Source organism: Rhyacophila brunnea, unplaced genomic scaffold (assembly GCF_057557595.1).
Source record: "Rhyacophila brunnea isolate RB1 unplaced genomic scaffold, BYU_Rbru_1.0 scaffold_13, whole genome shotgun sequence".
Classification (NCBI taxonomy): domain Eukaryota; kingdom Metazoa; phylum Arthropoda; class Insecta; order Trichoptera; family Rhyacophilidae; genus Rhyacophila; species Rhyacophila brunnea.
Genome location: NW_028232785.1, coordinates 4,384,281 through 4,456,369, shown reverse-complemented (window position 1 = coordinate 4,456,369; position 72,089 = coordinate 4,384,281). Strand labels below are relative to the sequence as shown.

At 33.7% G+C, this 72,089-nt stretch overlaps 2 protein-coding genes and 1 long non-coding RNA gene across 4 annotated transcripts; 1 reads left to right on the top strand and 2 right to left on the bottom strand.

Moving 5' to 3' along the window:
• Nucleotides 1-34,806: 34,806 nt before the first annotated feature.
• On the bottom strand, nucleotides 34,807-49,337 carry LOC147076206 (uncharacterized). 2 transcript variants are annotated; one of them, XR_015069565.1, is made up of 5 exons: nucleotides 49,071-49,337; nucleotides 42,231-42,362; nucleotides 38,628-38,921; nucleotides 37,280-37,426; nucleotides 34,807-36,931 (listed from the first exon to the last, which is right to left on the bottom strand). XR_015069565.1 is itself a non-coding variant. In XM_085941211.1 (5 exons), exons 1-4 carry the CDS (start codon nucleotides 49,221-49,223, stop codon nucleotides 37,399-37,401), a joined length of 675 nt encoding a protein of 224 aa, XP_085797337.1. In that variant the 5' UTR covers nucleotides 49,224-49,310; the 3' UTR covers nucleotides 34,808-36,931; nucleotides 37,280-37,398. The 2 variants fall into 2 exon arrangements, 1 of the variants encoding a protein (XP_085797337.1); XM_085941211.1 differs by having other exon boundaries at nucleotides 34,808-36,931; nucleotides 37,280-37,494; nucleotides 49,071-49,310.
• A 3,907-nt stretch (nucleotides 49,338-53,244) lies between these two features.
• LOC147076205 (uncharacterized) lies at nucleotides 53,245-57,574 on the top strand. Its single transcript, XM_085940316.1, has 3 exons — nucleotides 53,245-53,529; nucleotides 56,530-56,646; nucleotides 57,530-57,574. Exons 1-3 carry the CDS (start codon nucleotides 53,383-53,385, stop codon nucleotides 57,572-57,574), a joined length of 309 nt encoding a protein of 102 aa, XP_085796442.1. The 5' UTR covers nucleotides 53,245-53,382.
• Nucleotides 57,575-60,659: 3,085 nt separating this feature from the next.
• LOC147076204 (uncharacterized) lies at nucleotides 60,660-64,274 on the bottom strand. The gene is made up of 2 exons (XR_015069853.1): nucleotides 64,128-64,274; nucleotides 60,660-62,509 (listed from the first exon to the last, which is right to left on the bottom strand). It is a non-coding gene; the product is annotated as an uncharacterized LOC147076204 (long non-coding RNA).
• Between the last annotated feature and the right edge of the window lie 7,815 nt (nucleotides 64,275-72,089).

The window sequence follows — 72,089 nt, the reverse complement described above, 5'->3', positions numbered from 1 at the left end:
TGGCATTGGTTTCGGACCTAATTTTGTAACTTTTATAATGTAACCTCGGCGATGGCCGCGTGGTTTTACTAGTACCAATAAATATGCTTAGTGTCCATTATGGACCATCTCATATGAGTTTATTATTTTTCTTGACCTGATTTGTTCCTTATATAGTAATATGCCAGGAGTGTGTTTATTAGTTCTTAAACAACGTACCTACTTACAGATCTGTTTACATTTATATTTAAACTCATCACGATTATGAGTTTTTAAATGACATATTTGTTTAGGTACTACTTTCAAAATAAAATTCATCACACGCAAATGGTTTTTCTCCTGTTTCGTTTTATGAGCGTTAAGATAATTTTGTGCCGAGCCTTCGTATAAGTAGTCAATTTATTTAAAAGGTTATTCACCATTTTGTATCTTTACATAATATGTTTGAAGTTTACTCCGTCGCGAGCATCCAAATGAACATACATTGCATTTATAAGATTTTTCACGAGTATGTTCTATATAATAAGTACATATTCATTTCATGTCTTTTAAGACAACAAAGTCGTACGCATTTATATGAATATACATCGAATTTCAAAGGTTTTTCACCAGAATTTGTCATTTGTTAGTTTTTAAGATGACTTAGTTGCGAGCATCTATATGAACATACATTGCATTTATAAGGTTTTTCACCAACTACCAAAAATGGCCGCGCGGCTTAAGCGTTGGCATATTGCGTCAAGGGTCCCTAGTTCCAATCCTCGGTCCGGCAAGTACGCATATTATTCGCGAAAATCTATATGAACATACATTGCATTTATTAGATTTTTCATCGGAATGTGTCATTTTGTGTCTTTTAAAACTTTAATTTGCGAGCATCTATATGAACATAAATCGCATTCGTTAGTGTGTTCACCAGTATTGTCATTCCACATGTTTTAAGACTACTAGGTTTTTTAAATGACATATTTGTTTACATTTCAAAGTCATCAGTCATCACACGCAACTGGGTTTTCTCCTGAATGTGTAAGTTTATGAGTTCCTAAACAACGTATTCGATACGATGCTGCCAAAAGTTGGTAAGTTGATAGTTTAGGTATTTTGAGTTTACCACGGATAAGATATCTATACTTATATACGTTTGCCATATAAAAATATCAAGTAAATCCGATTTTTAAAACATAGTTTCTTTAGCAGCTTATTCATTATGTTAAAAATACGTAACTCTTGATTGTTCAATTTTCATTTTGATAGTTTAGGTATTTTGAGTTTACCACGGATAAGATATCTATACTTATATACCAACGGTCCCAGGAAAAACCATGATAAGTCTAAAATCATAACTGTTCAGCAGAGCGAAAAAACTAAAATATTTACGCTATTAAATTCATCATATAAAATAAGTAAGTTTTTTCTTATTTTATTTAAGTAAATCAGATAGACCATTTTATGGTCTATATTCCTACCAAAGTTTAATGGTGATTAATTAATTAACAGCTGAGATAATGTCCAAAAATAGTTTTTATTTGGAATAATATTACGCACTTTATATTTCGACTCGATTCAACATGCTTTTGCGCGGACGAAATAGATTACTGACTCCGCATAACACATTCATATTCTGAGATAGAAACCTTATTTTACGTCGCATTTTTCTTACTCTATACAACTTTATTAATTACAACTATAGTTATAACGCTCTTTTACGGAAAAATTGACATTGCGCAATATTTAACTCGAAATAGTACAGCGTGTCTATAAAATCTTAACAAGGGATATAGGGACATATTGATATATATATATTTTTTTATACGGAGTTTTTATAATTAAAATGTATTTAAGTATGACTTTTTATGTTTTTTTGCAAATTATTATTGATATTTTTATAAATAATCAGAATATGTACATTACGAAATAATAAACATTCAAGAAAAATGTTTATAATGGAATAATAAAGAAGTATTGAGGAAATTAGTACATAACACTACTTACTACACCATCAATAAAATATCTATTTTTTATACCTACTTCGTAACAAATTTTTCATTAAAAATATAGAATAGATAGAAAAAAACAATGTAATGTTAATGGTCATGTATATCGCTAGAACAATTTTAATTTAATTAATATTCAGTACAATTATCGAAACCAGAGAGATAATAATATATTTCATTAAATAAATCATTGTAAGTTCGTTGATAGTTTACATAAAGGATATACTGAGTGAATTAAATAAGTAAATATCACTTTAGAACACACATAATTATTATTGTTCAATACAAAATTACAAAAATATTAAATAACCAGTGGAATATAATATTATACATAACAATTTGGCACAAATGTACCTACCAAAGCATCAAAATGTTGGAAAAATATATTTAAGTTGGTAGGTTTATTAGTTTCAAAAATTTTAATACTAATAAACCTAAGGAAAGTGTTATTTATAACCTAATAATTATTATTTAAAGACAGCTGAATTCACTTTCGTTATCAAATGAGATCGCATTATTAAAATGTTCATCAGCAGAAGTTAAATTCATATAAAATTTATACTTAGGCTTGTATTTCATACACATTCTATAATCACGATTAGGTAATTACATATCTAAAATAACATTGATACAACATTATGTAGTTCTTATGTAACAAGAGTGATAACCTTTTCAGTACCTACCTTCTATTCTCTTTTTTCAATTCAATTTTTGCAACATAATATCTTTCTGTAGGTAATTGATCTTGTAAAATTGTAATTATAAGCTTATAAATACTGATCCAGTGATCATATTAACTATCGTTGTGTTTTTCTAATGTTTATTGTTGATATGAGTTTAATTACCGATTAGTAAACATAGATGGATTATATTTAATTGTCAACATAAATCATGAAACATCAGTATAAGTACGTCTTAACTGAACTCAATTATGTTAATAAATACGAGGTGTCATGATTGAATGAATGGTGCCCGCAATACTCGTAAAAAACATGAAATAACACATTGTGACAAAGAGCCTAAATGTGATCAGTGTACATATAGATGCTCGCTATTTTAAAAATACATAAGATGACAAAAAAAGTGTTCAAAAACCTTATAAATGCAATATATGGTTATAAGGATGCTCGCAACCAAGAAACCTTAAAATTTATAAAATAAAACATAACGGGGCTCACACTCATAAATGATCCCATATAGGATTTGAGATTATAAGATCGTATAAGTAATGGACATGTTCGAAAACAATATGTGTCATAATATGTAGGTATTTAAAGACTACCACGTCGCGAGAATCTATATGAACATACATTGAATTTATAAAATTTTTAATCAGAATGTGTCATTGTATGACTTTTACAACATTAATTCGCGAGCATCTATATAAACACAAATCGCATTTATCAGGGTGTGCCCCGTTATGTTTTATTTTATAGATTTAAAGTTTCTAGGTTGCGAGCATCTTTATGAACATATATTGCATTTATAAGGTTTTTGAACACATTTTTTTGTCATCTAATTTATTTTTAAACTAGCGAGCATCTATATGTCCACTGATCACATTTAGGTTCTTCGTCACAATGTGTTATTTTATGTTTTTTACGAGTATTGCGGACACCATTCATTCTGCTCTACGAGAAGCCGAAGGTCGAGAAGGCTTTAAAGTCTTGGTCGCTCAAAGGATGACAAAATTTAAAAGTGGTCAAGATCCTCAGCCATGAGTATACAACCAAGAAGACGGGAGAAAACAACTAATTTTCGAGCATCTATATGAACATTCATGGCATTTATAAAGTTTTTCATTAGAATATGCCTTTTTTTGTCTTCCAAAATATTAATTCGCGAGCATCTATATGTACACAAATCGCATTAATGAGGGTGTCCCCCGTTATGTTTCATTTTATAGATTTTAATGTTTCTAGGTTGCGAGCATCTTTATAAACAATAATTGCATTTATAAGGTTTTTCAACACTATTTATTATCACTTTTGTCTTTTTAAACTACTGTGTTGCGAGCAGCTATATGTGCACTGATAAAATTTAGGTTCTTCGAAAGAATTTGTCATATCATGTCTTTTACGATTACTGCGGCCACCATTTATTCTGCTTTGCGAGAAACTGAAGGTCGAGAAGGCTTGAAAGTCTTAGTCGCTCAAAGGATAACAAAATTTCACAGTGGTCAAGATCCTCAGCCATGAGTATACAACCAAGCTGGGAATCGAAGACAACTAATTTGCGAGCATCTATATGAACTTTCATCGCATTTATAAGGTTTTTAACAGTATTGCCATTTCATATGTTTTAAGCTTACTAGGTATTTTTAAATTACATATTTGATTATATTTGAAATCACATTCATCACACGCAAATGGTTTTTCGCCTGAATGTGTAGGTTCATAAGTTCTTTCATTGAATAAGTTTATGTTATTTGAATATGTTTCTGATAATTCTTCCATATACCTTCTGTTGAAAATAATGTAATTTCTATGCCATGTTACCATAATATTTACAAACCTATTTCGGAAGTCCTATATTTTAGCTTAACTATTAAAAAATAATAAAACTGTTAGGTAATAGTATAACAAAGATTTTACCACTGCGTTTCATTAGTTAGATTCTTATCTAAATTAAAACTGTAAACATCTTTACAGTCTTCTGATGTTGGTAAATTGAACGATCAAGAGTTACGTATTTTTAACATAATGAATAAGCTGCTAAAGAAACTATGTTTTAAAAATCGGATGAACTTGATATTTTTATATGGCAAACGTACCTATATAAGTATAGATATCTTATCCGTGGTAAACTCAAAATACCTAAACTATCAACTTACCAACTTTTGGCAGCATCGTATCGAATACGTTGTTTAGGAACTCATAAACTTACACATTCAGGAGAAAACCCAGTTGCGTGTGATGACTGATGACTTTGAAATGTAAACAAATATGTCATTTAAAAAACCTAGTAGTCTTAAAACATGTGGAATGACAATACTGGTGAACACACTAACGAATGCGATTTATGTTCATATAGATGCTCGCAAATTAAAGTTTTAAAAGACACAAAATGACACATTCCGATGAAAAATCTAATAAATGCAATGTATGTTCATATAGATTTTCGCGAATAATATGCGTACTTGCCGGACCGAGGATTGGAACTAGGGACCCTTGACGCAATATGCCAACGCTTAAGCCGCGCGGCCATTTTTGGTAGTTGGTGAAAAACCTTATAAATGCAATGTATGTTCATATAGATGCTCGCAACTAAGTCATCTTAAAAACTAACAAATGACAAATTCTGGTGAAAAACCTTTGAAATTCGATGTATATTCATATAAATGCGTACGACTTTGTTGTCTTAAAAGACATGAAATGAATATGTACTTATTATATAGGACATACTCGTGAAAAATCTTATAAATGCAATGTATGTTCATTTGGATGCTCGCGACGGAGTAAACTTCAAACATATTATGTAAAGATACAAAATGGTGAATAACCTTTTAAATAAATTGACTACTTATACGAAGGCTCGGCACAAAATTATCTTAACGCTCATAAAACGAAACAGGAGAAAAACCATTTGCGTGTGATGAATTTTATTTTGAAAGTAGTACCTAAACAAATATGTCATTTAAAAACTCATAATCGTGATGAGTTTTAATATAAATGTAAACAGATCTGTAAGTAGGTACGTTGTTTAAGAACTAATAAACACACACATTCAAAAGTAAACCATTTGCGTGAAACAATTGTCGAAGCTGTCAGAGGCAATAAATTTTTAAAGAACCTACAAAACTTTATTTGATATCGATTCTGAATAGCATAATATGAAGTGACTAACACTTCTCTCCTAACATAACACCTACCAGAACTACAAGCATACGTTGCACCACCTGGAGAAGCAGAGAAAAAGAAGATGCAAATATTATTAGGAAGAGTTAAGTGCCTGCAAGTTAACCCCTTTATATAAAAAAAATATAAATGTCATTCCAATATTATCTTTTGAAGAAAATATCGTTGCATAAAAACATACCTATTGCATTTTTCAAAAGTATGCATACCTAATTGTATTCTAATAACTTAAAGGTATTTATTTTTATTACAGATCATTTTAAAAAACAGTAGGTAAGTATAATTATATAATTTACTGCATTTTTCCTTATGAAACTGACATTGATCCATTCAAAATCATAAATAAATAGATAAATGTTAAGAAAGTTGAATGATTTTGTAATTTTGACACTTTTGTGTAATCAAATTGTCAATTTTGAGGTAGTCTATTATAAACCGACATATTTAGTGTGCCTTACACCGTTTTGGCTATTTTGAGGAGATTCTTTTGGCTGGATGTTCCAAACGGATGCGGTCGTTATTGTTCAGGACATTTTTACGAGGTACTTAGTGAAAATGGAAAAATGCGAATTTTTCGCGTAATTTAAATGGGAAAACAATAAAAACTTCATGAAAAATCATGTAATTAAATTACTCAAAGGTGTGCATTTAAAAAATGTGGAAAAAAAATGTTTGGTTTTAAAACTTGACGGCCACTCAAAATCTAATTACTAGCTTAATATAAAAGATAAAAATTTTAAAAATCGTGCTAAAAGTTAACATAAATAAATTTAATCGGATGCACTAATAAAAAAAATTTAAAGACAAATTAAATGGTTTAAGTATCAAGTCACTAAATTTTAAAAAATAATATCTCTCACGATATAATCGATAAAACAAAAAAAGCACGTGCACAAATGTAAGCCAATAATAGACAAAAATATAATGCCGGCGCTCCATTGGCACGCAAGTCAGACGATTTACAGTCTTCGGACTTTTTTTTCGCGTGGAGCACCCCAGGTCTGCGGACTTTTTAATCCGCAGACCAGGCTCGTTGGATTTCAAACATGTTTGATATTATTTTACCTCCGAGTTGCCAGACTTCGTCCGTCGATCGCAATGCAAATTTGATTAGACATTAATACGCAATCATTCGGACCGCAAAAAAATCTGTAATTGTTTTAAACATTTTCATTGATTTATTTGTTAATTTACACATTATAAAATGAGAGATTTACCAATTATTTTTTTATTTTTATTTATGAAATTCATAAAAGAAAACGTAAATCTTGTGTTGTTTTCACTGCTATATTATTTTACGCAAGTCTACATATAAATAACACAAAATTATAGGGTTATCAGAAGACATTACGATAATCGCAATTTTTGACTTTTGACAGCTCGACTTTTTTATTCGTTCATTGATCAGTAGCAGGGCATAGACAAATCGGACGACTTATTGTCCTCGGACTTTTGGCTCGCCAATGGAGCGCTGGCATAAGGGGGGACATGCTCGTCGAAGGTCAAAATTGAGTTTTTATTGTATTTTCAAACCATGACTCTGGACACTCCTTAAACGTTGGAGATAATCTATTTATATAATTTTGAAGCCTTATTATCCTTTATAGTTATTTTGAACATTTGATGACTGCATACAGTATTTTTGTTACATAAAATAGTATTCTTTTAAACCTCTCGCTCTAATGTTTTAGAATATAGTCATATTTCGGTACATAACTGTGCAGCGGTGTTAAAATTTTTTACATTTTTTATTAATTTTTAAACGCATTTATAAAACCATTAGAATAATTTATTACGAGATAATTTTTGTAAAATATTCACGATAAAAAATTATATTGATAATCTCTGTGATCCCAAATTTGACAAGAATTAGGCATTTTATTATTCAAAAAATCGGCAAGATTAACACATTTGAAGATTATTTTAAAGATACTTATTATAAGCTATGTCTTTGACCATTCAAGTGTGATAAACATCTTATGAATAATGATTGCTTTATAATAATTATTGACCTAAGAATAAGGCAGTGTTTTTTTGAAATACGCCATTTCTTTTGTCATTCCCCAGTGGTTAAGCTACAACATACGGCCGTAGCCATAAATTGACAAACTATAATTAAAGTAGGGAGTAAAATGATATTAACGCGCGTGTTTGAACATGTACCATTTAAAAAAAAATAAAAAATAAATCAGTTAGGTACATGTTCAAACACGCGCGTTATCATAATTTTACTCCCTACTTTAATTATAGTTTGTCAATTTATGGCTACGGCCGTATGTTGTAGCTTAACCACTGGGGAATGTCAAAAGAAATGGCGTATTTCAAAAAAAGACTACCTTATTCTTAGGTCAATAATTATTATAAAGCAATCATTATTCATAAGATGTTTATCACACTTGAATGGTCAAAAACATAGCTTATAATAAATATCTTTAAAACTATCTTCAAATGTGTTAATCTTGCCGATTTTTTAAATAATAAAATGCCTAATTCTTGTCAAATTTGGGATCACAGAGATTATCAATATAATTTTTTATCGTGAATATTTTACAAAAATTATCTCGTAATAAATTATACTAATGGTTTCATAAATGCGTTTAAAAATTAATAAATGTAAAAAATCTTAACACCACTGCACAGTTATGTACCGAAGTATGACTATATTCTAAAACATTAGAGCGAGAGGTTTAAAAGAATACTATTTTATGTAACAAAAATACTTTATACAGTCATCAAATGTTCAAAATAACTATAAAGGATAATAAGGCTTCAAAATGATATAAATAGATTATCTATAACGTTTAAGGAGTGTCCAGAATCATGGTTTGAAAATACAATAAAAACTCAATTTTGACCTTCGACGAGCATGTCCCCCCTTAATAAAAAGTTAAAAAAGTTTGTTGGGTGGTTCTACTTAACGTTCATTAAATATTTCATATAGAATAACTCACGCACTATATGAGAAAAAAAATAAAAAAAGTATGCAGAATTGCGCACTAGCTATGCAACAAGAGATTTAACTACAAAATATTTTTTTAAACCCACCCAGTCAGGTTTTGCATACAAACTTTAAAATTAAATAGCGCGCTGAATATAGGTGAAAAAGCAAAACAAAATCGTGCACTAACGTTCATTACCAACGCACAAGTGTTTACAATTTAAATTTAAGGAAAAACACATGTTTAGTGACCCAAGTATCCAGCATTTAGCTGGGTCACCCAAATTGAAATGCGAATAACCCCCTTAATGTGCGTGCACAAACGAAAAAAACGCGTGCACAACGTGCACTAACGATGCACAAACGAATGCACTCGAAAAAAGTTGAAATTTCAACATTGGGTGACCCAACGTTTAGCTGGAACACCCAATTTGAAATTAGAATTTTTCGGTTATTATAGGTGCACAAACGAAAAAAAATCGTGCACAAACGTGCACTAACGATGCACAAACAAATGCATGCAAAAAAAGTTGGAGTTTTAACATTGGGTGTTCCAGGTAAATGGACCTGTAACTTAGAAGGTTTTTTCAAAGAAAATACTTAGTTGCAAAAATAAAGTTTTTTCTTACAAAAATTAGAGTTGGCTGCATTCCAGAATAAACATTCTAAAAAAACGGTTATGCACAAAACAGCCTATACTGCTAAAACGCCATAATTTTTTAGATTTTTTACTTTTATCTTTTGAAAAGTTACACAAAATCATATATATATATAATATCTATCATTCAAAATGTATAAACAGTATACACAGGCTTTGTGGATTTAAAGTGTTTTTATCTCTGAGTGAGGTTTGTGTGGAATGGCTGCTTTGTGTCGGATTAACACGATTATCTCTGCGTTGCTTCGATTTTGTGATTGCACTTTGACAATCGCATGTCATGGTCGTAAAAATGGGACTCGTCGCAACAGCCTATGGGAATATATTCGCAATTACTAACATCATGATGTACAACACATAATGATACCGATAAAAAAACATTATTTAACTTATAATTATTCATCTTATTATATCCTAATTAACAGTCACCTGTAACGCCCGTCCACATCCCTCGCTTTAATATTTTTATCAAATCCATTATAGTACATTTTTCATTACAATTTAAATCCTTTTTATTGTTACTAATCTATACCTGCTAAACATTTACATATTAAAGTAGAACTTTAAATTAAGTATTTATTTATTATTATAGTAGTTTTTACCTAGATTATTTTGTCACCTATACCTACGTGCATGGTCTGTGACCGACTTATTCCTTCTACAGTTCACTTGAGGAGTCGTTAGATCCGTCAACCTGAGCTGTAGGACTTTTGTACATAAATAACCATGTATAGCTTTGTCAAGGGTCATCGTCTTTTACCTAGTAAGTGGCAGATTTGACTAATAAGGTCAGATCAAATTGGTTATGTCGCCAACTATTCCACTTGGAGGGTACCCTCAGAGGGCTGACAATTTGTGTTCGTATCATTAGGTATAGTGGAAAGGGCTTACTCTGTATAACGCCACTTGCTTGTATCGATAGTGCCAACCCTGGCGCGTATCAGGTTCACGCATTCATTTCGTTACAATAAACCGTGAAGTTTGTAACAATAATTACCTACCTATTCATTTTTCGACAAACATGGCATCAAAACGAAGATAGATCTTCTTTAATCAAGAAATAAAATCTAAATACCTACTCATTCATCAATGCAAATACGAATAATTGCAATGGTGATGTGGTATTTGTGAAATGAATCCGTCGTGTTCGATTTGAACTGTAGATAAACCAATATTGACAACTGCATATAAACGGGTGATGTCTGAAGCAAATGCAAGTATAAGTCAACATTATAATCGAAGGAAAGTCAACAGGTAATAATTTGAAATATTAAAAGAAAATTAGCTACAGCTGATGTTTATAAGAGTATCATACAGTTAGTAGGTGTCAATCGTTTCAAGAAGTATAATTAGGAATTAATAGTTGACTTAAGTCAGTCGTACTCACATGAACAACGTGATGTCTACTTTAACCATTACTTCAGCCAAATGAAATAAATTGGATATTTTCGAAAGAAAGTCTTGGTGAAAGGACAATGAGGACCGGCTTCTTACGCTTAGATGGCCATTCATCGGCTGACAAAATCTTTCTGAAAAGATGAAACCATTCCTGTAGTAAATATTATACACAAAGCTAGCGGAGTAGTAAACAAAAGAAGAACGAAAAGATTGTTGATAAAATAATATTCTGTAAGTATAACAAAATATATAAAATGTAATCAAAGAAAATTACTTATAAGATAATCATATGTATCAAAGAAAATGTTTATTGTAATCTGAATGATTTGCTTGTTTTCCCTAGCATCACCTCAAGGATTCTACACTTCTCAATGCGAAAGCTAATCGCGTGACCGGTATGAGTATCAGTAAACAACAAAAGGCTGCAAGAAATAACGAGGGGTCTGAAATATTTAGACGATGAAACCTTAGTCGACATATCACGGTATTCTGATACAACTATTGAAATCAAAACATGTAACCAGAAATCTGTGAGGTCACAACAATATTTACATAATCCGATAGATACCTTTGTGAATTCTTCGAGACTTGGAGTTCTGTCGCTGTGGTGATTAATAAAAGACAATTTTTTTGAAAAATCTTCCTATTTTTATTTAGACGAAAAATTGACTGAAGAGGTTTAAATTCTTCAAAACATTAGAAAATTAATTGTATCGTCATAGAGTATTGCCACTATTTTGTAGCACAAGATAAATAATGTAGGTCATACAAAAATAATTTTAATTAAACAAAGCATAGTAATCAGTTAACAGCCAATACGATAATTTTCACACAATATTCATGGCTGCAAAATATGGGAAAAATTATAAAAATCGGCCTTAGTTACCATAGCAAACCGTTAAACTATATTAACCATTACAATATAAGTACGTTTTTTTTACTATTTTAAAGTTTGCTGTTTAGATAGGTTTTTAGATAGCTGTTTAGATAGGTTACAATATTTTAGGGATAAAAATCAATATTTTAATGTGTAGGTAGCAATAGAAAACAAGATTATTAAATTTATCGGATTGAATTAGGTATATTTCATGTCATAGGTCATATTTGTACAAAAAAATCTATCTACCTATATAATTAAATACTAGTTATTATCTATCATGCCATGTTAAAAAGTATTGCCATAAATACTATAATATTAATAATACTTATTCGAAGGTTCTTACAAAGTTGGAAACTATTTTTCAAAAACAAAAAATTACAAAATAATCAATATATTATATACCAATTATACTTGAACTATGCACATAATTTTATAATCCATTAAGGTAATACTTCGAGTTGAGGTGTTTTTGTATCTTTTAAAAATGTCATTTATTGTGTATTTTTTTAATTTTTAATCGGCAAGGTATAAAGGTAATAGATATTATAGTCTTTTGTACTCACTATAATTTAACAATTTATTATTTCTTTAGCTCATTCGAATGACCCTAGATACCTTTTATATTACAATATTGTTTTATGTACGTAATAATATTTCGTTTTTTCAATCAATTACATTGAATGTGATATTAATTGATGCAGTGAACGTACGTACGCAAAACTACATATGCGTTTTTAGGCGACCAACACACCATCGACATTCGACTTTGTCCTGAAGATGATCAGTGATGACATATTGTAGCGGCCGTTTCTACTAATGCAGAACGAGACAAGCCTTAATCGGATTAGAATGTACAGTTCTTGATGGACGTTTACGTGTTAATTTCATGTTATGTACACAAAACAATGTGTATATCGATGTGCAAAAAGTATTAATAAACATGGTTAACCATTTGAAGCGATCATTTATCTTTAAAAAGGCTGTATATTGCCAAATTTCTTAAATGTAGAGTCTAACGCATGGCATCTTACGATATTTTAAGGATTGCATGGAAAAGGTTAAATTAACAATGTTCTTTTGTTATGTTATTTCAAATAACCTGATGTTATGGATGAGACAAAACAATTAAGAAGTTTTTCACCAGAAAGTGTTATTTTTAATTTCAGTGATTATAAGTTACCGTATTGTGTAAAAAGGTATAAGAATATATAAAAAATAAAATATTGTAGTTAAACATTAGTATTTATATTCGACAACCTTAACATGCTTTTCGCCAGAATGAGATATTTAAGAAATTTTTAGGTTAAGATTGATAACACGAGTAATCTCATAGATTACATTTTAACATTTTGTGTATTTTCATTACTCCGGATTGTATACGCGAGTATTCACATTGATCACATTTAAATGATTTTTCACCAGAATGATTAATTTTTTGCATTTTCATCTCACCAGATGTAATAGATGAGTAAGTGCATTGGTCACATTTAAAAGGCTTTTCACCACAATGAGACATTTTATGCATTATCATATTTTGAGATCGGAAAGAATACTAATTACATTGCGCACATTTAAGTGATAATATTAATATATCAATGAGTCCTTTTGTGCCTTTTCATCGCACTGGATGAAAAAAACGAATAGTCACATTGATTACATTTTAATAGCTTTTTATCAGAATGAGTCATTTTGTGTAATTTCATGTTACTAGATGTTGTAGATGAATAATAGCATTGGTCACATTTAATTCGCTTATCACCAGAATGAGTCATTTTGTGTTTTTTCATGTTACCAAATGTTATAGATGAATAATTACATTGGTCACATTTAAATGGCTTTTCACCACAATGAGTCATTTTGTGTGTTTCCATGTTACCAAATAGTATACTCGAGTAGTCACATTGGTCGCACTTAAATGGCTTTTCACCAGAATGAGTAATTTTGTGTGTTTTCATCTGACCAGATGTAATAGAAGAGTATGTGCATTGGTCACATTTAAAAGGCTTTTCACCAGAATGAGTCATTTTATGAATTTTCATATTTTGAGATTGAATACAAGTATAATTACATTGCACACATTTAAGTGGCTTTTCACCAGAATGAGTCATTTTGTGTAATTTCATGTTAGTAGATGTTATAGATGAATAATTACATTGGTCACATTTAATTGGCTTTTCACCAGAATGAGTCATTTTGTGTCTTTTCATGTTACCAAATGTTATAGATGAATAATTACATTTGTCACATTTAAATGGCTTTTCACCAGAATGAGTCATTTTGTGTGTTTCCATGTTACCAAATAATATACACGAGTAGTCACATTGGTCGCATTTAAATGGCTTTTCATCAGAATGAGTCATTTTGTGTCTTTTCATGTTACCAAATGTTATAGATGAATAATTACATTGGTCACATTTAAATGGCTTTTCACCAGAATGAGTCATTTTGTGTCTTCTCATGTTACCAAATGTTATAGATGAATAATTGCATTTGTCACATTTAAATGGCTTTTCACCAGAATGAGTCATTTTGTGTGTTTCCATGTTACTAAATAGTATACATGAGTAGTCACATTGGTCGCATTTAAATGGCTTTTCATCAGAATGAGTCATTTTGTGTAATTTCATGTTACTAGATCGTTTACATGAGTAGACACATTGGTCGCATTTAAAAGGCTTTTCTTCAGAATGATTTATTATATTTAGATACCCGACATCATATCGAATGCTTTCAAAATTTTCCATTTTATCCGCTTTTGATTTTTTATGACACGCTTTGTGAAGCTTCAATAGAGATAACGATGCAAAAAAATCAAAACAAAAACTGCACGCAAAATTTTCGTTACTAAACGATTTTTTTTCTAACTTTATAACGGCTACTAATAATTTGGGGTCTGTGACGTCAGATTGTGTGTGCTTACGTTCAGCAGTGCGACTGCCTATATTCGTGATCGTTTCATATATTCCCAATTCTTTTTTAATGTCTTGATAGTCAATCTGTATTTCATCGTATGGCTCCTGTTCTTCTAAGATCCTCTCTTGCAATCCGTGACTAGCGGAATATGTCATGGGAGTGTTTGCAGGAATCAACTAAAAGAACGTGGAGTATTTTGCAATAAACAACATATATAGGTATATCAGTAAACAATATTTTAAAAAAATCACACACCTTAAAGATATGTAAGAATATTTAACCCTTTACTGCATAGTCTCGCAAATTTGCGACATTTCAAATTATTTCGATATAGCCAATGCCATATGTGTTAATTATCAAATAATATGCTTTTTCGTTGCCTAGAAAACCGTTTTACCATAAACATTTTGTTTGGACATTTCAAGAAATCAGGCATTTCTGCATTTCTACTTAGTTGACGAATTCGTCTGTATGCGAAAATCCGCATTTGTAAATAAATAAAAAAGGTACAGAAGATTGAAATTGGTTGAATGAAAACATCTACACATCAAATAAGGTGTGTACATTAGTTTTTTATAATTGTTTTCATTTGGTTTTGTATTTTATCACACTGAAATGTAATATATCCTAATGTCGTAAATCTGCGACACCACGCAGATGAACATACAAAATTTAATGGAATATTCGAAAAAAAATTACTATTTTTCCTTCATTCACAAGGCATTTTGACACCAAGAAAAAATAATTAAAAAAAAAAAAAATCATGCAGTAAAGGGTTAAATACAGAGAGGGTATAATTTAGAGAAAGAATGGGTGTGTTGAAAAGCTATATCAGTATGTTTATTTGAAGTAATTACGCATGGATCCTAAATATATAATTTTAGACGATTGCTTAATATGTTTCTAATACGACATATTATCTGCTTCAGAATTCTAAGGTATGAGTAAGATCTAAAGCTAGCACTTATACGGAATCTGGCTACATGTATTCACTATAGTGTAATAAGGATTCATAATAAAACATTAGTCTCCCATCTATTTTTATCAAACAATAGTAATCGATGGCCAGTGCCAAAGGGTAAAGGTAGGCTACTAACATCCGACATCGAAATAGTGCACATTAAACTTTGTCAGTCATACGTAATTTTTCTCATTGAAATAAGACTACAGTTTACAGATGGTGAAAGTATTACATACATATTAACGTTTCCGGAAGTTACCATAATATACCTCGTGCGAAAAGGATAAAAATATCTTGAATCCACATTCCTCGAATCCGTAGTTAAGCCAATTAATAAAACATTAGATTCCTAATAATAAAAAAGTGCACGTGACATTACATAAAAACTTTTACGTTTGTGGAAGTAACCATATCATCTACATTAATGACCTTACATCTCGTGTGAAAAGAAAAAGTTAACCTTATTATTCACTTGCCCCGATATGTGATTTCAAAGTTGAAAAAAAAACCTCTGACAAAACTTACCCATATCAGTACGTACATACATTGTTCAAGTTTCTTAGAATATTGTGTACCTACCTGATTTACTGGTGTGCTTTCCGAATAAGAGCAACCGGGTTTTGGAACTTCATGAATGCTTTGGCTTATAGTGTCTTTAACACACTCTTCTTTAAAATGAACTCCCTGAAAATTAATATCGGATTGTTTAGTGAACTTTTGAAACTACATTTTAAAATAAAACAAACCGGTTATTTGATAAGGATGGACCCTATTATCGGTTTTGGAAATTCTGGTAGGAGATTGTTCTATAATGGACATCATGTGCGATATTTTATTTCGCCTGCAGCCACCGCATGAAGAAGCATGCGTAAGGTGAAAGTACTGCATGTTGCAAGGAAAGGGTGACAACTGAGGGGTAAGTACGTCGTGTACCTACATGGGATTCGAAACGATGGCAGATAAAAACCTTAGCAAACAAAATGTTCGTAGGACTGAGACATTAAACGGTGATCAAACAGTTTGTTTTATTATTATTGATAAATCATCGCTTCTCATTTATTCACGTTGTAAAAAAAAAGACAGATGGTAAATCAATGGGATATACTATGGTTAGACTTGAGCAGTTATAGTTTATTATCTGATCACTTAAGCAAGTGGTGATGCATTGTCTTCTCCCACCTAATTTTAACACCCCTCCACTGCTATCTGACTACTTTACGCAGTGTGCTATTAGAGAAGTATACCAAATAAATATTGATCTAGTAGTTTTCAAATTGTTGCAGAACAGACAAGAAAAATATAAAAACCATTAAGTATATAAAAAAGCAAATATGTATGAACTTATATCGAAATCATCAACACTTATTATTGTATTAGGTATTAGTGAGGTATTACTATTGGGCCAACGATGGCCGAGCGGCTTAAGTAAGCAACGGCCTATAATATCGTGGGTCCAGGTACTTTTTTCTGTTTCTGTCTGTAGTCTTAGAGTATGGACCTCATAGGTTGAGCACGTGGCAACATCCATTTCCCGTAAAAAAATCTGTTATACAAACCACTACTTTTTGGCAGCACAATATCATCCCATTAAGATCGACCATGTGGTCGAAAGAAATAAATTAGTATTCGAAGATTTTGTCGTCACTGGCAATACTGATTTGTCATGTATTCGAGTGTTGTCAGTTCATTCCATCTCTAACACGAACAGTATTTAAAATAAAAGTACCTACCCGATGAACTTGCTCTGAATAAAAACCACCCTGTTGCTGATCTTCATAATTGAATGGGGATTTTACGTCTTCAATAAACTCAGTCTTGATGTCAATTAGCGGAGTGTCTGACATCAATGTTATTATTTTCGGGTCTGAAACAATATTCTGAAAAACAAAATATTGTGTTATAACTCATATTTTTAAGAATACCGATAATACGTGTGTAGCTCGACTACATACTTGAAGGGTCTCAGCTCTTACACTCTACAATGTGGACATGGTGTCTGTCGTTATCTACCTACTAAACAAAATAAACTAGCAAACAATTTGTACTAATCTACGATAACATTTTAATTGTTAATGTGAATTATTATTCATAACTAGAACCTATAAATTAATTTGAAGTAAAACAAAATAATATTATTAATATAATTGGAGGAAACTTGTCGATAGGTACTCAATTATGTCGACCAATCAATGGCTATTAACCTTTTGAATAAGAATACTCAATGTCCATTAAAAAATAAATGATCTGACGATTCAATTTGTCGCTTAAAATTATTAATGTTTGTGACAACGAAGCCTGGAAAAACAAATGAATCCAGTTTCAAAATCGTCGCCGCCAATAATAAAGCTTTTATTATCATTTGTTGCACTGTCGAGAACAGATGTATTTTGTTTTAGTTTCTTTTTTCGGAGTCCCAAGTAAATAAATGCGAAGTTTGTAAGCAAAGATATCAATAACAACGACAATGTTAGGTGTCTTATCGATTGTTAGGAAAACTCATAGTTTTATGTACAGGGACAGTGTTAGCAGCAAAATTAACTGGGGCTATACAGGTGACGTGGGCCGCTCGGAACTGTGTCGCATTTGTACGCGGTTTTTATTACACAAAATACATATACCTACTGTTAAATACGCCAGACAACACATTTCTTAAAACAAACAATACTACGACATACAACAATCCGTTATGAAAAACTAACCTCAAAAGTGTATCCGACCTTGTCGGAATCCTCGTGCTTTATGTAGGCAAGCAGCCGGCTGTTTGAATCATGATCCACAGGTACCTCAAACCAATGCTTCCCTTCTGCAACAGGTTCGGAGTCTTCTCGTTCGCGTTTAATATCCATTTTATGCATACAATTAATTGGTCTTCAAGTTGATCGTGGCACACAGAACGTGGTAGGCGTGACTTGACGTAAGCCTTTCGCCATAGACAAAAATAGTTAACCGTGTTGCCACTTTCGCAATACTATAAAAATTAAATAGAAAACTAACCTTCCTTTGATACATCTCCACCTGCCGCCTCCAGATATAATCTTTCTAGTCTACTTATGTCCAAAATGATATGATTGGATCTAGAATGCAAGATTTTTGATAATTGACCCATGTTGGTTGAGCATGAGAGTCAGTAATGCGTCAATGACATTGAGCTACTTTACGAGCTTCTTATTTGCGAATTTACAATCTGCCTGTAAAGTCGCCCATTGTAAACGCCGAACAAGCTAACAAGCAGATTGTAAACAATCTGACGAGAAAAGTTGAAAGCCGGTCAACTTTACACGCTACAAGCCGGCGTGTGGGCCTATTGCGTCTGCGCAGTAGAGCGTGTTAGCAAACTTCCGGTAAAAAACGAACTACGTTCTGTCAAAATAGTCGCTAGCTTGTTGGCTTCTCAGCGAATGGAAAGTTTTGTGTGTCATCATCACAATCGCAGTAGCTAAATCACTCGCTTTTAAATACGCCAACAAACAGCTCGTGAAGTAGCCCTTTGTAATTGACGCCTAAAATTCGTTCGGATTTAGACATTTTAAATGAGTTTTTTTGCTCGTTGATAGATTTAATATGTAGGTACCAAATGAAAATAATTATTTATCTGCGTACCTGAGCAGCCGAAAGCAATCATATTATTATACAATACTTATTATTGACTTTTGATCATTTTGATTAACAATAAAGTACCTAAATAGATAGGTAGGGACTATGTAGGTAGGTAGGTGAGCGATTTCATAGTATTATTATCATTAGAATAATATATTGACCTTATGTGAGTGAGGTGTGGGCAAACACTGACTTGTCTGATTTGTAGATCCATCTTGTAACAACACTTTTACCAACTTTGAAAGTAAAATAATTATTCGTAAACTTAAGATTAGGTAGTAATATAATTATTAAAGCACACCTATTTGTGGTACCTTGAAACGTCAAACTTTTTCAGTTGAAAAACTTTTTATATTTTAATTTGGCATTATTGATAAGATGATATTTCTCATTTTAACCCATTTGAGTGTCCTTCTTTTGACCCAAATACATGACGTGACATAACAAACGCCTTAAATATCGGTTAACATCGCCATAAACCGACTTATTTGTTTTTAATAATGTATGGTACCTACGCATAAAATGGTATGATTTATTTTGTACTAACGTAAATACCTAATACCCAATCAAGACTCGTAACTGGGCAAAATCTGATATTCGAATCAAATTTTCAAATAGGCTTCCAATTGTTCGTAGTTGCATTTTTGGCCATTCTATAGATAACTTTGTACGTCTGTAAAGTTGTCGCAGTGACAATGCAGACGTTTTGTCTATGGCCGAGAGATGAATAAAGTTTAGTCAATTGTCTATTGTCACGTCTGTCAATCTACTTACCGTGACATTTTTGCGTCAATTAAACTTCGTAAAATGGATATAAAACGTGAACTAGATGCTTTTAAAGATGATGCGGAAGTGCAGCAATGGTTCGATGTGCCAATAATCCATCCAAACAATCCGCTTACAAACATTTGTATAAAGCAAGAGAATGCTTTCGATGCCAACAGTACTATCGAGGTTAGGTTTTCCAAACTTATCAATCATTGTAAACAAATGTTTATTCTATGTTGAAGTGGTTTCTTACTGATGCAAATAAAAGAGTTGCGTGACATATTGGACTTTACTAACTGAAACATGCAATAATACTTATACACCGTTGTGTTGACACTTAAGTAATAACGATTGTTTGACCAAGTATCTACCTATAGGTACTGCGTCTCTATGGCTGTAGGGTAACTACTCTCATTCATCCGAAGACAGCTGTTGCACGTTTATAATAATGGCTAGACAGTATCAAACCGTGATAATACCTATGTCACATACAAAAACCGTGTGTTTGTGCTCATCGGATAATAATATAGGTGTAAACACGTATTATAAAATCCCGTCTGTCTTGTGTTTCAGAGCCCTGTAACCAGCCTTGCCAATGTTAAAACTGAGATCGATCCACTCCAAGTTGACTTCAAAGAAGAATTTGTTGAAGACAGTGATCCGCAACCAGGCTGCTCATTTTCAAAATGCGAGCCAATAAATCAGGTGCTCACATACTTATACAATATTGTGTAATATAGGTACAAACATCGAGCTTGTAAGTGATCATGTCTTTTTGGTTCCATTTTTAGTGTATTTTGTAAGAATATGTTCTATATAAATTTGTCGTAACGAACAAAACGGTACATAATAAAACACATGTTTAGATTTCAGCTCCTTCGGTGCTTTATTTTCAGATACTAGATTTCTGAAAATTTATTTACTATAAGTATTTGGTATTATATTATTGACAGTCATTAAGTGCGTCTCATAAATGTGTTGCATATTAATCCCGGTGTTGTGCGTATCTACAGCGATGTTTTGTTCTGCACATTTATTATGTAGGAGCTATGTTTTATGTCAGGTATTTGGTATTATTGTTTAATCTGTGGAAAGCACCGAATTATGAAATTAAGTCTGGTCTTATGTTCAATACGAAGGTACCTACCGAAACATTTGATATGATCGTTCAAGTAAAATTTATTATTGAGGAAGACCCGAGATTGTCACTTAGTTAGGTACTGTTATACCCCCGAATAGTCCCCATTTGGGGATGTCTCCTCTGGGGGTCGAATAATGTTTAACTATCATTTAGCTGACGAATAGTAAGGGTTGATTTCGAGGAAAAATAAATAATAGCTAGTAGTAAAACTGGCAATGCTGTACTTTGTTTGAGCGCCAAAATTTCCCAATTTTGGCGCAAAACTTTGCCAAAAAACAGCAACGTCCCAATCTTGTCCATTGCTTCGAGCATACAATTATCTCTAAAAGCGATGGGAGAAAGCAGGCAGTGCTAAATTATTGCAGCAGAGAGACCGAAAAGAAAACAATCTTGGCGCGCATGCGCAGAAAAGGAGAAGGTTGGTCAGCCATTTTGAAAACACAAAGAGAATCGTTTTACCATCGTAACAGAAATGAGCGTAATTGACGCGCTCCGCAAAAAAAAATATTAAAATTTAGTAATCATACCTGTAAGATTTAATATAAATATTGCCGTTTTCCGCCACCATTCTGGTGTTATTTCTTCACTCCAGAGTCCCAAAATATGACAGACGGTAATCAAAATACCGCCAAGAAGAAGAAAAATTCATCCATTTGGAGGGAGATGATGACGTTTGAGGCAGAATTCAAACCAAGTGTTTTTCTAGATATGAGTGTGTGTTGCCGTGCATTATAGACAGATGAATCAAGACAAATATATTATAATGTATTTGAAAATGTCTCTAAATATACATGAACCTAAAAGTGTTATGAGTTAAAATAAGCACATGTAATGGTAGGTACGTCGGGTGGCAAAAATTAGCTTGGTCGATAAACTTACCTACATATTTAAACCGTGTAAGGATTATACCAATATATTTTTAATGACTATGCTATCACATATTTTTTCGCTTGGTCCATTTCTTTCTTGACTAACTTTATGGTAGCTATGCTTGTTTTTGATAATTTTTATAACACAAGTATTTATTGGTCGAAACCAATCAATTGTTTTTTGACATATCTATTGAGGTGTAACTTTTTAATAAAAGACAACAATCTTTTGATCCACTATGACACTTTATTACACACACAACTTTTCGGTTCACCATATTATATCTTCAAAAGAAAACACCTATTTGCTTTTATATTTATAAAATCAATGTATTTTTTAGATCGCTTTAAAATACCCTACCTATTTAAAACCTGAGATTGATTTCGAGCGGGTTGACTCAGAAAATGTGATTGTTCAAGACGATGTAGAGCAAAGAAATGAAGGCGACCCGCAACCTAGTTGCTCTTATTCCGAATGCAACCCAGGAAATCAGGTATATTACAATCTATATAGGTATTTAAAACAATCTACTAATACTGATATAACTTATCAACTTATATCATATTATACACATTTTCCTTAAAATAAAAACCTCCCAGAATGTTAAGATTCCTACATAATATCTTAACGATGTTTGATTCTTTGAATATTATTCTCTTATGAAGATGTAGCCAAAGCAATGATGAGAAGCCGCAACCTAGTTGCTCTTATTCCGAATGCACCACAAAAAATCAGGTATCTACCTACATACAAGTTCAATGGTATTACAACTGAAATAAATGAATACGTTAACGTGCGCAATAAAGCAACGTGTTCGACTCTCTAGTGGCCTTAAATTCTAACGGTTTCATTATGTTTTAGGTGGAAGTTGCTTACTTTATTGAAGTTCCCATTTAGTAGTTCCTTATTTATTTGCTCTGATGCTCCAAATATTCCTCCTGATATCAACCTGATTCCTTTTGGTCAGTTCCCAAATAAAATACATTAATGCGTAAGTAATATAATTAATTGTTATGTAATATGAATGTAATGTATATCTAACGATTCACACATAAGACTATTACTTATGTATAATATAAACATATATTTTCTAAGGGTAGATTTTCAATCTAGAAGCGTATAACTGTAAATGGAAATATACCTAACGTACTTTAAACAATTCACCACTACTAGGTCACAGAAAATAGTCGAATGCTGATAATATAAGTTGCATCCCTTGATATCCATCTGTTGTTTATCACGTTGATGTTTCACTATTCAAGATTGTAAACAATAGTAGCTGAATAAAATTTTCATAAAAACAAGTTAAATTAAGTGATTTCTTTCGCGTTCGCTTGCCGTGTGGCTACTAGCTACACCATTTCTGATATAAGCTTCACCCGTCACACTTACCATGAAACATTAAAACAACTTCCGTGTGTAATTGTTGGGAATAATGGATCGCTTAGAGGATGTTAAATTATCAACATAGTTTTATATGATTAACTTTATTATTATCAACTTCATGAATAATAATATACATAGTTATTAGATTACATTTTGCTATGCGACCGACGCAACAAACCTTCGATTACACACTATTGTCACGCCGTACACACAGCTGAAACATTACACAGTTATTTGTATTAATTAGTATTTAGCATTGGCGTGCAGCCAGTGCCATAGTTAAACGTATTAATATTATTCTAATATTATTACTTATAATATTTAGTTATGTTATTATATTAGACGGCTATACATCAACACGCCTCTTAGCCGTTTAATTACTTTTGTATTTGTACATCAGATTAACTTCAGTCTTTGACGATTTTCCAGGAAGCTCGTTTTATCCAATGCTTTGGTAAAGATGTCCGCTATATTATTTTTTAAATCAACTTTTACTATGTCAATCGTCTTGTTTTGGTAATGTTCGTTTACATAATGAAATTGAATTTCAATGTGTTTAGAGTTTTTTGTAAAATTTCCAAACTTTGCAATAGCGACCGCTCCGCTATTGTCCTCGTGAATTTTGATTGGTGTGTTTACTTTTAAATCAAAACTTTCGTTACATATATTTCTCACAAATAAAATTTCCGTGACTGCTTCTGACAGTGCTATATACTCCGCGAAAGTGGAGCATTTTGTAACCACATTTTGTTTTTTTGACTTCCAAATAAAATAAATTTCCGTTTAGTCGAATTGCGTAACCGCTCGTCGACTTTCTGTCTATATTGTCGCCCGCATAGTCTGAGTCGACGTAACAATCAATTTTATCGTTCTTTTCGTTTTTGCCATATCTTAATTTTAGATCTTTGGTCTTTAATAAGTATTTTAGAATTCGCATCGCGTACTTGTAATGGGTTTTGTCGTAGCAGTTTTGAAAACGGCTTAAATAATTAACGCTGTACGCGATATCAGGTCTAGTGCCTGAGCTTATGTATAAAAGTTCGCCGATCAAGTTTCTGTATTTTATTGATTCGTCTGTTTCGCTCGCTTGATCGATTTTTAGGTTTGTCTCCATTGAAGTTTCGTATATTTTAGAATTTTCTAACTGATATTTAGAGGCTAAGGATTCGATATATTTTGTCTGGCTTAGCTTATTTTGTTTTAATCTTTATTGTAATCAATCTCGATGCCTATATAACTTTTAACCTCATTTAGATCTTTCATCGTAAATCTTTTCATTAAACTTTTCTTAATTAAGTCAATTTTTAATTTGTCTTTCCCACAAATCAACAGATCGTCAACGAATACCAGGATATATATTGATTCCTTATTTTCGGTTTTTACATAAAGACAATTATCGTATTCGCTTCTCTTGAAATCTATTTTTTTTACATATTCATCTAATGTTTCGCACCACGCAAGTGGACTTTCACGCAAACCGTATAACGCTTTCTCTAGCTTGCAGACTTTATTTTTTTCTTTTTGATAGCCTTTTGGCTGGTAAATATAAACTTCGCTTTTAATTGGTCCATTGAGAAATGCTGTCTCAACGTCCATCTGGTCAATGAAGAGATTATTCGTTGTGCAATAACTCACAAGAATTTTAAAAGTTAACATTTTTCCCACGGGAAAATAAACGTTTTCCAAGTGTTCTCTTTGTTGAAAGCCGCGTACAACTAGACGCGCTTTATATGTATTATCATTATTTCTTTTAAATATCCATTTTACATCGATTTTTTCTTATCAGTCGGCTTTTCGACTAGACGCCATGTTTTGTTTTTATTTAGACAGTTAATTTCTGAATCCATCGCCGCTCGCTAATGGTCAGAGTCTTTTGAGGTTATAGCTTCCTCATATGTACTTGGCGCATTTGCGTTTATGTAATTTACGTATATACAGTGAGCTAACGGATTTCCGTAACGCTCGACTGGCTTTTTTTCGCGTGCGGATACTCGTCTAGTTTTAACTTTGACCGATTCGCTCGCCTGTTCATTTTCAACAAATACCTCATTATCATTATTATCTTCACGCTCATTATCACTTTCGCTCAATTCGCTCTCCGAGCTCTGCTCATTTAGATCAATGTTCACACGGTTTTGTGATTCGTTATTTCTGTCGAAAGTGTTTTCATTAGTCTGGTTTTCTAGACATATTAGTCTTGTACCTTTTTCGATGACCTGCACGTGTCTTGCCTCGATCACCTTATTTTTAACCAAAACTCGGTACCCGAAATGTGTATATCCTACGAGTACTCCAATTTGTGACCTATCGTCCCATTTTTTTCTGTTTATTTCCGGAATTCGGACAAAAACTCTTGAGCCATAAATTTTTAAATGTTTAGCTTTTGGCTTAACCCCGAAAAATATTTCATAAGGCGTTTTATTCTCGCACGTATTTGCGATAGTTCGACTTTTAAATAAGCAACGGTATTTATTGCCTCGGGCCTATAAATTTTACTTATGCGCGCCTCTTTAATTAAACATCTTCCTATATCCATTTCTGACCTATTATACCGTTCAGCGACTCCATTGAGTTCGTGTACATTTGTCGGACATGGTAGAATTTCGATTTCCTTTTTGTTTGCAAATTCGTATATTTCTCGATTTAAATATTCGGTCCCCTTATCGCATTGCAATCTTTTTATTGATTTCCCGAATTGATTCTCTACAAAGTTAATTCGATTTTTGAGACACTCGGCTGTTTCTGATTTATTTTTTATACAATAAATTTTTGCACATTTGCTGTAATCGTCTATGACAGTCAAAAAATATTTTTCACCTTTATAGCCCACAATATTGTGCGGACCGTTTAGATCGGTGTGTATTACTTCGTTTATCGCTGTTGTTTTCGCGCGATGATTTTCAAAAGGAAAATTTGCCATTTTACTTTCAATACATGTCGCGCATTTCATTCCTTGTTTTTCAAGATGGTCTGGTAGTCCATCAAGTAACTTATTTTTTACTATTTTTTTCTAGATATCTAAAGTTTACATGGCCTAACGCACGATGTCACTTTTCCTTTTTTGTTAATCTCGTTGTATTTGTGAAGGTTTCATTTGGATAATCATTGTATGTACTAATCTTGCTTGAATCTTCAGGATTTTTTACAAAGCTATTCATGTAGTATAAATCATTTATTTTATTAGCCACTGCTATAAGGTTTCTGGTTTTTTTATCAAAGATTTTGGCGTTTGAATCACGCGCTACTATTGTGCAATTTTGTGTTATTTTTGAAAAACTTATCAGATTTTGCTTTAAGCCTTCTACAAAATAAACGTTTTTTAGTTCTATTAGCTGAACATTATTATGGTTTTTAAAGTAACTTACAATATTTCCCACTTTTGTTGCTCGCAACTTTTTGCCGTCGGGTAGGTTTACGTCGATTGGTTCTTTAAGCCCTACGCAACTTGAATAGAAATTATCGTTTTTCACTAGGTGATTTGTGCACCCGCTATCGAGTAGCCATTTGATTTCACTCTCACTTGTTTCTACACTGTTTACACTGAGTTTATGATGATTAACTTGAAGAGCCCACGTGTTCAAATTTTGTTGTTGTTGCTGCTGCTCGATGCTTGAAGACTGGTACTGGTTTCGTTGTTGACCTCTGCCTCGGCTGCCACCTCGCTGGTATCTTGTGCCTTTGCCTCTGCCTCGCTGATATCCGAAATTCTCAGAATTATTTTTGTTTATCGGCTGTTGTGATGTATTGCCGCTGTTGCTGGTGCTGGGCCCATATCCCTGCTGTTTATTGTTGGCTTGATTCGAGAACCAACACTGTTGTTGTTTGTGTCCTGGCTTATTACATACATAGCACAGGCCTTTTGTTTTAGTCTTGGTATTGAACGTGCTGACACTCGTCTTTTGTTGATTTTCATTTTTTGTTAGACTTTTTTCTTTAATTTTTGATTTGACATATTCCACGGTTTGTCTTTCCGTCGGAACTATGTCGATGAAATCTCCAATCCCACTGTAGCTTGAAGGTAGTGCTTTAATTAAATATCGTATTTGTTCTTCTTGATGAAGTGTACCTCCTGCATTGACATATTCATTGCAGGTTTTTTCGAAGTCCAAGAAGAAATCATCGACTGTTGTGTAATTCTTCATTTTGATTTCTTCGATTTTTGATCTACAGATTATCTGCATCGGCGTTGACTTTGTTGAGTGGATTTCATCTAATTTTCTTAGCATTTTCAAAGTCGTGTCGCAGTTCTTAATAAATTCCAACTGGCTGTCGGAAACTGTACTAATTAAAATTGTTTTCGCCTTTAAATCGAGTTTTTTCCATTCCGCTTGATTTTCCGTTATTTCCATTGCTCGGATTGCTGGCGCTTGACACTCGTTGAATTCGAGAATGTTCAGCAACCTGTACTTCCAGCTGTTGTAATTTTTTTCGTCGAAAATCGGTATATTTACCTCATTGATCTTCGTTAGCTTGGCCATTTTCTCTTTATATTGAATGCTCTTGTTTACAGCGTTTTTTATTATCAGGATTTTTTTTACTTCTTCTATAAGCACTTTTATTAAGTGATTTTCTATTTCACTTGGTAAGGGTTTTAATTTGCTCTCTGTATTTTCCATACAAGAGTTTCTTTAACTTTAGTGTTTCACCTTATTTTCGTAATAATAATTTTATTTATTTTATTTATTTATTTTTTAAATATTTCGCAACCTTGCGCCACCACTGTGTTTCACTTGACCTTCGCGGTCGGTTTTCTAAACCGTTGTGATCTCACTGTTTTATTTATTTATTTATTACTATCATTTATAATTGCATTATTTTGCAACCTTACGCCGCCACTGCGTTTCACTTAACCAAGCGGTCGGTTTTCTGATCCGCTGTGATCGCACTTTTATTATTGTTAACTACGGAGCACTTCTTTTAAGTTTCAACCATGTTGCACAGGTCTTCTGTTTCAACCACGTTCTGCTACCATGTTGGGAATAATGGATCGCTTAGAGGATGTTAAATTATCAACATAGTTTTATATGATTAACTTTATTATTATCAACTTCATGAATAATAATATACATAGTTATTAGATTACATTTTGCTATGCGACCGACGCAACAAACCTTCGATTACACACTATTGTCACGCCGTACACACAGCTGAAACATTACACAGTTATTTGTATTAATTAGTATTTAGCATTGGCGTGCAGCCAGTGCCATAGTTAAACGTATTAATATTATTCTAATATTATTACTTATAATATTAGTAATGTTATTATATTAGACGCATATACATCAACAGTAATATCAAATTTGTTGACTATATTAACGGTAAAAGCCTGTACATGTCGAACATCGCTATCTTGCTATGTTATACCTAAATCGATAGTAGTATGTACCTCAAGAAATATTCATTTTCTCAAACATAGTTGTAACTCAATTTTTTTCCAGAACCCTAACCCACCACTAAATTAAATAAATATTTTCAGGAAGAATATGTTTCTGACATAAAATCCCAAAGCAAACATGATAATCCTCAGCCCGGTTACTCTTATTATGAATGCATGACAGTCAATCAATCACCTACACAATATTCTATAAATTTTAAACAATACGGCAGTCGGGCACTCATGAAGGATTACAAGCTGCTGCCAATATTAAATAAGTAGGTCGTTAGCGAATATTTTTGCTAGGATCAGATATCTCTGGTTAAGTGAATACATGTAGCCGGGTTCTGTATTGGTGTAATCTTTAAGCTCTACGCGTGCCTTAGAAATCACAATATACACATGAATACACTTATGGGAACATAAGCAATCGTCTGAAAAAATATATATTAAAGTAACATGCGTTTTCACTTGAAATAAAAAATTGCTTATCAACATAGGGGGTATGTTTCCTTTAAATTCTATCTTGAATGCACACTCTACAAGTGTTTGATTTTTTAAATATTATTCTCTGATATTGGTACACATGTCGTTTGTCTTCTTATTAATATGCGATGCTCTACGTTATTTTAGTTGAGTCCTGCAACCCCTGCCACGCCCTATTTCTCCACTTCCGGATTGTCAGAGAATGTCTTAGAAGTACAAGAGCCATACGATGAAATGCAGATTGATAATCAAGGCATTACAAAAGGATTGGGTGAATATGAAACTAATGCAGTCAGTCGCACTGCTAAACGTAAGCATATACAATCTAACATCAGAGTAAATCAGAAATTACCAAAAATCGCTCATTCTGGCGAAAAGCCATTTAGGTGTGACCAATTTGATTACTCTTGTATCCAATCTCTAAATATGAAAATCCACAAAATGACTCATTCTGATGAAAAGCCTTTTAAATGTGACCAGTGCAATTACTCATCTATTAAATCTGTTCACATGAAATTGCACAAAATGACACATTTTGGCGAAAAGCCATTTAAATGTGACCAATGTAACTGCCAATCTCACAAATCTAATGACATGAAATTACACAAAATGACTCATTCCAGTAAACAACAATTTCAATGTGAACAAAGTGAGTACTCATGTATTACACCCGGTTCGATGAAAATGCACAAAATAAATCATTCGAGTGAAAAGCCATTTAAATGTGACCAGTGTAAATACTCTTCTATAACATCTCGTGATATGAATAGACATAAAATGACTCATTCTGTTGAAAAGCCATTAAAGTGTGACCAGTGTAATTACTCTTGTATAACACCTAGTAATATGAAAATACACAAAATGACTCATTCTGGTGAAAAACCATTTAAATGTGACCAATGTGACTACTCGTGTAAACAATCTGGTAGTATAAAATTACACAAAATGACTCATTCAGGTGAAAAGCCATTTAACTGTGACCAATGTAATTACTGTTGTATACAATCTAGCGATATGAAGAAACACAAATTGACACATTCTGGTGAAAACCCATTTAAATGTGACCAATGTGACTACTCATGTAAACAATCTAGCAGTATGAAATTTCACCAAATGACTCATTCAGGTGAAAAGCCATTTAATTGTGACCAATGTAATTACCGTTGTATCCAATCTAGCGATATGAAAAAACACAAAATGACACATTCTAGTGAAAAGCCGATTAAATGTGACAAATTAATTTACTCTTCTATAACATCTTCTCACATACAATTACAAAAAATGACTCATTCCAGTGAAAAGCCTTTCAAATGAGATCATTGAGATTACTCTAGTAAATTATATTCTGGTTGTTTGAGAAAACACAAAATTACTTATTACGTTGAAAAGCCTTTAAATGTGACCAATGTAATTGCTCTTATTTAGAAACTTGCAACATAAAAGTACACAATTTAACTAATTCCAGTGAAAAGCCTTTCAAATGTGACATATGTAATTACTCTAGCAACTAATCTCGTAATATGAAATTACACAAAATGACTCATTCTGGTGGATAGCCATTCAAATGTGACCAATGTAGTTCCTCTTCTATAACTTATACTTCAATGAAATTACACAAAATTACTCATTCTATTGAAAAGCCATTTAATCGTGATCACTGTAATTACTGTTGTATCCAATCTTGCAATATGATGAAACACAAAATGACTCACTGCTTGAAAGGGGTTTAAATGTTATATTAGTAGCTACTCGTGTTTTACGTATGGTAACATGTAATCACTACAGAAAAACTTTAATGTCACGAGTGTAATCACACATGCATATCAACTGATAGGATGAAAGCAGACAGATTAACTTATATTGCCTCGTATAAGATATTATGACAATTTCATTTGGTTTTATGAAAAAAAAGCATGGGCGTCTTTTATATTATAGAAACTGTATTATTCATGTGTATTAAATTATAAGTTTAGAACTTTACCATATATATCAGCCGAATGAGTCAATTTAAATTTTGTTCGCATACTATCAACAATGTTACAAGAAAATTGTATTAATATGGCATTATTGATATTATCAGAATAGTGGTTATTTGAGTTCATTAAATTATACAAACTATGAGAATAAAGCAGTTTTATTTATAATGTAATGACGTGCATTACGCGTTAGAACATTATTTTTAGCTGCCTGTCTGCCTGACTATTTAATTATATTATAATAACCCCTCGGTCGCAGTAAATTCTGTACACAATGTAATGTAGTCTGTAATTTATAGATCATGAAAAAAAGATTGTGAAGCACCGGCAGTGGCTGACCTATGCGTCTTTAAATGTCTGCCATGTATATATTTTTAAAAAACTCAAATAATTTGAACATTATCAATCAAAACAGTTTCAAACAATAATCCTATCAAATGCCATTTCTTACACATTTCTGCATATTATAATCTTTATTGTTATAAAATAATAATAATATATTATAATGTATATTGAATATAGTGAAAATAATGATATAATGTAAAAAGATTATACTCAAATGTTTTCCCTATTTTAATAAATAATTAGATTAGAATTGTACCTATATTGTGTTTATGATTATTTTATAAAAAAACTTTTTGTATTTGGTTGGGCCATTTATATTCCCATTCCATGCCTTGTTTCCCCACCTACCTCATAATCCCCAGTGTTATTGTCATCAGAGAATCGACGAGTAATTCCTGGCCATGAGAGACCGTTTTGTAAAGAGAAAGGCAGTTACTACCAACCAGCCGACGAGAGCGGGCTTCTGACAACTTACCGTGGCTAGTAATTCCATTGAAAACTCAAAACTTATCTGAAAGATATTCATTCACAAAATTGTTTCCAACGTAAAAAATCCCTTCTTCAGAAAAATATCACCCGATTTCTTATGATTTTAAAATAATCTAGTTTTGTTAATTCACGGGGCGGCGTTCATTCACTGGGCAGCTTACCCTATATTATTTATTTTATTTAAAATTATTTCACGGTTGCTACATGGAACGTCAAAGAACAGCTGGTAAACTGAAATCAACGTCACCGAGCTCACGAGCCGAATTGTAGCTCTCTTAATATAGATCGCGGATCTATTTAAATTAAAAGTTTTCGTAGTTTTTGTTTAATAATTTATTTAATTATTCGTTATAAAATAATTTTTATAATTAATTTTATTAGATATCTTAACACTAGTGTTTTATTTTACAAATAAATTCAAAATATTTATTTATATAAACTTATTTTAGACACTTAATATTACTTTATAAATCTATTTATATTTATTTATTTAATTACACGCGTCACACAAATTCATGAGGTGAGAGTCACTGTCCTCCTAGATTGAGGACTATTGATTTGAGTACCTAAGTCCTCGATGAGGTAATGGAAACCAACTGCCCTGCGCGGCTGATGATGAGTGATGTCATCGTAAGATGATGCAATTGTTTGCATCAAACGCGGGATCATCGACATAATTACGATATCTTTACACTGTAATGCCTTTCAAACTCTAATCGCGGAAGGGGCTTTCTCACGGAAAACAAATAAATGCATTGAATGCACTACTATTTACGCGGTTAAATCTCGACTTTTCTTCCCGAGTGAATGTTTTAAACTTTTTGTCCGCAGAGGAATTGACAAGACCTGCCCCTGCGGATTATTCTTTCCCACTTTTGTATTAAAAATTTTAACTCAGTAACCTGGACTCTGTCGGAAGATGACAACATTTCTGACGAATCATATTCCAGTAAAGTTATATGACGACATTTACGTTTGTTTATGTACTAGTCGCTCATTGATCGAAAATGTATTCACATTCAGCCAATCGTATGCTATAAAAATGTCATCATTTCTACTGAAAATTTTACATTGCCCAAAAGTAGATCGAACGCATTATCGATTTTATTTTCTTACGAGATAACCAGAGCTTATTACATATTATAATCCTTCACTTACTCCTGAATTCTTGTGCGTATATTTATTTTTGCGAAAATTAATACGTAATGTACCTAGATAATCTTATATTTATATTTATTTACTTATTCGATAAAGTTAATTCTACTCCGAAAAGTGCCTCGCTCACTCACATGGATTTATTAACTGAAGTGATTTCTCCCTCTATCACATAGCGCTTCAAACTCTTTTTTTTGAAAAATTTTCGCGCGCGGATTCAAAATATTACACACGCAGAATAATTTATTATAAGGCAAAGAATATTATAGTTATCAATTAGCTTCAGTTTACAGCATTTAGCTAATGAAATCGCATAAGTTGTTCGCATAAAATTTTTCAACCTTAAATTCTGGACTTTTAAAGTACTTACATTTTTCAAATTTTTTGTTTTGCCTGCCTGGTATTTGGTCTGCCTGAAAAAAATCATCCACCGTTCACTCTAAGTAGCTGTAAGTCACTCAGACCGTACTATGGGACTTATCACATGTTTCTTTTAGCTTTGTCTCGAGGTAGGCCACGTACTTTGACGTAAAATCTATCTCAACGACCGGACCAAAACAGTTGTGACGTCATAAAATAGTCGCAAAAAATGCTACCTCAAGGCACGTATTTTGAGGCCGTGTCACTAGGTAGGTACTTACCTATGAACATCTTTCACTTTACCGGTGAGTGCTCTATCCATGGCCTCCACAGGGGTTGACTGAGGGGTAAAGCCTGGGAGCCCAGCTTACGGAGGAGGAGGGGGCATGGTGGGCGACCAGATAAATGAATAAATACATAACACAAAAGTTTATAGACTTCATAACCAAGGGTTTTATAGACTATGAGAAGTCGTTCGATTCGATAAAGAATTAATGTTCAATACTCAACGCACTCAGAGAACAAGGAATCCCTGGGCGCTATATAAATATTTTCAATAATATATACAGTAGCGCAACAGAATCTGTTAATCTCCATAAACCATCGCGCAGATTTCCATCTTCAGCAAAGGAGTCCGACAAGGCGATACAATCTCACTTAAACTATTTACAGTTACCCCTGAAGACTTATTCAGGCAACTTGACTGGATGACAAAAGGATCCCCATAAATGGAGAATACCGGAGTTATCTGCGCTTTGCCGGTGACATAGTAATTTTCTCGCAAGACTCGGAAGACCTCCAAAGCAGAATGTAGGAACTCGCTGAAGTAAGCAACAAGTAGGTTTGAAAATAAATGTAACAAAGACGAAAGTCATGTTCAACTGCTTTGCGGGCCAAAAATAAATCCTTGTCAATAGCACTTAGCTCGGACAGGTGAAAAACTACATCTATCTGGGACAACAAGTGTCTATAGATGGATGTATATTTGATGAAATTGTTCGCAGAGTAAAGCTAGGCTGGAGTGCTTTTGGCCGCCTGAATATTATCTTCAAAAGTGAACTTCCACTGTGCCTAAAGCGCAAAGTGTTCAACCAGTGTGTGCTTCCCGTGATCACATGTGCTTGTGAAACATGGACCCTAAGTATAAGAGAGATCCAGAAACTTAGAGTAGCACAACGTGGTATGGAGAGGTGCATGCTGGGCATATAGCGAGAGGACAAAAAGAGAAATGAGTGGATAAGGAAGCAGACAAGGGTTTGCAATGTAATAGAGTTTATTAAAAGCTTATCTCATTTAATTTTATTATAAGCTCATAGCTCGAAGAAGAGACAATCGTTGGAAAAATGAAGTCATCCAGTGGTATCCAAGAAGTACAAAACGTCCGCAAGGTAGACCTAGAGGCCGCTGGATCGATGAAATGATAAAGTTCTGCGGAAGTACGTGGCAACGCAATGCACAGGTCCGAGAGAAGTGGAAGCAGCTTGAAGAGGCTTTCATCCAGCAGTAGATAGATTCAGGTTGATGATGATGATGATGATGGTGATGATGATGATAATAAACATAATCATTAATTACTGGCCTAAGTAGGTTATACCGAATAACAGGATCAAATCAACATACTTCTATTTAATTTGCGAATAAACGATCATCTAAATTCTAAACAAATAGTTTTATGTACGCCAACATAAAATGTGTTTTTTTTGTGATTAAAATAGATGTGTTATACCAATACTTGTCAAAATATAATGTTTTTTTACTAGAATGTAACAACTTGTGTGATTTAAGCCTATCGCACACATGAGAAATTAAACTAATCTGATTAAAATAGTTTCTTAGAATGCGACGCTTTGTGTCTTTTCAGCTGCATATCGTCACTGTTCTGGCAGAAGACACTAATTCGAAAAAATGACATATTGAGTTAGTACCAAAATGTTCCCTATTCCAAACTTTACCGTCTGTAAACCTTCTTAATAAATAAACAGTCTTTATCATAAAGTCATCCTATTTACGACTACTTAATAAACTCACATGATAGACCACTATTTCAAACATTTTAATAACTTCAAAGTCAAATTACTCAAAACTAGTATTCTCTAGTTAGTGTGTTCTGCCAGAACAGAGACGATATATTGTACACACGAGTAATTACATAGATTACATTTAAATGGCTTTACACCAGAATGAGTCAATTTGTGCATTTTCATCTTACTGTATAGTATACAAGAGTAATCACATTGGTCACATTTAAATGGCTTTTCACCAGAATGACTTAATTTGTGTACTTTCATATGACGAGATTTTTTAGATGAGTAGTCACATTTGGCACATTTAAATGGCTTTTTGCTAGAATGACCCATATTGTGTATTTTCATTAAGCCAGATTGTATACAAGAGTAATCACATTTGGCACATTTAAAAGGCATTATATCAGAATGAAGCATTTGTGTATTTTCATAACAAAAGAATGTATGCAAGAGTAATCACATAATGAGTCATAATGTGTTTTTTCTTCGAATCCGATTTTATAGATATGTAATAACACTTACATTGTTTCAGCAGAATGAGACATTTTGTGTTTTTTTATAGAACTAGACCGGAGACATGAGTAATTACATAAAACACATTTGAATGGCATTTCGCCAGAATGAGACATTGTGTGTGTTTTCATATCACCAAATTGTATACAAGAGTAATCACATTGGTTACATTTAAATGGCTTTTCACCAGAGTGCACCATTTTGTGCAATTTCATCCTGTTAGATTTAACACATGAGTAATTACATTGATCACATTTAAAAGGTTTTTTACCAGAATGAATCATGTTGTGTAATTTCATATCACCAGATTGTATACAAGAGTAATCACATTTGCAACAGTTAAATGGCTTTTCACCAGAATGTGTCATTCTGTGCCTTTTCATATTACCAGATCTTATACATGAGTAATTACATTCATCACATTTAAAGAGGTTTTTTCCAGAATGAATTATTTTGTGCCTTTTCATCTTACTAGATGTTATACAAGAGTAATTACACTGGGTGCATTTAAATGGCTTTTCACCAGAATGATTCATCGTGTTATGACAGGCTTTGTGAAGTTTCAATAGAGATAACGATGCAAAAAAATCAGAACAAAAACTGCACACAAAATTTACCTTATTAAACGATTTTTTTTCTAGCTTTATAACGGCTACTAACAATTTGGGGTCTGTGACTTTAGACTGTGTGTGCTTACGTTTAGCAGTGCGACTGCCTACATTCGTGATCTTTTCATATACTCCCAATTCTTTTTTGATATCTTGATAGTCAATCTGTATTTCATCGTATGGTTCCTGTACTTCTAAGACTCTCTCTGGCAATCCGAGACTAGCGGAATTTTTCATGGCAGTGGTTGCAGGAATCAACTAAAAGAACGTGGAGTATTTTGCATTAAACAACATATATATAGGTATATCAGATAATAATATTAAAAAATCACATACCTTAAAGATATGTTAGAAAATTTAAATACAGAGAGGCTAGAATTTAGAGACAGAATGGGTGTGCTGAAAAGTTATATGAGTTTGTTTATATGAAGTAAATACGCATGAATCCTAATTATATAATTTGACATGGCCGAAAGAAAGATATTAGAACTCGAAGAATTTGTCGTCACTGGCATTACTGATTATTATTGTAGGTATTCGAGTGTTGTCAGTTCATTACATCTCTTACAGTTTTCACACGATCACATTTAAAATAAAAGTACCTACCCGATTCACTCGCTCCGAATAAGAACAACCCTGTTGCTGATCTTCGTAATTGAATGGGGAATTTGCGTCTTCAATAGACTCAGTCTTGATGTCAATTAGCCGAGTATCTCTTTTTAATGTTATTGATGTCGGGTCTGTAACAATATTCTGAAATACAAAATATTACAGACGTATGAAGGTCGACCACACACTTGAGGGTTCTCAGCTCTTACACTCTGCAATGTAGACATGTAATTTATTATTATTACAGGTGTCTCGTTATCTAATAAGATCGAGTAGGTATTTAAAATATATTGACAATAAGCATAATATTGCAAACAATAGGTGCTTATCTCTGATAATATTTGAATTGTCAATGTCAATTATTCATAACTAGTATAGAATTGATTTGAAATAAAAGAAAATAATATTATGAATATAATTGGAGTAAACTTGTCGATAAGTACTCAATTATGTCGGCCAATTCAATTGCTATTAACCACTAGTTGAGACAGTTAACTTATTGTAGAAATTAGCCGCATTAATAGATACATATGATAAACTTCCTACTATCGATAATCACCTTGTGTATAGAATAGACCCACTGAATTCTACTTAACTAAATTAAAAAACCCAGAGGAAAATTCCTCAAAATCGAAGCTTTAAAATTTAAATGAGAATTTCTGCAAAATGTCATTATTTTGTAACAAGGTTTCGTGACTTGTCACCATATTGAAAATGGTATTTATGTGTAGATAAATTACTAATTTACCTATTTAAAGTAATCGAAATTAGTCATCAATCAATTAATATGTGGATCAAGTTCAATAAATTATGTTATTTTGGATTTAATAATAATAAGATTCGATTGGGTTAGGTAATTATTAACAATAAAATTTCCTTTGAAACTTAACTTATCAACATCAATAGCTCTTAACTTGTACGGCGACTTTATATTCGTTATAATCGGTGAAAGGTCATTGAAAAATTCCCAATTCGAATTCCGAAATGAATGCACTTTTCTTTTAGAAAAACACTTTTTTCATAATTATACTTATCGCCGGTGTCATTTGTTGATTCCCTCTGAGAATGCTAATCATAAGAAACATTACAATATTATTTATTATATAGTACATACCTATTATCGATTAAAAAACATATTGTCATGTAGAATATAAAACTATCCTCAAACGCGTTGTTGGGAACACTAGCATTCTCTTGTTCGATGTAAGTAGGTATTAGATTCTGAGATATTTCCTCGTAAAACCATGGCAAACCAATAATTCTTCCATGACCAGATTCGAATTTCAAAATTAATATACTTAATATAGGTAGTAGGTAGCAATGATACAATGAGAATCGCACGTACCTGTGAATCGTTATTGAGCTCTTGGAAGGCTTGTGCTCGAGGGAGATCCACTTCATTATCACTCAGAGATACGTCATGCATACACTTGTGATTGATCAGAAACTTTTTTGAAGAGAAAAATGCATAACATACATCGCATACAAAATTATTGCGATAAAAGGAAACCCTTGTCAATTTTAAACAGATTTCTTTTTCGAAAGCATTCACTATTTCCTGCTTAATGTCATGTTCTTGTATTATAATTGCATCGTACGGCATTGCGCCTTGTATCTTAGGAATTTCGTATGCTCCGGGCTGAAAAAAATGGAGAGAATGCTCCTTGAATTATTTTATTATGAATATTATCATAAATTTTAATAATAACATCCTACCGACGAGCTTACCTATCTTGAATGATCAACTTAGCTTACCTAATAGCCCATTGCTATATCCTATAATATGATGGTTTATTTACAATATACAATCATTATGTATGCAGGTGTGTGGATATAGGTATGGATACGTGTACAAATATATATTAGGTGAGTTTATTTATTGATATGTAATAGTTAAAAAATAATATTATAAAAAAGTAGGTATCATGTAAGAGTATTATAGAAAATTAATTGTTTAACTGATAACTTTTAATTTAAAGACTGATATGATAGATATGATATTAACTCGATAGTTAATTCCATTAATTCCCAATACGTTACCATTGTTCTCATAATGGACGATTTTGCACCTCTTGACTGCAGTATTTTTATTGTTTATTATTACTAATGATCTATTATTAGGTTTTGACGATTTATTAATCATTTTATCGATATATTATTGCGCTACCTATAATATAAGTCTCTCAGCCATCGTTGGGTACCATGGAGCAGTGTTTATATTGTATACATTTAAAATAGAAATGCATCCGACAGTTAAATTTGTGTTCTCGTAGACAACGAGCTGTAGCAGGTTAGAATTTCATGATACTCATCTCAAGTTGACATTTCAGTCAATGTGTTGCTGTTTTAGAGACAAGTGTGGTATTGAATTAATTTTTAGATACTGGCGAATATGATTAATTGTCGGAAATCGCGATTCATGTGCGGCCCTTTGTTTCGCCTCTAGTCACTGCACGAACAAACATGCTAGATGTGAAAGTAAGTACTGAATGTCGCATGGATAACAACTTAGAGGTAGGTACATCCAGTGTACACGGGATTCAGAATGGCCCGAACTATGTCAGTGTAAAACCATAGCAGACACAATGTTTACGTAGGTACCTACCTACTAAAACATTCAACAGTGACGAGTAGTTCGTTTTGTTTTTATTAATAAAACATAGGCTTTCATTTATTCACTTTGAAGAATTTGGAACGGTTGTATGTTCAATGGGATATACGACGGTTCGATTTGAGCTGTTTTATGTTATCTGAGCACTTTACCAAATGGCGTTGAATTGTTTAAAGTGCATTTTTTGACAATGGTTGCAATTAAAGTAGGTAACACTCTCTCGCAACTTATTTTTACACTCCTCCACTGCAATCTGAATACTTTACCCAGTAGGCACCTCTTGTTAAAGTAGCTACCTCAACAATAGGTATGTTTTACGGATAGTATAATTAATAGGAATTGATATTGTATTGCTCTTAATTTGTTATATTCAAATAACATAACTAACGAATATATATATAATGTTATCTGTCAATACGCTGGCAACACCATTTCGCCCGGCCACCTGTAAAAAACATAGAGCGCGATGCTCAATTCGTACTTACCATAAAATAACAGTAAAAATTGTAAGTAGCCGAAATCCATCTGTTAACTATAGATTATAGAGATAAGGAATCCTTAACCATAGACTACTTTTGTTATGAACTCGCCCCCTTGCCCCCCTTCCGTATTGCCATTTACCACTGACAGCTGCTGTCAAAATAAATTGACGTGTCTTTAAAACGGCCAATACACTCAAATTCATTGAACAATTGATCTCAATATGGGTATTGAACAACTATTAAATATCCGTGACATTTAATACGACAAATTTCCCTTTACTTTCTTGATTCTGTACATGTCTTAATTTAGTAAAACCGATTATTGAATTGAAATGTCGGTGTCAATGAATTATGAATTAACTTTTCTTATTCAGATTTAGATATTTAGGTAATATTAAACCAATAGATGGGTAGTTGAAATATATAATTACTTAGTTACCTACACACCAACATGGTAATATTAGTTTTAATCACTATATAATTATTCACATCATGGCATATATTTGTAATAATTGTAAATGACAAAATCTGACATTTCAACGGCAAGTGTTACCGTATCGGGAAAAACATGGTCAAAAAATAACTTATATTATTCACTAATTGCGGAGACATTTAATCATTTTTATTAAATATTAATTGTGTATTTATAGTTATTGAATTTATTTTGTGTATTTTTCATATTTTTGTCATCGTTTAACAATTACAAAATAATTTACCTAAATTATGAAAAAGAGAATTTTTTTATATGGTAATATTTTCAATAGAAAAACAGAACGAAGCTATTGCAGATTTGGTGGACCATAGACAACTCGATCATAACTATGAAAGGCTTTCTGGATAGTGTTTTGTTGTAATTTTGTTGTAATTATGACAGACGATTGTGCATAGGGCTCATAGCGACATGACAGCCGAAACGTCACAATACTGAAATTGCTTCTGACAGGTTCCGCCGATTAAGGAGATATAAAAAGATAATCCGGCGTGATTACGAGGCTTTTTTTTACCCAGCCGTCGTCGAGTCCAGTGTTAGCGTAAGCCCCCGGTAAACTTAGTAACCGGTGGGCTTACTTTAAATTCAGTGCACCGTTTTAACCTAAAAGAACAATGTCAAAGGACTGTCATCATCGAATTGAACTGCAAGTATTAATCTGTATCGTTCCCGAGGTCTTTTGGTATTTAGCATCCGGACATCGTGGCTAGTATTATGTTTCTATAGTTAGAGCACCATAGCTCTGTTCCAATCTATCTAAATTCAATTAAATTCTGGTGTTCATTGTTTTACCATGTCAGATGTATTCACCATTGTCTTATGAGAAAATATATTTATTTATTTATTATACTACCGCCGACTTTTATTTAACTGAACCTATTCTTTATTTTGATACATCTGACATTATCCTCTCCGGGGGTTGCATTCTAGTATTCTCATTTCAGAACATTCTCGGCCATAAGTAAACCGTAAGTTATATTGTTGGAAGGCACGCGAGCGGCGTAAGGTCCCGGGGATCGAGACCTACTTCCTGAAACTTAACGTTACTCATCGCTCTATCCGAATTCCCTTTTCCGTATTTTATAATTCCAATTCCCCCTGATGTATATATATTATATGATACCCCCTCGTAGATCCTATTTAGGTACCCTTAACATCATATCATATTAAATTGCAGAAAAGACAAGAAAAATCTAAAAATTATTAAGTAGGTACCTATGCAAATTGTTTTATTATTTCTATGGTACCTACCGGTGACAGCTAACAATATCAAAATATTCGAATGTTTTACAGTTTATTCTGTCACTATAATAATTCCACCTCATCACACGACCAGTAATTATTAATTAAAATAAAAGTATTTACCCGATTTACTTGTTCCGAAAAAGAACAGCCCTGTTGCGGATCTTCATAAATGTGTTCAATAAGCTCAGTCTTGATGTCAATTAGCTGAGAATCTGTCTTCAATGTTATTACTGTCGGGTCTGAAACAATATTCTGAAAAACAAAACATTATGTTATAAAATCAAGAATATTTTTAAGAAGACCGACAATACGTGTGAAGCTCGACCACACACTTGAGGGGTCTCGGCTCTTAGACTCTGCAATGTGGGCATGGTTTCTGTCGTTATCTGACGCCAAACTTCATTAACCTCTAAGTGGAGGAAACTGGTCGATACTCAATTATGTCGACAAATTCAATTGGTATAATGTATTGCAATTAAATAAGAATACCTACTCAATGGTAATTCAAAACGAGCGTACCAACTTTCCCTATCTAAATCAATCGGTTTAAATGTCGCTGGCGCCACATTAATACCTAGTTATTTTTTAATCGGTGGAAGTGTTAAATAGTTTTCTTCCACGGTTATTAAAACATTTCCAATTCGATATCTGACATGACTGGGGTACCTACATGATTCGTTCTGACATAATATACTTTATTGTATCGTTGGCACCATTATTTGTTTATTCTCTGGAGAATGTTTATCCTGAGAAAGTAATAAATAACCTTTGAAAAACTAACCTCGGCAGCGTGGCGGGGATAATCAACATACTCGTGTTTGATGTAAGTATTTAACTCTGGATTTTTTCCATGTAAGGACACATCGAACAGGCGTTGCCCATTTGCATCAGGCTCGAAGTCACCTCCTTCGCGTTTTACGTCCATTTTACGATTTCAACACGATCGTTCTCACAGATTATGGAGTCACACTGAAAGCAATCCTTACAAACCGGTTTCTGGCAGCCGTGATAGTAGACGATGATTGTTCCCGCCATAGACAAAAGATACCGAATAGTATTGCCACATTATATTTATTATTTTAATATGGCGAATTTAAACTAAACGAAATAGGTATAATTATTATGCTTCCTATCAATTCTATTACAAAATTTAAAAGTGGTCAAGATCCTCAGCCATGAGTATACAACCAAGAAGAGAGGAGAAGACAACTAATTTGCGAGCATCTATATGAACTTTCATCGCATTTATAAGGTTTTTATCAGTATTGCCATTCCATATGTTTTAAGTTTACTAGGTATTTTTAAATTACATATTTGATTATATTGGAAATCACATTCATCACACGCAAATGGTTTTTCTCCTGAATGTGTAAGTTCATAAGCTCTTTCATTGAATAAGTTCATGTTATTTGAATATGTTTCTGATAATTCTTCCATATACCTTTCGTTGAAAATAATGTAATATCTATGCCATTTTACCATAATATTTACAAACTTATTTCGGAAGTCCTATATTATTTTAGCTCAACTATTGAAAAATAATAAAACTGTTAGGTAATAGTATTACAAAGATTTTACCACTGCGTTTCATTAGTTAGATTATTATCTAAATTAAAACTGTAAACATCTTTACAGTCTTCTGATGTTGGTAAATTGAACGATCAAGAGTTACGTATTTTTAACATAATGAATAGCTGCTAAAGAAACTATGTTTTAAAAATCGGATGAACTTGATATTTTTATATGGCAAACGTATAGAAGTATAGACATCTTATCCGTGGTAAACTCAAAATACCTAAACTATCAACTTACCAACTTTTGGCAGCATCGTATCGAATACGTTGTTTAAGAACTCAACAACTTACACATTCAGGAGAAAAACCAGTTGCGTGTAATGAGTGATGACTTTGAAATGTAATCAAATATGTCATTTAAAAAACCTAGTAGTTTTAAAACATGTGGAATGACAATACTGGTGGACACACTAACGAATGCGATTTATGTTCATATAGATGCTCGCAAATTAAAGTTTTAAGAGACACAAAATGACACATTCCGATGAAAAATCTAATAAATGCAATGTATGTTCATATAGATTTTCGCGAATAATATGCGTACTTGCCGGACCGAGGATTGGAACTAGGGACCCTTGACGCAATATGCCAACGTTTAAGCCGCGCGGCCATTTTTGGTGGATGGTGAAAAACGTTGTAAATGCAATGGATGTTCATATAGATGCTCGCAACTTAGTCATCTTAAAAACTAACAAATGACCAATTCTGGTGAAAAACCTTTAAAATTCGATGTATATTCATATAAATGCGTACGACTTTGTTGTCTTAAAAGACATGAAATGAATATGTACATATTATATAGAACATACTCGTGAAAAATCTTATAAATGCAATGTATGTTCATTTGGATGCTCGCGACGGAGTAATCTTCAAACATATGTAAAGATACAAAATGGTGAATAACCTTTTAAATAAATTGACTACTTATAAGGAGGCTCGGCACAAAATTATCTTAACGCTCATAAAACGAAACAGGAGAAAAACCATTTGCGTGTGATGAATTTTATTTTGAAAGTAGTACCTAAACAAATATGTCATTTAAAAACTCATAATCGTGATAAGTTTAAATATAAATGTAAACAGATATGTAAGTAGGTACGTTGTTTAAGAACTAATAAACACACACATTCAAAAGAAAACCATTTGCGTGAAACAATTGTCGAAGCCGTCAGAGGCAATAATTTTTTAAAGAACCTACAAAACTTTATTTGATATCGATTCTGAATAGCATAATATGAAGTGACTAACACTTCTCTTCTAACATAACACCTACCAGAACTACAAGCATACGTTGCACCACCTGGAGAAACAGAGAAAAAGAAGATGCAAATATTATTAGGAAGAGTTAAGTGCCTGCAAGTTAACCTCTTTATATAAAAAAAATATAAATGTCATTCCAATATTATCTTTTGAAGAAAATATCGTTGCATAAAAACATATTGCATTTTTCAAAAGTATGCATACCTAATTGTATTCTAATAACTTAACGGTATTTATTTTTATTACAGATCATTTTAAAAAACAGTAGGTAAGTATAATTATATAATTTACTGCATTTTTCCTTATGAAACTGACATTGATCCATTCAAAATCATAAATAAATAGATAAATGTTAAGAAAGTTGAATGATTTTGTAATTTTGACACTTTTGTGTAATCAAATTGTCAATTTTGAGGTAGTCTATTATAAACCGACATATTTAGTGAGCCTTACACCGTTTTGGCTATTTTGAGGAGACTCTTTTGACTGGATGTTCCAAACAGATGCGGTTGTTTTCGTTCGGGACATTTTGACGGGTTACTTAATGAAAATGGAAAAATGCGAATTTTTCGCGTAATTTGAATGGAAAAACAATAAAAACTTCATGAAAAATGATGTAATTAAATTACTCAAAGGTGTGCATTTAAAAAATGTGGAAAAAAAATGTTTGGTTTTAAAACTTGACGGCCACTCAAAATCTAATTACTAGCTTAATATAAGAGATAAATCGTGCTAAAAGTTAACATAAAAAAACTTAATCGGATACACTAAACAAAAAAATTTTAAAACAAATTTATTGGTTCAAGTATCAAGTCACTAAATTTAAAAAAATAATATCTCTCACGATATAATCGATAAAACAAAAAAAACACGTGCACAAACTTAAACCAATAATAGACAAATTGATGATTTAATAAAAAGTTTGTTTGGTGGTTCTACTTAACGTTCATCAAATATTTCATATCGAATAACTCACGCACTACATGAGAAAAAAAATAAAAAAGTATGCAGAATTGCGCACTAGCTATGCAACAAGATATTTCACTACAAAATATTTTTTTAAACCCACCCAGTCAGGTTTTGCATACAACCTTTAAAATTAAATAGCGCACTGAATATAGGTGAAAAAGCAAAACAAAATCGTGCACTAACGTTCACTACCAACGCACAAGTGTTTACAATTTAAATTTAAGGAAAAACACATGTTTAGTGACACAAGTATCCAGCATTTAGCTGGGTCACCCAAATTGAAATGCGAATAACCCCCTTAATGTGCGTGCACAAACGAAAGAAACGCGTGCACAAACGATGCACAAACGAATGCACTCGAAAAAAGTTGAAATTTAAACATTGGGTGACCCAACGTTTAGCTGGAACACCCAATTTGAAATTGGAATTTTTCGGTTATTATAGGTGCACAAACGAAAAAAAATCGTACACAAACGTGCACTAACGATGCACAAACAAATGCACGCAAAAAAAGTTGGAGTTTTAACATTGGGTGTTCCAGGTAAATGAACCTACTTGCAGCCCCGGCAGGTATTTATTATATTTATCCCTATTCCCGGACAGATTTCAGTGAAATTGTTTTTTTTTAGTTAATGATATAATCTTGGTTTATTGGCTTATTTGTGGAAATATTTAAATAAAACTTTCAGGAACAATTAAAAAACAGTTTAATAATTACGAATAGGGTGATATTTCTGCCTGCAAATGCCTTTGGGAAGAGAAACATCACACTTTTTACACATGTACCGAGTCTCACTCCTTTTTTTATTTTTGGCACATAACTTGCATAGCCTTCTTGGATATGCCTTTTTCTGCGTCATTAGAATCGCCTGTAAGGTATATCTGGACATGTCTCCAGATAATCTTACAGGCGAATCCAGCGTCACATGATACCTCAGAGCCGAAGACAAGACATCGCTACCAAAAGACATTAAAGAAATTGAATACTCTTAATTTAAAAATATTCTAATTTACAAGGGTTACATTTTTAAAAATCAATGAACATACTGAACGTCAACATTCACTTTTACACCTGGGTCAGCAGTAAACGGTCCAGGTGCTGGAGTGTAGTCTTTTGTTGACCACGGTTCAGTAACACTGGCACTAAACCTCGCATGTCCTCCTCGGCTGCCTCTGGGACGACCGCCCCTACTTCCTCTTTCACGCCGTCCACCCACTCGACCTCTGGTTTCTGTCCGAGATGGGCCAGGGAGTAGGTCCTCGAACGTGTCGACTCTTGACACCATACTGGTTTCATCTAGCACCTCTGCAATGCGGTTAATGAAACCGTTGAAGTCGTCCTCAAAGTTGCTCGAGTGGCCGGCGGTGAAATCGGTGATGTCTGCGACATCGGTGGTCGCATCCAGTAGAACATCTGAATCAGAGTCATATAATAACTCGAATGCATAATCTTGCTCAGAGTCATCTGTTCCAAAGGCCTTCATTTCAATGCGTGAAAATAGGCTGGAATCATAACAAAATTCCACATTAGTAAACAGAATTTAATTCTTGGGAAACATGTGGCTTTATCAAAATGTTCGATTATCTTATATAAATTATATTTTGCGTATAAATTATTACCTTGTGACGTATCTGATCAGTCAATTATCTGGATATCAGAGGCAAATCGGTTGGTTTGGATTAGTTACAACTAAAAAATCGCCATTACTACACGAATTTTTAATGTTGGGAAAACACGTGGAATTAACTAAATACTCGTTCAAACACATATAATTATATAGAATATTCATAATAATTCAATATTCTAGACTTATAAACTAATATATCGGCACATTATCAAGTATTTGGAAAATAATGTGAACATTCAAACTTTGCATTCGGAAATTTAGACAGTAAAGTGTCGTGTACGAAGAAACACGTAAAATTAATTGAAATTGACAGAAATCATCAATAAACATATAAAATATGATAGATAAAATATTTATCTTACCTTATTGAATCCCTTTTTTGCTTATTTGTGTAATTTTTCTCCTCTGGAGGCAAATCGGTTGGTTTGGAAAAGCTGTGAACAACAAAATCACCATTAGTCAACAAATTTTGAATGTTGGAAAAACACGTAAAATTAACTAAATACTAGTTCAAACTCATATAATTATATAGAATATTAATAATAATTCAATATTCTAAGCTTATAAAGTAATATATCGGCACATTATCAAAGGATTAGTAAATAATGAGAACATTAAAACTTTGCGTTCGGAAATTTTGACAGTAAAGCGGCGTGCACGAAGAAACACGTAAATTTAATTTATATTGCCAGAAACCAAAAATAATTATATAAAATATCATAGATAAATAAACTTATTTCTCTTACCTTATTGAATTCTTTTATTGCTTATTACTGTAATTTTCGTCCTCAAAATCAGTACATAATTCGGTAAAGTCCCACGGGAGAATGAGCAAATATGGCGTCTCACAATAATACAATTTCGAGTTTTATTTAATAATTTCATATTTAAGAATATGTCAAATATTTTCGTTGAAAATACATAGATGTCACAGTAAACATATTTATTTAAAAACGCGCGACAAAACGAGGATTCTCGAGCGCGGTACTCAACGTAATTATTGATATAACGAGGATTCTCGTTTGCGGTACCGAGCGTGTACCGAGCATAATTGGAGGAAACTTGTCGGTACTCAATAATTATGTCGGCCAATCCAATTGCTATAAACCTCTAGAAGAATACTAAATGTTATTTCAAAAATAAATGATCCGGCGATATATTTCGTCGCTCGTGTATTAGTGTTTGTGACAACAGAGACAAGGGAATCAAATGAATCCAGTTTCAAAATCGTTGCTGCCAATACAAAGCTTTTATTATCATTTGTTGCACTGTTTAGAACAGGAATGTATATTTTTGTAGTTTCGTTTATCCGGAGTCCCATAGTTATAGCAGCTGACTTTATTTTATGGAAATAAATGCCTTGTATGTGGGCAATGATATCAACAACAATGTCAATGGTAAAGAAAACTCATAGTTAAAAATACAGGAACAGTGTTAGCAGCAAAACTAACTAGGGTTATACAGGTGACGTAGGCCGCTCGGAACTGATTATAATTAAACTTATTATAAATAACCTCTGAAAAACTAACCTGCGCAACATGGCCGAGATCATCGGCATACCCTTGTTTGATGCATGTATTTGGCTCCGGGTTATTTCCCTCAAAGGACGCATCGAAACAATGTTGCTCAAATGCATCAAGGTTGAAGTCAACAGTTTCACGTTTTACGTCCATTTTACGCATTAAAATCGCTTGTTTTTACAGATTATCGTTTCAAACGAACGGAGTGCAAGCATTCCTGACAGCCCAAAATTTGACAGACGTGATAGTAGACAATGAATGTTTACGTCATACCATAGACAATAGATAATATATAATAGTATTGCCACGCCATTACATTAAATTTATTATGGAAGAGATTGCATTCTTCTGATTCATTTTGAATACGATTTAAATAACCCAGTACCTACGATCTCTAAGAGACTTCAAGAAGAGATTCATATCGACAGTACGATATTGTGACTTAGACGACAATCGAACATATTAAATTGATAAAACTCGTTAGGTAATAATATAAAGATCATTCCTGGTGTATTTAACACACAGTTTGTAGTTTAGAATCTCCGTCACAAATAATAAATATTATGAAAATAAATTCTTTGTCTGATATAATGAGTATAGTAACGATGATAAATCGAACTCTTTGCATATAAAATATGGCTGGATTTTGGGATAATAATACCAAAAGCGGCTTCTTGTTCGCGTATGGTTACTTATGAATAATAGGTGTTGATTATACAATTTGTACGTATATTGTATATGGTTTAGTTTGATTTAGTTTCGTTCAGGTTGAAAGATACGAACATAAAATAATTAACATTTTAATTCAATTATTGTCAATTAATTATTGGTATCGTCGTTTGGGGTGAATAGAGACTGTGGGGTGAAAAGAGACAAAAACATGGTATGAATTTCAACACAACTTTAATAAGTATCCTACGTATTTATCATGAGTATGTGAATATTTTTTGACTGCTGGTAATCTCATATTTTGGATGACAACACCAAAGCAACTCTATAATCTGTCAAAATTTAAACAACTGCGTTAGACTTCGGTGTCCGTGAATCGTTACTTTTCGACTGCTCAAAAACTTTGATATTATTCCAGAAAACGTAAGTATAACTGTGTTAACATAATAATTTACATTTACTGCAAGTGTTTTTTATACTATAAACACAAGTTTGTATAGTATTTCATCGAATTTCGGCATTATTGGGCTCTTTTTACAGAACTTGAAATTTTCACATATTTTGGGGTGAATAGAGACGAGAAGGGGGTGAATAGAGACGCCATAAGGGGTGAATAGAGACGCAATACGGGGTGAATAAGGACAGCCTGTGGGTGAATAGAGACAGTGATGATACAGAAAACTTAAATTTAAATAGTTTGAAAAGTGACTATGTTTGGTATAATATTTCTTCTTTTTCTTTTTTTAGAAAGATCACTGTACAATATAAACATGCCAAGTGTTTTAAACCAGATCCCCGAAGCACCAAAAGACACCTCAAACACAACCCATAGGTTTTGAAGAATGCTGTACAAGCTATTATATTGGGAAAACTTCCAATAATACTAATTATTAATGTTAATAACTAAATAATAATGATTTTATTCATTGATAAATATCTTTTTAAATAGTGCACATGTAAAATTAATAATTTCATTTAATACCTAAACTCCATAGATTTGAGCATTTTTAATTTTCAGTTACCTACTCATCTACCTAATAAACTCACAATATTAATTTTATGTAACTAGATACCTACCTATTTTATAATATTTTCATAATTGATTGATAATTATCTTTCAAAAAGAAACCTAGTGCAATAATTGAGGCGCCGAGTCGCTAAACTGGCTCCTGGGGGTTTTTTGAGTTTTGAGTAAATCACGAAAAACTGTTATGGGCAGTGTGATAACTTTAAGTGTAATTTAAGTTATTTTCTAGTTTCCGGTTTATATGGAATAGTAAATTAAAACGTCAAATTCAATTTATATGCGCCAATATTCCAAATAAATGCATTTTAATTGTCCGGAGAGCACACTTGCATCACTCGCTGTCGCAAGGAGCCAAATTTGTGACTCACACTTTGACGTTACATGTCAATAGAGTCGAGTTTGGCACTTATGGAATAAGGTCGGCCGGAAATGACTGTTCAGTAGCGGGCCGTATTTATTTCAATTAATATAGATATTTTAGAATTTATTTTGCCAAACAAATATTTTCTCACCATACTTACCTACTACACGGTAAATCCTTTTTTACATTGCATCTTTTTAGCATTTATAGCGGTAGGTATGTATGTATGTACATAGAAAAAAAACATTTTTTCAAAATAAAGAATCGTGTTTATTAATGAGAAGCGAGCAAGAAATAACGCAAGTATACCAAATATGTGAATAAGTGATGGTCCCAATAACACATACATATAAAGCATAATCATTGATGATCTAGTTGTTCCAAGGTGGAGAGAGGAATTAAAAGTAGGTAGGTCACTATAAAATTAAAAAGATTTTTTTCTTTCAGCCCCACTGTGTGACATCACTGAAACTCCTTTAAAATACTTCACTATAAATGTATCTTGAGCAAGTTTCACTGCCTTTTCATAAAATGCAGTATGGAAATGTCTAATATCAGTTCCATTTAATGAACTTCCCTTGAAGTTCTTAGTGTCATGATTACACTGAGGATACTCGGGCAATTTTTTAGATGAATATCTGCAACAAATTATGAAAAATACAATAATTAATAGCTTTGAAAATAAAAAGTAAAGATAGAGGTTAATAAAATATATATACAAAAGTATAAAATAATGACTATACTTAGATATTATGTAAATATATATAATGAGATTTATGGCGGTTATCTTAAATCAATTTATTATAAGTCATCAAGTGATTAAAAAATAATGTCCAATTATTAAAGGTCCCAATATTATTTTTTGAAAAGAGCAAAATATGTTAAAAATCTGTACTTATAGATCTCATAATAATTACATCACGCTAAATATACAATATTATGTATCTACGGCATCATTTAAAAAAAGCGTACGAAACAAAAAATAATATTATGAAACACCACTGGATTATTGAAACATCTATAGCAAAAATTAATGTTAGGAATGTCAATTTTTAAATACCTTTCTTGGCGTAACACGTTACATTTCCAGCCAGCTGGATTTCTTAAACGCTTCCTTGATTCTCCTGGTAGAGATTCCGTTACACTTACTAATGAAACATCCATTATTAATTAGTAAAAACAATCAAATAGACGAAGCAAAATCAAGGCTTTCTCACTGCACAGACGCGAACGGTTTGACGCGGTTGTATAGAGATTTTACCGTACGTTTGAAATCAGTATTTGAATGGCGGCGTCTGATTGGTCGGTTAAGAAGAGACAATTTAGCGACTCCATATTTTTTCAAAGAGCGCGCTTGGCGACTCACGTCAATATTCATTTTGATTTTTTGATGAAATTGGGAGGAATTTGAAACTCTCAACTGGAAAAGTCGATAGATCTATCGATAGAGCATCTAAGTACATTCAAAACTCATTTTATCGAAAAATCGCCAGGAGCCAGTTTAGCGACTCGGCGCCTCAATTGTAAAATAAATATTTTGATTTTATAAATTCCATAAATGTATGTAAAGTTTGTGTAAGGAAACCAAATGCTTATATATTTTATATATTGATAAATATTATGTTTTATAAAATTGCACTTGTAACATTATAATTCGATTTAATAATCTCAAATGTATGAATGTTTATAAATGACCTACATCTACCTACCTCCCTATACATTTTGTCTCTATTCACCTTCCAAGTCTCTATTCACCCCCCTCTCGTCTCTATTCACCCCAATTCAAGTTAAATAGAGACATCGAACAAAATTGGCTGTTCTTTAATAACCTTAAAGGATATTTGAAAAATATGTCCATAAACATGTAGAAAGACTATAAAAACAAGTTTTAAGCTAATCGTGTTGATATAATTTGGAATAAGTATGCAGATACATTATCGTCAAGGGAAAAAAGTGTCTCTATCCACCCCATTCGACGGTAGGTTATCATTGTAATTACTGCTTAAAAGATTGTGCATAAAAATTTTGTAAAAAGTTGAAACCGCTTAAATTTATTAATTATTATTTTTAGATAATTTTCTTTATTGTAGGTATAGACAAGAAGATCTTTGCTTCAATTCACTATGGCAGTGCAATTGAAAAGTATTGATACTACGTAACGAATGGAAGTATTGATAATTTGCGGCCAACCCTAGCTGTCAAACTATATTATTATCAGGACGAGTCCTCGTAACTGTCTCGTTTATTTGATATCCCATGTAAAAATGAACGTAAAACAGGAGCCAGGCGTATTCGAAACCGATGAGGAAGGACATCGTTGGTTTGATGTACCAATATTGCTACCAAACATTCCAGAATCCGGCACTCATGTCAAAGAAGAGACTGCCGATGTCTCCATTTACGATTTTGAGGTTAGTTTGTTAAACTACTTACTGTCATTTGAACTGATGTATTTACTTGTGTTATAATAATTAGCTATAAAAATATACGACGATCCCGGGTCAAATTAACCCTTTTTCTTTTGACAATATCCGATCCCAATAGGGTCATATTATTATTGGTCTACACAGCGGAGGGTTGTATTAACAGATTTTCATGTGTACGAGAAATCTATGTTAGCCACTTGTTCAATCAATTATGTCCATGGTACTCTGACCAAATTCAAATTGAAAAACAATATTATTGTGTATTTGGCATACTGAGACTTCGAACCTGGGACTCACGGCATTATAAACCGAAGCGTACTCACATAGTTACCTACTTGAAATAACTAGTCATGTAGTAATCCGTAATTCATTATTAGGTAAGTACTAATATTCTAGCATTTTCATATTTAATCGCGTCAATTGTTATTGACGGGTTTCTATGGATTGGTTGTGTTATTTATTATGTATCTTAAATCTTCAATATTCGCACCAAAGGATTGTAGGTATGTTAATAATGTATTAGAGTTATTTTCTAATAGTAGATAATATATTATCAAATCCTATGACATAATACTGTTATGGTTTTGGGTAGGTACCTGCCGAACAGTGGCGAAGGGTGGATGTAGGCTGTTAAGATCCCACATAAATAGTTCACACTAAACATTGTCACTCATGTGTATTAGTTTTCATTGAACGGAGACAGCAGCGACAGGAGCAGCAGTGACGTCCCTAAACAAAATGCCGCCCCTGGGCAGCGCCATAATTTTTAATTTTTATATAATATTTTTTTTCCGTGCTCGTGTCGTTTCTGGTCACCAATGACGTCGAAGGGCACCGGAAGTAAACTAAACATCGCGAACCCAACAACAATTTAAAGTAATGTTAAACCTTTTATGCTAATTAATACATTTTGTTTCCAACCAGAGAGCTGAATTTTTGAAAGGAAATATATTTTCGTTATTACGTACTCAGTTTAGGTAGTTATTTCTTTGTATACCAAATGATTCTACTTGATTTGCCGCCCTTCGAGTAATTGCTGCCCCTAAGCAACGCTCGATCTGCCTACCCCCACAGGACGTCACTGTTAAGCAGGGCACCATTGAATTAAAAAAAACTAACCAACGCCATCTACAATATAATATGTCTAAAAAAGTGTGCACCCATACCATACCTGAACTATTATGGCTGTTAGGCAGGGTTTGGTGGAATTTTTAAAAACTAACCAACACCGTCTGCAAATTGTATTCTTAGTTCAATAGCGTGTAAGAATATTTGTCTCATATAACTTTTTAAAGACAATAGGTAGTATTGATATATATTATCATTAGTTAACTTCATTAAATTCCTATAATAGACGATGTTAGACCTTTTGGATGTAGTATTATATTGATTATTATTAAATGATCTTCTATTAGGGTTTGACAATGTATACGCCTATTGATTGTATTACTTATTAGTGATAGGGGTTTTTTACAAACACTTCAACTATTCGTAATTGGTTAAAAACACATTGACTGCTGAGTAAATAATTACTTTTTAATTATCACATTTAAATAGCATGCTAATTACATCGATTGGCCGTTTAGCCAGATTAGGTAGCTGATAAAGTTTTTACCTACTTTATTGTATTTATTTATTGGAATCAATTGTATCCGTTGTCAGTGTGTATTAACCTTTTGGTAAGTGCTCATAGTGCCTGAAGATGCCGAAAGGCGAAACCCGGAATAGTACAAAACTCAAATCCATTAGAAACCAAATAAGTATGACTGACAAAGTTAAGTGTGCACTATTTATGTCGAATATAACAGCCTAACTCCACCCTTTACCACTGCTACCTAAAATATACTATAGGTACGAGTACATTTATAAATCGTCAGGTGTTCGAATTTAGAACTAAGCTCATCTCAGTATAAAAATTATGATATATCAAATGACTCAGTATTAAAAGCGATTGGTCTAAAATTCTCATAATTAAGTATGACTCCTTTAGCATTGTGGTCGATGTGCGTGGACGCGATACCCGAGAGATGCAGGTTTGATTCCTGCGGGGTATCTAGTTAGGCAGGGTTCGGTGGAACTTTAAAAACTAACCAACACCGTCTGCAAATTGTATTCTTAGTTCAATAGCGTGTAAGAATATTTGTCTCATATAACTTTTTAAAGACATAATAGGTATTTTTGATATATAGCATTAGTTAACTTCATTAAATTCCTATAATTGACGAAGTTAGACCTTTTGGATGTAGTATCATATTGATTATTATTTAATGATCTACTATTAGGGTTTGACAATGTATACGCCTATAGATTGTATTACTTATTAGTGATAGTGTTCTACTAATCATAATTTGATGAATTAATAACACATTGACTGCTGAGTAATTAATTACTTTTTAATTATCACATTTAAATAGCATGCTAATTACATCGATTGGACGTCTGATCGTTATGCGCTAGTTTAGGTGGCTGATAAAGTGTTTACCTCTTTTATTGTATTTATTTATTAGAATCAATTGTATCCGTTGTCAGTGTGTATTAACCTGAAAGGCGAAACCCGGAAGAGTACAAAACTCAAATCCATTAGAAACCAAATAAGTATGACGGACAAAGTTAAGTGTGCACTATTTATGTCGAATATAACAGCCTAACTCCACCCTTTACCACTGCTACCTAAAATATACTACAGGTAGATATACATTCATAAATCGTCAGGTGTTCGAATTTAGAACTAAGCTCATCTCAGTATAAAAATAATGATAGATCAAATGAGTCAGTATTAAAAGCGATTGGCGTAAATTTCTCGTAATTAAGTATGATTCCTTTAGCATTGTAGTCGATGTGCGTGGACGCGATACCTGAGAGATGCAGGTTTGATTCCTGCGGGGTATCTTACTTCTTTCAAAAAAGATTTTTTCTATTAGTTATAAAATATTTTCTCAGAAGTGTTTTCAAAATTATGTATGTTCAATTTTGGTATTTTTTCAGGACGGGCAGTTAAATGTAAAATCGGAAACTGATTTTCAACAGGACGGCTTCAAAGGCGAGTTTGTTGAAGGCACAATTTCTTCATTAGAAGATTCATTACCCGGATGTTCATATCAAGTTGGTACATTGACAATTTGTTGAACGTGTAGTTTATTTATAAGTATCATTAATAATTGAGAGACGTGGTTTACAATATTCCCTACATAAAAATAAACCGAGGTATATTCAAAGACCCTCTTTTGCGCTTGAAGAAAGAACCATGTTACTGAAATCAGACCAGCTGTAATAATTAATATTATTTGTAGATACGGCAGGCAAAAATTCATCCGAGCTTCTTCCCTCTAGTGGGATGAACACATTACTATCACGTTACGTGCTGTCACAATAAACTCGAGCTACGGGGAAAAGTTTTCAATGTAATTTTTCTTGGTATTTATTTAAAAAGTTATCAGACTGATGCTTCCATCTCATAGCACATTTTGAACCAAAAACACAGTCAGTTACCAAAATTTGACGAAATGGCCAGAACAACAATGGTGTGTTCTCACTTGTAAGTACGCTACTTCATCAAACGCATGAGTCAGTGATTGTCTTTTTTCATTTTCTACAGGGCTACACACGTTCGACATGTCAAAACTGGGTGACCTATGTTTTCATTGGTTTGGTATATAGATTGTCTGATAGATTATTTATCATCTATGACTAGTGTGTATATAAATATTATCTAATAGTCTGCTGGTTGGATTCTGTTTATCTATGCATATATTATCGCAAGCAATTTTGACCAACGCTTATAAATTAATTAAAAATGTACTTACCATACTTGGATTTATTGAGATAATGATCATTCATACATTCAGCCATACACTAAATTTATCAGCATGACATCACGTGAAAGCAAGTAACGTGGTGGTAATGTGTTCGCTTCATAAGGCTATCAATTATGGATTTTCTGTGTCATTTTATTGTGTAAACACCCTTCATCGGATTCTCTTCATAGGATTCTCAGATATTCCTGGGATTCCTAGGATTTTCTTCATTGTAAGACGTTTCAACATAATATCAATATAATTATGTACATTTTTCCACAGATGCCACTTGTTTTGGAACAAGAGAAAGCAGCTGATTCAACTAATGATCGATACTTTTGCAATGAGTGCAATTATAAAACAAAAAATGTGTCTCATTTGAACAGACATAGAATGGTTCATAGTCGAGAGAAACGGTTGATATGCACTTTTTGTGATTAAAAATGTATAGATTTAAGTAATTTAAAGCAGCATAAAATGGTTCACAGTACAGGAAAACCTTTCAAATGCGGAACATGTGTATATAAAACAAAATACCTTGCCGACTTAAAAAGACATATCGCGATTCATAGTGGTGGAAAACCTTTTGAGTGCAATTTGTGTGATTGAGAGTTTGGTGACTCAACAGACTTGAAGAGACACCTAATTATTCATAGTGAAATAACGCCATTCCAGTGTTCTTTGTGTGATTACAAATGTAAAAATTCAACTGCCTTAAAGTGCCATATGATGGTACATAGTGACGAGAAACCTTTTCACTGTAGCCTATGCGACTTCAAATGTAAAGAGTCAGGGATTCTCAAGAAACATACAAGAGTTCATACTGGAGAAACCCCCTACAAATGCGATTTGTGTGATTTCAAATGCAGCCACTCCGCTAACTTAAAAAGACATAAATTGGTACACACTGGCGAAAAGCCCTTTTTGTGTAATTTGTGTGATTACAGAAGTAAAGACCCACGCAGTTTAAAGAGACATAATTTTATGGTTCATTGTAGCGAAAGACCTTTTAAGTGTGACCTGTGTGCTTACGCATGTAAAGATTCCAGTAGCTTAAGGAAACATAAGAAAATTCATATCACTGAAAACCCTTTGAGTGCGGAGAACAATGTCGAAGGACCGTCATCATCCAGTTGAACTGCAAGTATTGTCTGTATCGTTCCTGTGATCTTTTGTATTACGCATCCGGACATCGTGGCTAGTATTTATGTTTCTGTAGTTAGTTCACCATAGCTTTGTTCCAGTCTATCTAAATTCTGGTGTTCATAGTATTACCATGTCAGAAGTATAGGTACACCATGTTGCCTTTTGAGAAATTATATTTATCTATTTATTATATTACCGCCGTCTTTTATTTAATTGAGCCTATACTTTCTTTTGTTACATCTGACATTATCCCCTCCGGGGGTGGCGTCCATTTTAGTATTTCTTATTTCAGAACCTTCTTGGCCATAAGTCTAAGCCGTAAGTTATATTGTTGGAAGACACGTGAGTTGGATAAGGTACGAGGATCGAGACCCACATCCTGAAACTAACTTCTCCCGCTCTATCCAAATTCCCTTTTCCGTATTTTATAATACCAATTGCCCCTTATATATGATATGCCCTTGTAGATCCTATTTAGGTACCCTTAACCTTATATCATATTAACTTGGTGATTTTTTTTGTTTTTGACGATGGAGAGCTTCGAGCTGCTGAGTGGGGAACAGGTCTGGTCTGTCGATCGTCAGTAACATAAACGGCTTTCTCCTTTTGAAGCCTGCTTATAATTCTATGTACATTGTCTTTTGAACTCTTAAACCTTTAGTTGGGGCGGAGGGTGGGCGATCTGGAATGGCTCGTGGCCTCCCGAATGGCTTCGTATTTTGTCATCAGGATATATAATATATTGGCCATATACATGACATACATTCATAACATTCTATTTTTTATGTAGGTACCGTAAACTAGGATTACTTTTCTCCACTTTTCGCCAATGTTTTCTATTTCATTGTCATAAAAAATAAATGAAGGCTTTTTTAATGTTTCATTAATTATTTAATTTGATTAAAGCAAAATATGTAAACTAATTGTTTAAGGCAGTGCTCCGTAACCGGTGTGCCACGGCACACTGATGTGCCGCGAGACGATGCTAGGTGTGTCGCGGAGCATTGCTTCAAAAAAAAAAACACAAATAATTTAGTATATTATACAATACTTACTAAATAGCAAAATTTGCGTACAAGACTGGTAATAAATACTTTTGAGCACCTGCATGAAATTAATAAAACAATGCAAGGTCAGAATGAAAATATATTGACGTGATCTGATAAATTAGAAAGATTTAAGACAAGGATCTCAACAAATGTACCAAAGGACCTACCAGACCACCAATGAAAACAAGTAATTGATTTTGGATCCGTCTCAAAAACATTTAGCTTTGCTTCAAAAGAATTTTCATCATTACTTTCATACAATCAATACGACTGGATTTGAAACCCTTTTGCAACCAATGCCAAAAAATCTATAGAGCGTCTTATGGTATTTTCTGGATTTCGGTTAGTTAAGAATATCTTCGTATTTCTGACAAGGCTACCAAACTGACTAAGTAAGGCTAAAAACTTGTACGATCATTAAAACAAGCTATTTATTGATAATACATCAATGCATGAGAATAATAATGTACATTTGGTTCTTCGTCGTGTCTTATGTTTATTTAATTATTTATCAATTAAGTAGGTATGTAATGTTATTTTGATGCCCTGGGGGCCCAAGCTCAGGGGGGGGGTGGCGTGGCAGGTCAAGCAGATAAGTGAGATAAACACAAAAAACAAATTTGCTCTAATTGCAAAAAAAAGTTTTGTGGGATACAAATAATTATTATTGTGTCTATAGTCTGTGTCTATGTTTTGGTATATAAATTGTTTTACGTGTGGTGTGCCGTGGAATTTTGGGAAGACCTTTTGTGTGCCGTGGTTGAGAAAAGGTTGCGGAGCACTGGTTTAAGGCATAAAACATTCACACTTTTTTAAAAAACAAAATAGGTATCAATCGAAGACATTGGCGTAAAAACAACAAATGTCATATAAGTCATTTTTTTCAGGATGAGAAAAACATATCTTGGTTGTAAAATGCATTTTTATTAATTTGACAATGATGAATCACGGATAAGCCTTATACGCACTACATGGGTGTAACACTGTACATACATATTTCATTTAATTTGGTTAAATATAATATGTATTTAAAAAAAATTAAGTGTGCCATTTGTTGTTTTTACACAATTTGTGGAACTTTGTTGTTTTAATTGCAAAATCGAAAAAATGGAAAAGCAATAATTAATACTGTGACTAAAATTATAATTTATTAAATACAATAAAGAACATACCAATATTTGTATTATTTTTTAATCATACAACATTTAATAAGTTTAAAAACATCATAACCAATGGAGTAGCTTAGTATCAAAGTGGGCAAATGCCACATCCCACTAAATTTATGTTTTAATTGATTATTGTAGTGCAAGTGATGCTCTTTTCAAAAAATCCACCTAAAGTATCAACAACGGTAGTTCACATTCAGATTTTTGAGTTTAAAGTTGGTATGTTATATGAAAAACGGACACTTTTAACAAATGTTTATGAGTCTCCTGTAAAATGTTGTAAATGGCTTATTGCCCACTTTTGTTACCAAGTTACTAGACTAAGAGAAAAATATAATCATAATAAATTAAATCAGTTTTCGACAGAATGAATAAATTTTATGACTAATCATAATATGGCACTAAACGTTCGGTAAGATAATTTTTATTTATTATCTTAAGAAGGTGTTTTACCAGAATGTGTCTTTTTGTGTTTCTTCAAGCTCCTAGATACTGTACACGCGTAATCACAGAGGTCGCATTTAAAGGGTTTTACACCAGAGTGAGTCATTTTGTGTACCTTCATGTCATAAGAGCGTGCACTAGAGTAATTGCACTGGTCACATTTAAATGGCTTTTCACCAGTATGTGACATTTCGTGTATTTTCATGCTCTCATTTCGAATGCACGAGTAATTACAAATTTCACATTCAAATTTATTTACACTCGAATGAATCATTTGGTGTCTTTTCATTGTAGTGTATGCTATACACGAGTAATTACAAATTTCACATTTAAATGGCTTTTCACCGGTATGGGTCATTTTGTGTAATTTCATATGATAAAATCGAATACACGAGTAACTACATTCAATACATTTAAATGGCTTTTCACCAGAATGAGTCATTTTGTGGTTTTTCATCCCGCTAGATGATATAAATGAATAATCACATTGATCACATTTAAATGGCTTTTCACCAAAATGAGTCATTTTATGTGTTTTCATCGCGCTAGATGCTACACAAGAATAATCACATATATCGCAAATAAATGGCTTTATACCAGCATGAATCATTTTGTGTGTGTTCATCCTACTAGATTGTGAGCATGAATAATCACAATGGTCACATTTACATGGCTTTTCACCAGAATGAGTCATTTTGTGTGTTTTCATATCACTAGATGTTATAGAGGAGTAATTGCATTGGTCACATTTAAATGGCTTCTCACCAGAATGAGTCATATTGTGTATTTTCATCGAATAAGAAGTTGAGCACGAGTAATTACATTGATCACATTTAAATGGCCTTTCACCAGAATGAGTCATTTGGTGTCGTTTTAGTTCACTAGATGTTATAGAGGAGTAATTACATTGATCACATTTAAATGGCTTCTCACCAGAATGTGTCATATTGTGTATTTTTATGCGATGAGACTTCACAGATGTGTAGTGACATTGATAACATTTAAATAGCCTTTTACCGGAATTAGTTATTTCGTGTTTTTTTGCCTTGTGAAGCTTTAGTAAATATAACGATGCGAAAAAATCAAAACAAATACAGCATACAAAATTCTTGTTATGAATGGATCTTCTCTCTATTTTTATGACAGGTTCTAATAAATCGTAATATTTGATGATGGATTGTATTTGTTGACAATAAGCAGTGCGGCTGACGGCGTCTACATTAGTAATCGTTTCAAATAGCCCGAATTCTTTTTTAATGTCTTGCTTGTCAATCTGTATTTCATCATGTGGCTCTTGTAGTTGTGATATTTTTCTTGACAATCCGAGACTTTCCGTATATGTCAAGGCGGAAGTTGAAAGTGTCACCTGAAAAACATGGAGTAGGTACTGTAATAAATTTGATACATATTTAAAAATTAGGTCTGTAAAAATATCTAATAATTTAGAGATGCATGACATGGTGGAATCTAAAGGTGTTCCAAAAATATGGAGAGAACAATATTACAAAAATTATCACCAAAAAACATCTAATTACAGGGTGAAATCTATAGAAAATTAAGATATTTTCATCATTTATAAGAAATGCCTAATTCGAGTTAGACATATTCGCTGAGGGTTCAGGACGATTCGGCGCCAGGACAACTGCGCACCATGCAATCGAATTAAATTCAAAAATAAATAGACGTTTTTTTATTTATGATGTTTTTGCAGCTGTGGTTTTTGTTTATGTTTAGCTAGGGTTTCTTGTCACAAACACTAATAACACAAGTGTCGAAATAAGTAGCCAGAGTCACTTCGCCAACAGCTGCTATTTTAATATGTGAAAAACAAGGCACTCTCAAGAAAAACCAAAAAAAAACTCATATAAACTTCGCCTGCGCCACGTTTTCACGTGTAGAATACTAGGTACTCAGAAACAGGATGCGATAAATATCGATATCTTTGAGAGAAAAGTTTCTTTTGAGCTGTTCAAAATTCAGCTATTTTAGATTAAGGTATAATAAAAGCAGTACAAACTTTATGGGGTTCGGAAAATCATGTGTCATATGCAAATGCAAATTACGCTGGATCGGCCATGTGCTTAGAATGCCGGAAGAGATATCAGCAAGAAGGGATATGTACGAGGCACATATAAGACTTGGACGAAGAAAACTAAGATGGCTGGAAGCGTTACAAGAGATTGAAGAAAGCTCTGTCAAAGCAACTGGAATGTCGGCGCTAAGTCGTCTAGGATAGAAGAAGTTTTTGAATGTGGCCGAGGCCCGCAAACGGCTGTAGTGATATCCAATCACCGTTTTCCACTTTAAAAACAGACTTGCATGGGTGGTGCTGAATGAAGAATGAGGGACAAGGCTAAGACATACTTCGAAGCCATTATACCTAGAGGTATTTTTGAAAAAATTCTAGCAAGTAAGACTCACTCATTGCTGATAAACAGGAATGAAAATCTTCACGGATAAGATTAAAATTAAGAAGGAAGTTGTGAGATTCATTGTTATTATACAATCAGAATTTCTGTGGGAACCAACAATCGAAGCCTTATCAGCATATGGGTCTGCGATTAGGAGCTGAACTCAATTTATTAAATATTTACCTATCTACAGTCAGCCAGTTTCCAATTATTGGATACTAAATAAAATAGCTGGCCTCAATTATTATAATATTTATTGAATCTCTCATCGCGACCTGGACTGAGCATTCTCCGCCGCGTCTCATCTTGTATTGTTTAACTGTCGGAAATACTTGTATAACAATTGTACATTATTTCTCCAATAATAAAGTCGTAAACGTCAATCCACTCGAGCAAGAACTACCAGACTTTCATCATCGACACACGAATCCCATACCTCTAAACGCTACGTAAATTTACCACTCCAATATGGTAACCCATGCGTTGAGGTACGCATTCCCACAGGCTTTTTTCAAGTTATCATTTTCATTATTTAAAACAAATAAAACATTAGATATTATGTAACTGTTTTACCGGCTTGCACTTCGAATATGAGCAACCAGCTTGCGGATTTTCATAATTGATTCGCCACACTGAGTCGTCTTCAACGAATTCGTTCTTGAAAGCAACCTGTTCTGGATAATTCTCAGATTTAACACAGGCAAATTTCATTTCAGGGCTCTAAAAGAACAAATATACAGGTACATAAATTATATTATGATGAAGATAGCATTATATACGAATAGTAACGCTTTACGTGACTGGGACATGTGTTCCGAATGCCGCCAGAGAGTGTGACACTTCGTACCCGGACCTTTCCCACACGGCTGCGATACTACAAAAGTGATCTACGCACTGCAGGTCTGGCATGGCGAGAGGCGCGAGAGTTGGCGATGGACCGAGGGAAGTGGCGCGAACTTATGCCTGCCCTGTGCGTTGTGGCGTGACAGGGTGAAAGTAGAAGAATGTTACAATTATGTATACTATTGAGTCATTTTATGGAGGTTATATTCTGTCGTCCAAACTACATAAACGTAGATCAATCGGTTAAAAGTTAGTATTTACCGATATATCTTCCTTCATATGAATTGCTTTCAAATGAATCTGATTGTAGCTAACTGACAATGTAAGGTTACATGAGACATAATCTAATAATTATTCTTACTGAAGTTTCGATGAAACAATGTCAAATGTATAACATGTGAAGAACATGCACATTTCAATATACTATCAACATACTTATACCCCGTTTATACGTGAATAGATTCACTGCTGTAAATGTCAAAAAATGCATTGAAGATTGCAACATAGCTTGCATGCAGCGAATTTTCTCGCGACAATTGGACTGTTCGATATCTGCGCCTGCGCAGTAGAACGACAGTGGCGAACCTGGCGGTAAAAGAACTAACTATACCGCGCAGACACATTTTGAGGATAACAAATTTTCACGACTATCAAATGTACCATAAAATGACAACATCGCACCTCGCTTACTCTTGAAGAATGAGTTTGGTGAGACAGTCGGCATTTTTACTGGTAAAAAGTTATTATAGCGATGGTTTAAAGTGCACACTATTGGTGCAAGTAAATCCATGCACGTGTACAGGCGCTATTAGTTTCCATCAGTAAAAAGCCTATTCATATGCTCTATGGTCACATGTTTAAGGCCATCCGCTCACGCAGAGACTAAAACCTGACGAACTGGTTGGTGATGGTACTCATAAACTGGCCAGTGACTGATGCTTTGCACACGGCGCTACCGAAACATAATACTCTCATAACCTCAAACTGTCAAGCCCATTGTCATTCCTACTTCATTCTAACCTTTTCTATAATATCTTTACGGGAGAAGGACTATTTCTCAACATCTGCCAATTACAAGCTGAATTAAAAATCGGTTCCCTCATCTTTAACTTTTGACGTCTTGACTTGTTATTGCTTATTTAGTTCAGTTCAGTACTACCTACCTACCAATTTTGGTAAGATAATATGATTTTTCGTCGAATCTACTGATATTGGTACCACTGTTTTATGGGTGACTTGAAACTGAGAGACTGGGAGTCTAGTATATCGCGTCTCTATGGTTTCGGTCTCGGACGTTTTGGAACTGAAAGATTCCAGTCTTGCCGCCAGCGAGCAGCCATTGAAATACATTAGCTAGATACTGGAGTTTCACTCTCGTCTTTTTCTAGTATTCACGTGAACGCGGATGGCCTAAGAGTTAGTTGCAAAGTTTAGTTACATAGTCTTTGAGCTCGGCATTACTAATAAATACAAAAGAGAGGGCTGCTAATAAGTAGATTATCATAAGCAGATGTTGACAAAAACCTTTAATAGCACGCGCGTAGATATGTTACACTATCGAACGTGTGCGTCCAGACTATTAAGATTCAATCGCTCTGAATAATAAAATAATAAATTCTAAATATCTAACCTCAATAGTGCCGCTGGCATTATCAGCGATCTCTTGCTTAATATTGATGTCTGGACTGTTTGGATTCAACATTGGCACGACATTAAACCTATGCTGCGGCATTGCATCAGCTGCGAGGTCATTTAATTCGATTTTTATATCCATTTTACGTATTTAAACCGAGAATCTGTCACGAAACAGCGTGGTTTTACGTATATTATCTATGATGCTGGCCATAGATTATAATATTGAATGACAACTGACTCGACAGGAAGATATTCGAGACCATAGACAAAATTAGGAGCCTTCACTGCGTTGTGTAATCTAAAGGGCCAAATAAGTACACTATGACGATCGGTTACATATTTATGACAAGGGCGCTTTAGTGTGTAGCTAATGAAAATATTTATGCAATTCCGTTTACACATAAGCGAATATAATATGTCAAAAAAAGCTATGAAAGAGGCGTGGGCATAGATTCTATGACACCTGTATGTGCCAATCCGTTTACACACGATGCCGTAACATCTATTGTGTCACATATTTGCCACCAGGGACGGCTCTAGTAAAGGAGCAAAGTGTGCAGTGCACTCCCGTCATAGATTAAATAAAAATATATAGGTAATATAAAACCCCCATGTATTCAGAAAAATGCGATATCGAAAACTTATGCGAAATCACTCATTTTAAATTCCGCGCGTTTTCCAACAATGGTGACGCAAGCGTTTCAACACTTCGCCTCAGCCACCCATACACACAAATGTCGAAAAAACAATGTCGATGAGACGCGACCAATACACACGTAATAATTCCATCGATGCAGGAGCATTATTCGAAGTGTTCCTTGAATTTACGCACATTTTTCACGCATACATTTATAGCGGACAACCACAGCGACAAAAGAAATGAAGCTTGTAGAATCAAAATCACCAAAGTTCTATAAGACTACATGAGTCTTCGTTGGAAACGATGTTTTTCATATTCTTTTCATTTCAAGTACAGTGCACCGGCCGAAAGCACACACACATAAGCTAGTCATTTGGACTTTATACACAAACCTCACAAACCAATATGAATATTCCTACATATAACTCAGGCGACGCGTCGAGGTACAGTTGGAAGCCTAATTATTATAATGAAATGACGAACTTCATGTCGATGCATATTGTGTCAAAAATATAATCATATTCACGACTGTTAGTTTGGTTGATATAGTCTATGGGTTGATCGTTCGACAGTTGGGTTTATAATATAGATTTAATAGTATTTACAATGAGTACCGTGTATTCAGTTGCATATACCTATTAAGGACAATCGTCACGATTTTTCCAAACGAATTGATATTAAAGTGGCAGGCCGTCCTTTGCCATGTATAAATTTAATTCAAAAGTGTACAGTGAAATCGAAGATTGTTAATCGGAAATTTAATGTGCAAATGTACTCAAAAACACAATGGCTTTGCGGATGTAATATTCTTAATACCCTATTTTGTTTTCCGTGTCTGTTGTTCGGCGGAGATGTTAACTGGACGGTCCATGGGATTCAAGACTTGGTCCACCTGTCAGTAAAAATCAAAAAACACAGTGGTTCAGAAAAACATATTTTAAATGAAATGCAACTTGCAGTCTTGGGAGAAATAGATATACGTTCACAATTGGATGCAGGGTACCGTTTATCTGTGAAACAATTTAACGAACGTGTTGACAAAAATCGTTATATTTTATCCAGATTGATTGACTGTGTGAAGTTCTGTGGTGCATTTGAATTAGCTCTTAGAGGACATGATGAATCTGCAGATTCAAATAATCCAGGTGTTTACCGAGGGCTTATTGACTTTGTCTCGGAAATTGACATAGCCATGAAACAGCATTTGGAGAGCAATAGTGTTTTTAAGGGTACGTCAAAAACGATTCAAAATGACATTTTAGATTCGATTCTAGAGGTGTGCCGTAACGAAATTAAAAATGAAATATCACAAAGCAAGTTTGTAGCTATACAAGCAGATGAAACAACGGACGTATCTACTGCAGAACAACTTGTTTTGGTCATAAGGTATGAACTACGCGGACAGATACATGAACGATTCTGGAAATTTATGACGCCGAAAAACCACACTGCGGCAGGTATTGCATCTGAAATTTTGAAAGAACTAGAAGTTCTCGACATTAAACAAGCACAACTAATTGGCCAGAGTTATGACGGCGCATCCGTGATGAGTGGCCGATTAGGTGGTGTACAGGCTTTGATAAAAGCTTCGTATCCACACGCACACTTCATACATTGTTATGCACATCAATTGAATTTGATAATGGAAAGAAGTGTTTCAGCTAACACCATAGTCCGAAACTTTTTTGCTAATTTACGAGCGTTTCCAATTTTTTTTTCGAGGTCTGCGAAGCGAACTGATATCTTGAAAGAAATAGTTCATAGAAAAATACCAGCAGCACCAACAACGAGGTGGAATTTCAATATGAGAACAGTTACTGTTGTGCATACTTATCGCGATCAGTTAAAAGAGTGCATGGAACACATTTTAGAATCTGAAAATTTAGACGCCGATACCATTAATCAAGCTGGAATGTTGTTACGGTATTTAAACGAAGACAATTTTAACTATTGGTTAGATTTCTTTGCCAAAATTATGCCAAACTGTGATATACTTTTTAAACAACTTCAATCGAGGTCAAAGGACGTGTTGGAGATAAATATGGACATTGAACACTTTACGCGTGCTATACAATGTATTCGTCAAAATAATCATATGTCACAAATTCAACCATCGAAAAAACGTCGTCCCAATGATTTACCTCATTCTGTAATATGCAATGAAGTATGCGACATTATAGTGAACCAAGCGAAAGATCGTTTCGAATATAAAGGTCATTTAGTAATAGCCAAATTGTTTTTTAGTGAAAAGTTCCAGGATTATCATACAAATTTTCCAACTACAGATTTTAATACGGTAACCACATTATACGACATTATTGACAAATTTAAACTTAAAAATGAACTAATAGTCTTATACAGTAGAGAAGATTTCTACGTTACTGATGGAGCATTGTCGATACTTCAACTTTTCACTAATGAAAGGAGTTTTACCTACCAATAAAACTCTTATTATTCATGTTGACTTTGAAGTCCTTAAGTCCTTGAGATAGGGTTTGCTCTTTCTTCTTCGCGTGAGGATATATTCTACTAATTTATTTTTCTTTTTCTTGTCGTTGGTCATTTCTCCGTTTTCATTTACTGGTCATACCCGCGCGTCTGTTTTTTATGTATAAAGTTTGGCATCACTTTGTTCATTATGATATGACTCAAGGAACCAGGTAGAAGTTACCTGGACTTCAAAGTCAACATGAATAATAAGAGTTTTATTGGTAGGTAAAACTCCTTTCATTATTCGAATTTGACTTTGAAGTCCTTGAGATATCTGTTTGTTATCACCTGGTGTTGGGTATGCCAAATTCCTGTATGTGACAATGATTCATTGACGAGGTATAGACCATCGTGACTTTCCATGTATATGTTGAATAGAGAAGTTAATGGGTTCTTTTCCCCTTCTGATGGTGGTGTATCCATCGTTCTCTGGTAGTTGTCGTGAAATGTCGACTCACTACGCCAGTTACCTCTCTTTAAAATATCATCTATTGGGTATATTTACAGTTTAAGGAAGCCACTACTGAGCGGACACTACCTGGTGGTTCTTGTACCCCTGCTTCCAACAGTACTGACCATATCCAATTCCCTATAACTGTCCTGGTGGTTGGTTTTGGTGATCCTCTTGAAGATATAAATAATTCCGAAATATACCGACCTTCCCCTCTCTTTAGGTTTGACCAGCGCTCGAAATGGAAAAGATTACAAACCGGAGCGCTCGAAAATTAACATGGTTATCAAATTTTATGTGTATTTTATAAACATAAGTGTGCTAGATTTTTTTTTTTTTTTTTTTTTATATGGCATATCTAGCTCGGACGGTCAAATTATTTTGTCCACGAGACGGGGCGATAACTTTACAGATTTCACGAACCGGAACGGCGCTCCGGTGCGTTCCGGTCCATTTCGACCCCTGGGTTTGACATGCAGACGAGTTTCCGTAACCAGAATACTGGGTCGATGTTTTGACACGTGGAAGCGCTTAGCTTCCATTCCGATTGACGATGCTTGGCGGTATCTGTATTTGAGCCAAACATTGGCCATACAATTTGTGGCCACTTTTTTCCACTAATCCATTGTCTACTATTACTGAGTAGTGTGAGGTCATGAACCCTTCGTCCCGATGCGAGAAGCAGCCGAGTAGGTGGCTGTCCTGCGAGAGGTTTCGAATAGGTTGTACTCCACCGGTGTTGTTTTCCTAAGATGATCTACCACTCGTCCTGGATCCCAAACCGGTGGTTTGATGGGTTTCATATTTTCAGTTATCATAACCGAAATTTCCTGTAACATATTGTGTTGTACTACCACGTTGATGCTGATATCTACAATGATAATCGGTTTGCAAAATGTGGCTATGGCTGACTTATGCACCAGGATGGTTATGTACGACAAACCCTCCATGTTGTGCATGTAGCCTAGGTATCTGGCCAATTCCATTGGTTGAGGGCTATTATGATCCATTAGGTTCATGTTACCCATGTCATTGTCTTCCATTTGTTCCAAGCTGGTTTATTTTTAGAGTCGAAGGCCGCCATCTGGAAGTAAGAAGTGCCCTTTCTTCCACCATTCAATTTGATGTTATTTCCACCCCACCCGAAATTATCCATAGTTAAAGGGACAGGTCCCGGGTCCTTGGAGGTGGACCGTTGGTCTCCATACCAACTAGTGTCGTATGTAGGTGAGGCATTGTATAAGCATTGTTTCCAGCTTGGTGCCACTAGTGAGTACTTCCCTCTTGCTGAGTTCAGGTGCGCTAGGACTCGTGAAAGGATGTTTGGTGGGGGAAATATCCACGCCAATCTAAAGTCCTACACTCGGCTGAAGGCGTCGTGAAACAGCGCGCCACTGTCTGTAACGTCTCGTGACACATACGTTGCAATGACATGTGCTGTTTCGCTTGCGAAAAAATCCACCTCGGGAACACCCCATCTTTGAAACAGGGGGGTGGTTGCGGTGTTGATGAGGTGCCATTCGGGAATGAGTTGTCTGCGGGAGAGATGATCTGCCACGCAGTTGTAATTTCTGCGGAAGTATTGTGCAGTAAACGTGATGTTGGTTCGACTGGTAAATACTAGTATCTGTCGGCATAGGTTTGGGAGGGTGACAGATTTTGTGCCGCCCTCGTTGTTGATGTATGCCACCACTGTTTTGTTGTCTGTCTGCAGAAGCAGATCTGATCCTATGATTGATTGTATCTGAGATTGAATTGCAAACATCTCCTTCCTGTTGGAATGCCATGCCATGCTAACTGGTCTTGTTTCCACGTACCTGATAGGTGTGTTCATTCAGTTGGGCTACCTAGCCTGTGTCAGACGCGTCTGTCGTCAGGAGGTGATTGATGTGTGTCAACTCTGAGGAGCCTATCACCTGGAGCCACCACATGATGTCCTGTTAGGCCTGTGGTGGGATTGTCGTCTATTGGCGAGAATGGGACCTCGACAATTTTGATGACTGGAGCTTTGTAGCCGTCGGCAATGCAATCTTCCTCGTGGAGGTAGGATGCGAAGTTAAGTCGCCCCAGAAGGGATTGAACATGTGCCTACCTGAGGGACCAACTGCCTTTTTGTAACTGCGTTGTGTCAAATCTGAGGATCCTATCGCCTAGGGCCACCACAAGATGTCCCGTTGGGCCTGTGGTGGGATTGTCATCAATTAGCGAGGATGGGACCTCGGCCATATTGATGACTGGAGCTTTGTAGCCGTCGGCAATACAACCTTCCTCGTGGAGGTAGGATGTAAAGTTGAGTCGCCCCAGAAGGGATTGGATATGTGCCTGTCTGAGGGACCAACTGCCTTTTCCTGCGTTATGTCAACTTTGAGGATCCTATCGCCTACAGCCACCACATGATGTCCCGTTGGGCCTGTGGTGGGATCGTCATCAATTGGCGAGGATGGGACCTCGACCATATTGATGACTGGAGCGTTGT

Bases quoted from the DNA above. Each gene is read 5' to 3' on its own strand.
- LOC147076205 (XM_085940316.1), top strand. From the start codon at position 53,383: ATGAACGTAAAACAGGAGCCAGGCGTATTCGAAACCGATGAGGAAGGA. The intron at 53,530-56,529 runs GTTAGTTTGTTA...GTATTTTTTCAG, and splicing joins TCTCCATTTACGATTTTGAG to GACGGGCAGTTAAATGTAAA. The intron at 56,647-57,529 runs GTTGGTACATTG...TTCTCTTCATAG, and splicing joins TACCCGGATGTTCATATCAA to GATTCTCAGATATTCCTGGG.
- LOC147076206 (XM_085941211.1), bottom strand. From the start codon at position 49,223: ATGCGTAAAATGGACGTAAAACGTGAAACTGTTGACTTCAACCTTGAT. The intron at 42,363-49,070 runs GTTAGTTTTTCA...TTTGTTTTTCAG, and splicing joins ATCTCGGCCATGTTGCGCAG to AATATTGTTTCAGACCCGAC. The intron at 38,922-42,230 runs GTAAATACTTTT...CATTTTTTTCAG, and splicing joins TTTCGGAACAAGTAAATCGG to CCCGGAGCATACGAAATTCC.